Source organism: Adiantum capillus-veneris, chromosome 2, assembly GCF_014529385.1.
Source record: "Adiantum capillus-veneris isolate H3 chromosome 2, ASM1452938v2, whole genome shotgun sequence".
In the NCBI taxonomy this organism is placed as follows: domain Eukaryota; kingdom Viridiplantae; phylum Streptophyta; class Polypodiopsida; order Polypodiales; family Pteridaceae; genus Adiantum; species Adiantum capillus-veneris.
Genome location: NC_140932.1, coordinates 65,637,255 through 65,709,343, shown reverse-complemented (window position 1 = coordinate 65,709,343; position 72,089 = coordinate 65,637,255). Strand labels below are relative to the sequence as shown.

The window sequence follows — 72,089 nt, the reverse complement described above, 5'->3', positions numbered from 1 at the left end:
TTTGCTTTCTTGTATAATTTCTACGAAGCTTGCCATCTCAAGACCTCCTTCAAACACATGGCAGTTCTTGTCTGCCATACATTATGTAATATGACTAAATTTTGAAGTTCTTAAAGTCGAAAAGAATGTAGTAAGCCATATCTTTTGTTTAGCACGATTTGAAAGATTGTTGAATAGTCTATTAGATAGAGCTTATATGAACGAGTTTAAGATATTAAGAGAGAAAATATACTCTCTTCTTTTCAAATACTACACCAAAGACATATTTCATAAAGATTAATGAACAACAGATAGTCTGTCTATGAACAGTATAATAAAAACGTAATTAAAACTGAGATTTTTATTAGTATCAATGTGTTATATTTATGTGTTTTAGCTTAAAATGCATGGGTAGGCTTAAAATAAGTTGAAAAAGTAGTGGAGACCCAAAAATAGTGTTTTTAAGAGTCGCGATCTAAAAGTAGATTTTTCAACCCAAAAAAAAACGTTTTTTGTAATTCTGTCTACGCTACCTGTAGACCAGACCTGTTCCCGTCGTTTTGAATACCTGGAAGTCTATGTTCTGAGTTCGTTTCACCAAGTTATGACAGAAACAAATTGCCAGCAGCAACAGGATAACCTACAAGCAGCAACATGTTAGCTTACAAACAGATATACACAGGTAATATCTCTTTTGTTTGATCCAATCAAGAAGTGATTATAATCTTTTATGATGGTACAAAATGATGTTTTGAATTTGATTACCATGTTGATTTGGTTGCACGAGTATGTTCTTTTGGCTATTTTGTAGACGATGTAGGGTGTCATGATATTGGGATTGTGATCGTGTTGCGATTTCGATTATGATCATTGTTGCCATCAAGAGATCAAGATTGAGATTGAGAGTGAGAGTGTGATTGAGATTGAAATTGTGCACAAGATTGAGATTAAGAGTGAGAGTGAGAGTGTGATTGAGATAGCTCGGGGGTGGTCGGGAGGTTATGAAACGAGCTATGCTCTTCTTGTAATGATTACTTTGTATCCATACAGATTCTTTATTTCCATTTCTTTACTCTGCGCACTCTGTATATTCTATGTTTATTATCAATGTATTTCGCTCTCCCGTGTCGCGTGACACATTATGTAAGAAGAAGAACCTAACGATTTGAGTGCTGATGAGGATGGTAGGACCATCTGAATTCTTCCCTCCAAGGAATAGATCAGTCTTGTAAAAACCAATTTTCCATGTTCTTTGGACCCATTTGCATATTTTCCCTGCGAGGCCTTTTATAGTTGGGCATTCCATGAAGAGGTGGGCTAGATCTTCACTAGCCAACCTGCACCCCAAGCATCGATTTGACCCAATCTGAATCTTCACCCCCGTCGGTAGAGCACCCCAAATTACCTTCCATAAAAATACCTTCATGTGCTGCGGACCTTTGGCTTTTAGATGTTCTCCATTACTTGCTCCCACCTTTCCTCCGGCCATTGTTTTTTCCATATCTTGTTAAGGGGGCTAGACCAATTCTTCTTATGCATCATTGTATGGTAAACGTCTTTAGGATGGGGTTTCCATAAGAGACTGCTTCCGAGCCATTTCCAGGCATTCCAGTCAAACTCCGAATCACAGATAGGCATCACTATATTGTCAAGCTCTTTCCTCACTTTGTGGACCAGCAAGACCTCCAAGCTATTCAATTGATACTAGGTAACCAGAAGGTCAATGGTTTTCCAACTCTTGTTGCCACTGTCCTAGAAGTGCCCCAATCGATTCAGACCCTTATTATTTAGCTTCCTTACTGTCTCTATCCAATAGGGAATTTGTGGCGGATCTACAACTTTGGAAAGCCAGGGGGACCAATGCAAAATGGAGTTCTTAAAGTATCTAGTTTTTTCCCCCCACTTTAAGACTCATGCTGCTCTATTGCATTTTCTTACCAATTTTCCAGAGCTGCCCCCCAATCTTAGGGTAGTCCACATTGGGGCTAACATCTTGTCATGAACCTCCACCCCTCTCCACTTTCCACCTTTCCAGCCAAGTTTAGCTGCTTCTATCATATCTTTGATCATGACAGCCCAAACTTGATCCTGTTTAGCTAAGGAAACAATAAATTTGGCACAACAAGCTTCTGCATGGGCCACAGGGTTGAGAATTCCAAGACCTCCTTGATTCCCCGATCGAGCAACTGATTCCCAACGGGCCCATTGCCATGGCCTGGAGGATTTTGTGTTGTTTTCCATAAAAACCTTTTCACTGGTTTTAAGAACTCTTTCCAGTGACACTTAGCCATCTTGAGAAGCGGGCTAGTGAAGGCAATATAAGGAATCATAAAGGCATTTATCACTTTTATCCGACTTGGGAATGGGAGAAGAGCATACTCCCACCTACTCATTTTTGTTTTGATTTTTTCAAGCACCCACTCAAATCTTTGCTTGTGAGTTATGTCCACCCCCAAGGGGGCTCCCAGATGTCTGAAGATATTCCCTTTTGTGACGATCTCCCCCGACCAGACAGAAGGGTCAAATGAGTCATTTTTCGATAGGGAGATCAGCCTTGACTTCTCTATATTACACTGGGACCTCGAAGCTACTGAGAACATTTGTACAATATCCAGAGCTTTCCTGATGACCTGGGGGCACGCCTTTAAGAAGAGGAGAGAATCGTCTGCAAAAAGTTTTGCTAGGAGTTGGCCTTTTCCTGGCAAAGCCAAGCCTTGCAACTCCCCTCGTTTCGCACTAGCTTCGAGCGTCGTGATTAAAGGATGTGATCCTATGGCAAAGAGCAGGGGGGACCAAAGGGCATCCCTTCTTAATAGACTTTTTGACCTCAAAAGAGCCTACAATTCTATCGTTGAATAGGAGCTCTGACTAGCTTCCAGCTCCCAGTACACTTACCAAACGACATAGGCGCGGTTCCATGATGGCTTCTATAAATGTCCATGTTATTCCTTATAAGCCTTATCCATGTCCAATTGTAACAGTACACACTCTTGCTTTGTGACAATTGCGTGCTTGATGCCCACCATTGCTGCCAAGATGTTATCGTAAATGGACATTTCTTTGATGAGCCCATGTTGATGGGGAGAGATGATCTGGGTTAGTAAGGGGGCTAGTCTGAGGGCTACAACTTTAGCAATAATTTTGTAGGCCACCGACATCATGCGCCAGTGTTTCAATTGAGAACAACACATTTGTTTGGGGATGGGTTTGATAAGCCCTCTCTTTACACTTAACTCAACGACCCTTCGACAATGGCTTTATTGGCCAACCTTGTGATTGGGACCTTTAGATCGTCCCAAAATTCTCTATAGAATTCCACGTCATCCATCCCAACCAGGGGACTTTTCCTTGCCAAGGGCTTGCAATGCTAGTGAACATTCGTCTTTGGAAAATGCCCTTTCCAAGAAATTAGCTTCTGAGTGGGGAATCTTCTTCTTAACACTCTGAAGTAAGGACCCTCTGGCTTCTTCCACTTCTTGGGACTGGATCTCTGGCCGTCCAATGATTTGACTAAGATATCTTAGCATCAGACCAGCCATCTCGTCATGGTTATTAACTAATGTCCCTTTCTCATCATCGAGCGAGCAGACGTGGCCTCGGCTCTTCTTAATTTTTAAAGCCATAAAAAAATGAGCTTGATTAGAGGCTTCAGGTTGAAGGGCAGTCTCCCTGGAGAGAAGCCTTGCCTTTCTGATATCTTCTAACTGCTCATCAGCAAGGTTAGATTTGGCTTCGAGCCATCATTTGTGCTCATCCTCAGTAGCAAGCCCATTTGCTTTTTTGAGGTAAGCAATTGTACCTCGATTGTAAGATGCAGAAGGTATACCTCCCTAACTTTCTTGATTCGGGGGCCCGAGGTTTTGATTGCTTTCTGGATGCTCCGAGCAAAGACGTCCCACGCATTGTGTTTGTTGAGGTCGACATCTTTTTTGAGCTTACCTAGTGCTTTCTTGGTTAGATTCCTGAAAAGTGGGTCGTTGAATAGGTGTGCCCCTGTTACTAACAGTCTCCCCCCCCCCCCTCTTGGGGTCTGCTCCTCCCTTGTATTCTTGTTAAAATGTATGTGCAAAGGTATGTGATCCGAAAGGCTTTTTGTTGGGACTACCTCAATCTCCATCAACGATGGTATCCAGTCAGCTTAGTGTGAGCAATAGCATCTGTCCAGCCTAGAGGCTTGCTTTTTCTTATCTCTTATGGTGTTAGGGTTATTTGAAACTTAAGAATAAGAAGAATGCCAGTCAAGGTATATACACATAAATTAATGCTAGAAAAACACAAAATGGAGTTTTACTACACAAGATATAGCCATAATCTATTTTAAAAGAACCATACCAAAAACCTTATACATAAGATAGGGATATAATAATTTTTTCGCATGCCCCTCACAATGTTTACCTCAATTTCTATACCTTTTGTTATGTGGGACTAAGTGTTATAATGTACATTGTGTCATGCATGTGAGAACGATTGCTACGATTGTAGCCATGTACATACCTTATCGGGGCAGCAGGGCCCTAGATGTGTCCCTATGACATTATTTATCACATAAAATCATGTCCAATTTAGTTTATAAATGTACATATGTCAAGCTCATGGAGATGACACACTCATTTTGCATAGTAAGTTCACTGCGGACAATCTCGACCAAAAATAGGAGGTTTTGTATCTTGCTGTAAAAAGTGCTTGTTGCCAAGTGGAAAAACAAGGCTCAACATGTAATTGGAGTCCAATGGGGATTTTCCCACTTGTTTGGGTTTACGGGCAAGAAGGGGTATTTTTGGGCTAAATATGGCCATAAAATGGTTAATAATAACAAAAAGGCCCAAAAATAGCTCAAAATGCCACATCACTCATGGTGGGTATGATTACCATGATGTTAAGAGATTTTTTAAATAAAAATATCAGCTCTTTAGGCGTCTCTGAAAGGGATACACAGGCCTCTTCTATGATGTGCTAGTCCACATTGTTCCTACCTTGTTCTCAAGGGTGCGGAGGATCCAATTAGGTTTTTCTCTCCTCAAAAAGGTATGTGAGCTTGTCTATGGAAGTGTTGAAGCTTCCATGAAATGGCCTCGATGAAGAATTGAAGGGGCAAACGGGTACTATACTTGTGCAATTGGGAGCAAGGCTACACCAAATCATCACTTACACAAGAGTTTTGAGTTTATCTATGCGCGTATGTCGCACGTGTCAATGCAAGGAACTTGACGATACATTGTGTGCGAGCCACAAATGGCTCCAAGCACACAACAAGCCTAAACTAGTAAGCTCAAAGATGGCGATGGTGTGTCACTCACCGCTCTGCGCTTACTGTCGTGGAGGATTCCTCGCCAAAGAAGAGGGAGACGCCGCTATGCCGTGCTCAACCGCCTCGCGGCCGTCGTGCCACCGCAATGCTCGATCGCACTCTCTCTCTCTCTCTCTCTCTCTCTCTCTCTCTCTCTCTCTCTCTCTCTTTCTGACGCATACACACACACACACACACAAGAGGTGAAGAAGAAGAAGATGGAGATGGAGCAAGAGCACTCTTCAATTGCACAAATGAGAGAATGAGTGAATTTTAGGTTTAGTTGACTTTTATATGAGCTCGCCCCATTCACACTTGGGCGCCCATGCTTAGCCAACTAATCCCTTGAATGTTCTCGTTAAAGTGCGCCTCTCATCGGCGATCACTCTTATCCTTTTTCTATTGGACCGACAAGCCCGGTACCTGACTCTACCAAGTACATAATACAATGTCTATCGTAGGTGAGTCAATGCAAGGAACTTGCCGATACATTGTGTGCGAGCCTCAAATGGCTCCAAGCACACAACAAACCTAAACTAGTAAGCTCAAAGATGGCGATGGTGTGTCACTCACCGCTCTACGCTTGTTGTCGTGGAGGATTCCTTGCCGCGAAGAAGAGGGAGACGTCGTTACGCCGCACTCAACCGCCTCGCCGCCGTCGTGCCGCCGCAATGCTCGATCACACACTCTCTCTCTCTCTCTCACGCACACACACACACACACACACACACAAACAAAGAGGTGAAGAAGAAGAAGATGGAGATGGAGCAAGAACACTCTTTAATTGCACAAATGAGAGAATGAGTGAATTTTAGGTTTATTTGACTTTTATATGAGCTCGCCCCATTCACACTTGGACGCCATGCTTAGCCAACTAATCCCTTGAATGTTCCTGATAGAGTGCGCCTCTCATCGGCGATCACTCTTACCCTTTTCCTATTGGACCGACAAACCCGATACCTGACTCTACTAAGTAAATAATACAATGTCTATCGTAGGTGATAGGGTGTCCGTGAGTCGTGAGGGTTAACATTATCTTGGTTATTTTTTAGAGTGAAGCTTTCATGGCTACATCATGTACGTCTTGCTTGATTTTTCTACGAACCCTCACAATCAAAGGCTAGACGCTTTCCTAGCCGCACTGCATATTTCTTAACACCACACTCGCCTTTGGCTCCAAGTCCATCACAACATGTGTCCAAGGCCTACTGCACAAGAAGTCTTCACTCTTGAAGTATTCCCCTTTTTCAATCCAACAAACTCTTAACTAATGAAATACTCACTTTCCCACAATCAAGCAAAGTTTAAACTTTCCCATTTAGCTTTTAAGTGTGCCGTTTGGACCCAAACACTATTACTATTAAGGGATCTTCCAAGATCTCTCTCTTTCTTTTTCTTTGCCTCCACTCCTCCCACCAATCCCTCTCCTTATGCCACGTGGTAGTGGGCTCCAAAGTGCACTAGTAGATATAGTAGAGAAGACGGACTCTTTAACTTAAGTAGATACTCGAGAGGATGCTTGTAGTCATTTTGTACTTCCATTGGGTAGGACGTGTTAACTTGGGGACTTTTGCATGGGAGTTACTACTAAAGCATTTTGAAATGCTTGTTCTTTTAAAGAAGGATCAAGATTATGAATCACATGACATGACACACTATTGCAATTCAAGATTAGATTTTTAGGATGAATTCCTTTATTATTCTTATTAAAATAGCTATATAAAAAGTATTTATTGCACACCCTTCTTGTGGTTGTGTGCCTCCATTTGAATGGAAAAAAAGAAGAATCTATCTTAAGAAGTTCTATCATTAATACTAGAATTTGGGGATGAAAATCACACGATACTGCTTTAACTATTTTGCTTTTGAGCCATTTATGTAGAAAAACACCTTTTGATTATGAACCAGGCATAAAATCATCTATGAGGCCGTTGAAATACATGAAAACTAGAATAAATAATAAAAACCATGAGGCCTACCTCCAATAAAATGTAGCAAAAGAAAAAATAGCAAACTCCAAGTGCATTCTTTTCACGAAAGAATGATGCAAAATCAAAGGGCAATGTTTGGTAATTTTTGGCCTCTAAAAAGCCTTGGTATCCATATGGATAAAGGTCGTCCACATTGTGTTGTTTGACATGTGTCCCTTTTGAGCCTTAAAAGTCATAAAGAGAATTTAAGATAAAAAAGTTACGTCATTTCAAATGATCTTTCCCAATAACTCCATTCACTTTTTGGGAGGGGGATTGTAGCAAATAATTTGAAATTTGAACATAATAATCTTTTAAAAGCTTTTGCTTTTTTTAATATCATAAATTATTTTATACTTAAGAAATAAACTAAATTCCTTCGCAGATTGCATATAAACCACCTCGTTATATATAATAAAATAAAAGTCTTCAACTTCCCAATTGCAAAAAGCTTTTCATTTTTTACACCCTTCACTTTTGCATTTTAGATGTATTGAAAGGAGTTTGTATTTTTTCCAATGGTGTCGACATCATCACTTCGAAATTAAAACATTTGGTGAAGGGTTTTGACAACTTTAAATAAAAAATGTAAAATTATTTTTAGTCACGGCTAAAAGAGTGAGGCAAGTTAAGTCAATGGCTTTTGTACATGCCAAACATGGATTAATGTCAGATTTTCATCTCATATTGTAAAAACCAAACATCTTTAAAGTAACTTTTTAAATCTCTCTCCATATATATATATATATATATATATATATATAAATTCATATCTTCAAATACATTAACTAGTTATTAAAAAAATATCTTCAATATGTTTGAATGTTTTTTTTTATGAAAGAGTACTTTTTTCATTCGACCCACGAGAGGGCCCACAAGGGCAAGTGCTTATCCCATAAAAGAGTACTTTTATATAGTGACATGCGTGATTCCTTAAGGCTCCAATCTCCCTCCATGGGATAGAGTAAGATGTATTGTAAGGAGGCATGTTTTTGGACAATTAATAGCTCAAAGTCTTTAAAGATGAGAATTTCTAAGCTTTGTAAGTAACTTTTCAATTTTAAAAATGATAATTACTTATTTCTATATTTTGTACTTTAATTGTTATGACTAAAGTTTGTGCACTTTTTATTATAAATAAGAATTAATAGATTAAATTTTATAAATCTATTCTCTACATTAAGGGCTAAGTAAAAGGTTTCTTTTAAACTCTCTCTCTCTCTCCCTTTGCTAGAGATGTTATGAGCTTTTACATTTTTAAAATAGATTTTTAACTCTTATGACTCCTCAATAGGGCACCCACATTGTGAGATGAATTTATGTAGGACTTCTAAAGCAATGCATAGCTATGAACTTTGTTCCAATTTGCAAAATTGAAAGAGAAAATAACTCTCTATTCAAAAATAGAAAGCCCAAAAAAATTAACTGCCCCTAAAAATGCCTCTCTCCCTTTCTCTTTCTCTCACTCTATCCCAGTAGAAGGGAGTGCCCTTCTTTGTCTCCAGTGTCAAAGGCTCTCTCTCTCTCTCTCTCTCTCTCTCTCTCTCTCTCTCTCTCTGGGTTGAGGTCATCGATGACGCTCTCTCTCTACTTGCTAAGCAATTTGGTTGTATCTGTCTCAGTGACACCCTGTTGGGTGAGTAGTTGTTGAGTCTGATGCAAGCTTATGACCTCCTAATTTTGACTTATGAAATGCCACAACGTAGCATTTTTGTAAACATACTAATTTGTATTACTAATCTCATCGCTTGTAGTGTGATTACAAGGCAAACTTCTTACAATAGTCACTTGTTTACCTTTTGAAGGCCCTGTGAATACTTCACCTTGTTAAGACTATTGATCCTTTTCTTTTGGGCTATACTCACAATTGTGAGTGGAGATGTTATATTAACTCAAAAAAGATATACATTCAATTCGAGCACTACATGTGCCTTGAGGGGGGCAACGATTCCAAAAAGGGCCTTTTTCAAATATGTAGCCATATACATACATAAAATTGCTAAGTATTATCTCCCAAGTAGCTGATGCAACTAAGTGCATGTTTCCATTCTTGACATTAGCCGCTACCCCTCTCTTTGGGCCTGCAACAAGACTAAGCTCAGTGCTCTCATGCACAATATCATCAAATTGAGCCACAACATATTTTCCCTAAAAGACGTTGACGTTCTTGGCTTTCCATATCTATTCTAGATAATTGAATTTGGTGATTTGGGTGCACACCAAAATGGCTTGGCTTTGCGATCTACTCCCTCCCAAGATCAAATTGTTTGTAAAGGAAATAATCTTCTAGGTCTTCTGCACCCATTTGCAGACTCTTGTAGCTAGACTCCGCGTGGTAGTGCAATTTTTAAAATAGATTAAGGGGATCCTCTAAAGCTGTTCTGCAACCGGAGCAAGTGTTAGTGAAAAATCTCTCTAGCGCACATCTTGTTCAAGTTATAATATCTCCCCACAACACCTTCCATATAAACGTCTTCATGAAGTTCGGCCATTTGATCTCCTAGAGGAGATCAACACTCTTTCACCATCGCTCTTTCCATCCATATCTTAACAAGTGGAGCAAACCCGTTTGCTTTGTATATCAACTTGTTATAGGTATCTTGGGTCTTGGGGGAGTGCAAACACTCTATCTTTTGGCCAATGCTAGACATTCCAATCTACCTCTGACCTGATCATAGGTGTAGGTCCGTAGGAAGAACTACCAATACTCTACTCATCAAAAGCCTTTTGCACAGTCTCAAATTATGTTGAGCTACTGAATGATCCACTTCCTTCCAATAGAGTTGTTTGTCATTCATTTTAGAGATGTGAAATTTTGGAGATCTCTTTGTTGCTCACCTTTCGTGAGCCTTTCGTGCAACTTCCCTCTAAAAAGGGTTCAAGGATCCCCTTCCAAATTTGGGTGGCCCGGGGGACCAATGTAGAATAGAGCACCTGAAGTATCTATAAGTCTCACCCCATTCTAGAACTGATGCTACTTTGTTGCACTTTCGTGCTAGTTCCCCTGTGCAAACCCCAATCTTAAGGAAAGCCCTTTGTGCTAACTCCCTTGTGCAACCCCCAAGCTTAAGGAAAGTCTAGAGAGGCACCATAGGTTTTTCATGCATTGTAACCTCCTTTTATGTGCCACCTTGATAGACAGGCTCTACTTTGTTTAACATGTCCTAGACCATGACTGCCCATTCTTGCCTTTGATTAGCCAGGAGACAACTAGTTTGGCACACATGGCTTTTGCATGCAACACAAGGTCCATGATCCTAAGGCGGCCTTGGTACGTGGCCCGTGGGTCTAGGCACCCAGTCCCAAAAAATCATGTCTTTTGTGTTGTTCTTCCACAAGAACTGTTTGATATGTTTCAAAAATTCTTTCCAATGGCATTTGCCCATTTTTAGAATTAGAGGCACGAATGAGATGTATGGGATCACGAAGGTGTTAATCACAGTGACTCTACTATGTCCTCCGACCTTCTCATTTTACTATTAATCTTGTTCAAGACCCAGTTGAGTCTTTGTTTATCTGAGATGTTCACCCCAAGTGGAATGCCTAGGTGTCTGAACATAGTGCCCTTTCTAATAACTTCCCTTGACCATTTGACAAGGTCAAACAAGTCGCTTTCAGAGAGAAAAATCAAAATCAATCTTGATGTCTCAATATTGCATAGCGTGCTGGAAGCAATAGTGGATGATATCAAGAGCTAAAAGATTAAAAATCAAAGTGGCAAGGCCTTTTCCTAATAAAAATTGATATTTTTGAGATATAAAGAGTAACTAATATTCAAAAATGATAAATCACAAGAGTTTTTAACGTTTGGCATGAGTGGTTAACAACATTCTTTCTTTGTAAATACAGTCCATCTTTCGTAATCATAATCATGATAGCCATATTTATCTACCAATAGTAGATTTTGGGGTCAATACAAAATATCATGTGGCGTTCTTAAGTCAAGAAGCTAAGCAATGCTATCCCCTTGTCATGTTGGCATACCAGCAAATTGGGTCATTTATCAATCCACTAGGTTGCACAAAAGGTTTTTGATGAGCTAATAAGTTGCCATCTATCAAGATGCTCTTATATGTTTGAGGACAAAAATATAGGGCTTGGCACGTGGAGGAGAGAGAGAGCCACAAAGAGAGATATGCTAGGTACCAGGAGGAGGGAGTAGTTACAGGTCTGTTCAACAAATTTTTGGGGCTTCAATCCACCTTCATGTTAAGAAAAATCCATCTTCAAGAGGTAAATGGAAGGGCAGATGGTGGTGATGTGATGGGGGTGCGGTGATGAGTAGGAGATGCATGAGCTGCGAGGCAACAAGGAGAACACCATGGCATGAGAGCTAAGTGTGTTTTTTTCTAATGCAATGGTATGTCAGCGCGTTATGCATGCTAGTGCGTAGCCATGCCAATAGAAATGATTGAAGAGACAAAAATTCCGGATGTGGCAATGTCGAAGTGCAACAAGCACAATAGATCCAAACGTGGTCAATTGTGTTCACCCTCAATGAGCCCTGCGTGTTGAGTGGCATTCGTGGGTGCCCGAGGGAGAGATGGAAGGTGCAAGCAGGGCAAGGGTTGCTTGTGTGTTGGGTGGAGTCACTCGTGTGCTAGAGGGGGATATGGAAGGCGCACATGTAGGCAAGGCGATGCGCAGGGAAAGCGAGGCTGGGCGATTCGCAAAGATGATGATGACCATCACTTTTGCTTTGCAATTGGGAGGGAATCTAAGAACCTTGGATACAAATTAATGGTTTTGCAAGTTTGAACAAATATGTATGTTGTAATCATCTCCAAAAATGAAATAAGAAGGAATCTTCCACGATACGTACATGCAGTTACAAATTCATTAGCCAACCCGGTTTAGAGGGGAAGGTTTTAGCAGAACTGAAATTGGTGAGACACAATTGTAGTAGTCTGCATGAAGATGTAAAGGAAAGGTGTGAGATGCTTTGCTCTCCCTCCCCTTGCGAGAGCAGGCAGGGTCTGTAGGAAGTCACATGAAGCTCTTTGGAGTGGGGCAAGGGACTTTGGGCCTATCGTACAAGGGTTGCACGTAGGCAACAAAGGTGCCCAAAGAGCAACCAGGTTGGGCCAGATGATTGTAAGTTGATCAGAAATCCATGGCAACAGGGAGGAGGGTAGTTGGGGTAGGTATAGGAGGCAGAAGCTGAGCCACGGGCACAACAGGTGGGGCTACTTTGTGTTGTTTTTCAGCACAAGGTAGAGGAAGATCCACCTGATGATCTACTCTCTCTCTCTCTCTCTCTCTCTCAAATATACAACTCATATGACTCTCTCTAGCTATCTTCAACATCTGCCTCTAAATCTCATGATGCACCACAACTACCTTTATGAGTTGCTATTTAGAAGTGGCCAATGGCTGATACAGTAAAACCACTAGGTTGGCCATGGACAGAAAGACTAGAATCATTGGCCAGCTTGATGTTTTCAAGCGCGTGTGGACCTCATGACTATAGATACCAACCACATGGAGAGGGAACTACCATGGACCAATCCCTTTTGTTGGGAGAAGTGCTTGGATATGAGATTTAATGTTGCGGGTTTGTGATAAGGACTTAACCACACAAGCTCCGATCCTTGTTTTGAGGTCATTAGTGTACACTGATCTTGACTCTAAAAGACTACATTGTCATGTGACGCCCAAATTTCGGCTAGTGGCTTCAAAAGTCTCATTTTTTGATCTGAATTTCAAGGACAAACTAATGAGACAATTGGGATTTATGCCAAAATCTAAAGCGTTCTTTAGATTTATAAATAGAATACCCAAAATTCATCCTTGAATGTTGAGGTCCAAATAAATCATAATAGGATATTGCATTTTCAATCTAGATATTTACACTACAAGTCAAGATAGGTGACCACCACAGGTGGAATGGGTTTGTTTGAGCAACTTGCTGTGGTTCGAATCTTACTATACCCTTATGTTTTTGTTGGGTAATCCTATGCGGTCCTTTCGGGAATGTGGGTGGTGAGAGTGGCAGTGACATCAACATGGTGGCATTCTAGGTGGATCTGTTGGTGATAGGGACTACGAGCCCCACCCGTACAATAATATGATTGGTATGCTCGAGTTCAAGTTTGTTATGCTTGATTTGGTTTGTAGCTTGGCTTTGTCTATAAGTGTGTGATACTAAGATGTAATGGGTATGAGCTCCCTGTAAAAGCCCATTACCTATGAGTTATCTTTGTAATTCTTTTTGTACATGGCCTCCATGGCTCATGTTGAGCGTGGAGGGTTTTATGTGGTGTTTTTGGATAATACATATTCACTCTCTCTATTGAAGAGAGTATTGCCCAAAAAAAGAAAGACATGTGAGCAATGCCAACGACACAATATCTTTGATGATTGAGGAGATGTGTTCTCACGTCAATCTAAACATGAGATATGCTCAAGCGAGACTCCCGTGTCATTATGTGACATAGCTACTTGAAGCAACGATTTATCGTAGAAGTTATCCAACCCTTGATGTGTGCACAAGGTTATTACAAAGCCCTTATCATGCTAACAAAATAACATAAAAGACATATTGTGTATCAAACTCGAATTCTTAGGTTTCAAACTTACTCATCTTTTGGTAGCTTGCTTAAGTCAAATGCAAAATTCATTTGGTGTTTTTGTGTTTGAGATTGACGAAGGAGCTCTGCTACCTTCACCAAGGTAATGCAAGTTTGGTTAATCTAAAATTGTAAGCAGGTTTTTATGTCTGCAGCTTATGTGACAAACATGCAAGGCGGTGAGAAATTTGCATGGTATTCATGACGCTTTATTAGAGACCAAGAAACAAGATTATGAAAGTTTATCAATAAAATTGGAACAAGTGAGATATGCTAGGATTGCAAGTGTTTTTGTTTTATGTAACCGATAGCGCTTAAGCAAATAACCTGTTCAATAAGAGATAAAAATACGTTCATGTTGATGCTATCTAGTTGCAAGTAGGTCATAATGGAAAATTCATCAAGCGTCATATCACTCAACATTGCTCAGAGGCACGACTTTCTTTTGGGCATGTTACTGTGACTTGTCGATGTGAAGATGGACAAGATATGCACGACATGGTGCGTGTGGTGGTGTTGCATGGGGAGAGGCTCTAGTCTTTGTACTCGTGGCGTTCACATGACGGGAGGAGCATTCTTCAAGAAAGGAAAAGAAAGTAAGGATTGAGAGGTAGGCCTATCATCTATGCCAAAGGGGCAAGAGGAAATTATTGGTCTCCCAGGGGCCAAGAGCTTTCTTGTCACCTGGAAGGTGCAGGTACACTCCAACACACGGGCCCGGAAGTGAGGTGTGAATTGCAATCTGCCTCATAAGCGCAAAACGCCAGCCGTAGCATCTTTGTCTAGTCGCCCTTTTGATTAAGAAAAGCTTCTGTCAGCCATGGCTACGGTAAGCAGTGCTCATCGACAATTACACAACCTAAACATCGGTCATTCTCGGCAATGACGTGCTACCGTCTTGCTAATGGCTAACTCTTGATCCCCTTCTTGAGCTCTCCCCGCAGCCAGCCATGGGGAACTTAAGCTTTTTTCTTGTATGCAAAGCTTCTGCTCCTGGCTAATTAGGCAATGCTTTTGTGAGTTACGCCATTTTGCGTACTAGCATAGCTTGTCAGCGGTGGCCATCTTAACGTAGCCTTGGGGGAGTCGTGATCGCCTCTCATTTGCTTTGATCTCTGTGTTTTTGTCCCGGACAGATGAGTAGCGTTACTGATGCAGACATTTCTGAATACATCGCACGCTTTCACACTCATGAATGCGCTGAAAATCAAGCCTCATCTGTGCTCACCAAACGCATTCGAGCTCCCGTTGAAACGGTACGACTCATCCTTCTTTCCTTGCATTCGTTTTCTCGTTTTGGGTCGCAGTGTCTTTGTCTTCTGTTTAATCATTTATGGTTGTCATGCACAACAAAGGCTCATCTATATGTATATGTGTTGCTTGCCAAAATTGTGTGTGTGTGTGTGTGTGTGTGTGAGAGAGAGAGAGAGAGAGAGAGAGAGAGAGAGAGAGAGAGAGCTGTGCGAATTTCATCCATATTGAAGCTTCACTTCATGTCTGCCGAATGATATGGAGGCAGTATAGGCTATCATAGCTTTATCTGAAACTTGTCGTGGCATGGTTATGCTGTTTTTGTGGCTGCAAAAGGTCTTGATTCCTATGACGTTTTCCCCCAGTATTTTGCATGAAATGAAACGAGCACATCTAGAGTTTTCTGATCTGTTTGCATGTATTGCTGACAACTGGAAAAAATTTCAAGCTCTCAGGGATAATGAACATTGATTGAAGTGTTTTCAATGCCTTATCTGCATGGACTCTGACTTAGAATGGTCCTGAGACAAACCTTTGTCAGGGGTTGCTTGAAGTTCGTATTACGAAGCTTTGCACACATCAGAAACTTTTAGGCAGAGAAAACACAACATCTACCGAACAAACCTTGTGACCAAGCTTGTTGTTGAACAATGTTGCTTTAGGTCCGATCATTGAATCGTTAAATGAGTCTTCCCTAGTGCAAGTATCTCCAATTCATGGTAGTGCCTTTTCTGAAAGAATTTGTTTCGTGCTATTCCCTCTGTTCATATGAACGAAACTGTTTATGTTCTCATTGAAACTCTTCGTACATTGTAGGTCTGGTCATTTGTGCGCCGCTTCGATAATCCACAGTGCTACAAAGCATTCATCAAGAGCTGTAGCATGACGGGGGAGCTAAAGGTTGGTAGTATACGTGAAGTTTGTGTGGTCTCCGGTCTCCCGGCAACAACAAGCACAGAGGTTTTGGAGAAGTTTGATGAGGAAAATCACATTCTCAGCTACAGAGTTCTTGGAGGTGAACATCGTTTGCAGGTAGTTAAAGCTCCTTTGTGCATGCTATGCTGCATTTAGGGTACTCATCATCAATATCACTCTTGCTTTTGCAAAAGGTGGTCAATTTGGTGGACAAGATTTTTTTCCGCCAATTGAAACTTTTCTCAATGAAAGAACTGATGTTAATGTGAAAAGCATACTAAGAAAATATGTTACGCAATAATGATGCAGGATCTTATTGGTAATTTGGTGGTCCATATGTGTAGTCATGTTTGTGGAGAGTAAGTGTCGTAAGCCTGCCCCTTCAAGAAGTAGCATCAACCTGTAGCATATACAACAGTTCAGCAACACAATGCAAAGTTGGTGTCCTTTTGGTACGTCCTTTGAACAAAGCACAGCAGAGTTGACTGATCTTTGAATGGAGCGAGGATGTGTCCTTGTTTGTGAGTCAGCATAAGAATGCTGAGGATTGCTTTAATTTGCACTTAAAGAACAGAAGGCTGCAGCCTTCTTGAAGAATTGTTGAGGCAGCTCCTCTGCCTGTGTGCATGAATTTACGTGCAAGACTCTGTTTCTTGAGCTACTATTTCTCTATTCTTCTGCTTCTGTTTCTTGAGCTCTAAGCCTTTATCTGTAGGGGAGTTCAAAATAAATGAAGAAATAGCCACCCTGTAACGGGTGGTCACAAAAATTGTGTTGCTGTCACCATATCATTGTAGTGATGTGTTGAATAAACTTAGGACTGTCGGGGCTTTCTTTCCCTTGTTAGGACTTTTTTTCCCCGTTTTTTTTATATATGGCCATCGTTCTAGGGCAAGCCTTATCTTTGTATTACTAGACTCATTAATACCACTTTCTGTGTTGTGTACTATTGAGCTTCTCCTTCATCTTCTCCATCTTTGCGTGTTCTTGCAGCCCAATGGTCCTTGATGCTGAGATGTTGATGGGATCTTGCCACCGATGCCTGGATTTGCGAGGCTACGGGCTGAAAACTGAAAACATTGGGGCTGATCTGGCATGGAATTGCGATCTGTTGATGAGGCTATGGCTGAAATCTGCAATCGATGGTGCTAGAAGCTGAATGCTGAAAAACGCTGGGCTGATTTGCAGCTGTAAAGGTGTCAATGATGGTGATGGTGAAGAACGCTGGGCTGAATCGGTTGCTGATGGGCGATGGGCTGATGGTTGGAAACACAATGCTGTTGGGTACTTGTACTCTAGGGTACTGACTTGTGTTGAATAGGCGACCCCTAGGGTCACCTATATAGGTCCTTAATGCTGGGTCGAGCAGTTTTGAGGCTAGAAGGCTGCTGACCACAACCTCATAAAATAATTCAATTTGTCAATTATTAATAAGTTAAAACCTATCAATAAGAGGTGCTTCCTATGCTGATAGTTCCTAGGCTTGGTTCTAATGCTTCTGTATGAGAACCAAAGTTACATGGAATGGGAACGAGGGGTCCGGAACATTTTCGGAAGAGGGGGAGAGGGGAGGAGGGCCGGGACGGCGGAACAAGAATGGGGGCCAGAATGGTGAACCTAAAATATGCTTAAATTTGGTTGGATTCAACCTATATGTCAGTAGCAGCCACACACACCCATTAGTCCTAGTAGAATGCTATTTAGCATGCTTTTCAATGATGCTTAGGGCATGCATGTGATTGCACCGCATGGTAACTTGTTGCAAACGCAGTACACACACCAGATGGCATGAATCACGATTCACAAATGCATCTTGATTCTTCATAGAAAGAACAGTAACTTAAAATTGAATAGAGTCCAAACTCCACACAAAAGCTTGGAGCAAGAAGATGATAGATTATGACAATGGCTTACAAGGCAAGCCAAAGCGGTACAAGTGGCTACAAAAAGATCTGTAGAGGCTAGAGTCCAAAATAAAAACTGTAAGAGTCACTAGATTAAGACTCAATCACTCATGTGGTGGTGCAATACAAAAGGGGACAAAGGAAACAAAAACCAATGAGCAATGAGTCAGGACTCATGCCTCATGTTCACCCTTGGGTAAGAGCAAAAGAGGAGCCTCCCAATTCGTAGTGGTGAATTGGATGTCATGAATATCCTTCCAATCCTTTTGCATAGGCTTATCCTCATGCATAGATCCTCCCGCCTCTCCAAGCACCTCCGGATTTGCCCCCATCTCCCACTGTAGAAAAGGGTCTTGTTACTTTGGATGTTGACTTGCAAAGCATTCGTAAGTTTGCACTGACAAAAACGTCATTTTCTTTTTTCACTCCAAGTCGGTTCATCTATCTAGACGCAATATCCAAATCATTTTTTGCCACCATAAGACGAAGGAAATCTTGGTGAGATCAATTTGGGCATCGACAGTCCCAAATTTTTCTCGCATGTCTCTGTAAAATGCAAGTTGATCCTTGATTTTGCGTTGCATGTCACAATCAGGGTGAAGCTTTTTCAAGATGGTGTTCCAATGTGTATCACCTCCGAATCATGCTTTTGTCTTGCACCCTGGAACTCTGGATTCAACATAAAAGCTACATGAAGAGGTGACCTATAGGAGTTCCACCTGTTGCTGCAAAGGTCTTTGATTTCTTTGAGCCTACCTTGGTCCTTCTCAGGATCTTCAAGGGTCTCCACCATGCATTCCATTGCTTCATAGAATACAAGGCTCTACACCATCCATCACTCTGAGCAAGTGGATCACTGGTTTTATCATTTTGTTAAGAGTCTTGAGAGACTCCTAGAACTCTAGATACTCTACTTTCCCTATACAAATGATCCGTGAGGTTGTACTTCCATGGGAAGTCTAAGCAAACTCCGTCCTGATGAAGAGCTATTGCATTGCTTTTTGACACTCTACAAAGAAGCTTACCATAAGATAGTCATAGGCAAAGCGGATCTCACAATACTCTAGAAGAACTTTGCTCTCCGATCGCTTCAAGTGCTCAACTTGACAGACGTCATTGTCGATTCATTGCCAAGGTTGATTGGTTCAGGAGACTCTCTCTCTCTCTCTCTCTCTCTCTCTCTTTCTGGTCTCTACGCTTCTGCATCGTTGACTTTGACATGGTTTCAGAGCTGTCGTGCTTGAAGACCCTTGGTAGAAAGGTGCACCTTGAGTGGAGGAGGAGAACCTTGTCAACGGCGCTCCATCCCCACCCTTTGTCGCTCCCCAAAACGCAGCCCAGTAGGAGCCTCTCCTAGTCGTCGCTGTTGCCTCTAGCGTTTTGGAACGCCACTCCCATCGTTGCCTGCAGTGTTTCAAAACGCAAGCTGTCCAGCCTTTCGGTGGCGCCTCCCTGCCTTGTGAGCGTTTTGAAAACGGTGTCCCTCTCTCCAATAGCTCTTCCCTCTCTCGTCTTGAGTTGCCGTGCGTTGTCGACTTTGCTCTCATAGTGAGCGTTTTGGCATTGAGGAGCAATTTTTGACATACACAGGAGATCGCAGTGATGTATGGTGTATGTGGTTCAGAGATTGACTTTCTCAGAGTTTTTGCCATAGCTGTTGACTAACAGATATAGGTGGAGACATGTGTAGAAGGCGGGAACAACCTCTAGCAAGCGGCTGGCGGTTACCAGAAGCTTCTAGAAGCAGTACCCAAAGAGTTACCTCGGTAGCTGTCAGTGCACAGAGTCAGACACCAGTATGAGGGCCTATAAATAAGACCCACTTCATTTTTGGGACACCCTGTAAAACATCTTGTAATCCTGCCCCCCCCCCCCCCCCCTCTCTCTCTCTCTCTCTCTCTCTCTCTCTGTGTGTGTGTCTTGATCAGAATCACCGGGTACGACCTCTACAATGTTCACCGTCACTTTTTCTTCCTCCGTAGCTCCAATTGACGAGCCGTAAAGACAGGCCCATGGAGCACTTTGAGTACTGTAGTTCTAGTCCATAAACTTCCATTTTTTACCACTTCAAACACACTTTTACTGGCATCCAAAACATTATTGACATAGACATCATTACAAATAGCATCCAAACTCAAATATAGCTGGCATATTGTCCAAGAAAATGAAGAAAACTGTGCACTTTTTGTAGTACCAATGATGATTTAGTATCATCACCCCTTGTGATCGCATAGTCATCATGAAACTTTGCACAATCTGTACCTTTATTAGAGATATCCTTGATTGGGATTCTTGTATGTTGAGCTTCTACTTGTAAAGCTGCATCCATAACACCCTCCATTGGATTGGTAGAGCCTTGAAAATTTTTATCATCCATCAAAGAGCTAGAATTTTCTTGGTCTTGCAACTCATGAGAAGGCATACAAGGAAGAATTGCCTGGATATCCGACACTCCGGTCGTATCAAAAATTTTAGACACATTAAAATCATCTTCAACAAACCTATTGATCTGTTCGACTTCACATGCTTCCATGATGTTGAAGATTCCATTTACACCCTGTAAAGGCTCGTCTACTTCAAGAACTCCTTGATAACAACCCGTGCCAAGGTTAGCAGCTTGCGAAACGCTTGCTATACAGTCTATGTCTTCATTGGAACCATTAATGGAGGTAACTTCTATGCGAGCAATCTTTGAAAAATTTTCATCAATTTCTATTTCAACATTAAATTCATTGTTTACCTCTATTAGGTTGCCCAAAGTATGGTCTTCTGAGACAGAATTTACTACTTCCAAAGTTGCATTTACTTTGGCTTTGCTTCTTGTAGAAATATATTCCCAAAAGTCATCATAGCTAAAGATCTGTATCTAATCCCCATTACCTTTACTGAAGATAATTTGGCTTTATTCAATAATCTGCTTCATTTCCAAATCCATTATCCTTGAGCTTTCATGAATAAATCCATATGCAAAATAGTCCCACTGTCTGGGATACGTTTTCTGCCAACTGTTGAATCTGATCTTTGAACTCGGAGCTCACAACTTCTTCCAAAGCTACAATCATCCGATCTTCTGGAACTTCTCGGCTCTTCATCTTCGCTTTATAGTATGCAAGGAGACCCTCTGAATCGTGCGCTTTGAAAATACCACAGTGTTCCCATACGGCATCAAGTGCCATCTCAACCGCATCATCAATTTGCTTTCTCATCTTCATGGCTTTCACTTGGAGCAAACATCCTTGTACCAATTCAAGCATCTTCGAAAAAATCTCGAGCTACCGGATTTTATCAAATCCTTTGAAAGTTAATGTATCCATAAGCTTCATCATCTGCTCTGAATTCTCCATTTGTACCTCCCACCCCGGTTCGTTTCGTGTTGGGTTCACCAAAGATGTCGGGGGTATGTGTTCGCGAAATAAGCCGGGAAGGCGCGTGGCTTTTGGCTATGAGAGGTGTGTGTGAGAGAGAGAGTATAACATACACAAATAGCTCCGACAATCACCATGAAGGTAAATTAACCTTTTCCATACAAACCTTGGCAAGGTTACAAAACCTTTAGATGATTGTTGGGGTATAAAGCCCAATGTGGTCGCCCAGGTAAGTGGGCGGGCCGCCAGGTATGTACACATGTTCTTTTGTAAAAACCTAATAAGAACTCACTATGCTCTACACATTACAGTAGAGCGAGCTCCCCATATTGTCGTGCTCTTCTTCTCGCACTCTCTCTCGCGTCGTACTTCCGCTCGTACTCCTTCAACTGGTATCAGAGCTCAGATCGAGGCTCGGGGCAGCACTGCAGGAGGCTAGAGTCACCAGCTTAGATTGGAGTGAAATTCGACAGGCAAAGACACGGCCCCAAATCTCGTGGGAGCACCCGAAGGACTTGGTGTTGTCAGAATTTCATTCTGAGGTCATCTCGGCCACCGTTCGGCTTCGACAAAGGTCTGCGAAGGCCATTTTCGACTACGTGGTCTGAGCGGGTGCAGATCCGACTCTGCAAATTTGGGGTTTTCGGCCTACGACTGCAGGTGCTCACACTCCCAGAGTGTTGATTTGTGGCTGTCTACACATCGAAGGACGGCTCACAGTTCTTGGAGGCGTGTCATATACGACACGGGCGCATCTACACACAGACTGTAGGCGACATCCACTAGTTCATCAGGTAGCTTGTGTTTGCTGCTAGATATTCCAGATTTTATCCTGACATTGCAGGTACTTTCACATGGGATGTATTGTCAGAGATGATGTATGTTTGTTGAGGGTTTGCTGACTGTGAGTCACGCAGCAAACAACCGCCGCAGCGGTTACAACATATAGTGGGAAATTTGTGGATGTATGACTTTGTGGGAAGTCTATGTACTGTCAGATTTACTGCAGCCTTTGTTGAGGGTCGAGTGAAGTTTTATTGAGCTGGGGGATTCTCGAATGTTGAGATCCTTTCGGTGATACAGGGCTTGGAGCGATCCCTCAAGCACCCTTAGATAGGCAGCTAGGATGTATTGATTGTGAGTTAGACAATTGGGATTGCATCTTTGCTTTACTGCCGTTGAGGCATTGTCGCAGTCTATGCTTACAGGACAGTGACAGGACAGTCAGAGACAGGACATGTGCAGGACAGGTTTACCCACAGCTTACAGTGTCAGAGAGACAGTGTTTTTGAGCTGTTTTTTGGTCTGTTTTTGAGTACACCAGAGCCATTTTACAAAGGAGACTCTGACGAAATTTATGTAGAATCTGAAGCTTTCTTGGTTCATTTGACAGGTTGATATTGGTTCAGAGGTCAGTTTACAGGGGAAACTCTGCCGAATTTTTCCTAGGAAAGTAAACTATTGTGAAGCGTAGCTATGGTTGGATCACAGGACACTGCTCTTTACAATATCAAGAAGCTGGATGGAACCAATTTCCCATTGTGGAAGCAGCAGATTTGGCACGTGTTGGTACAAAAGAAGCAGATAAAACCTATAAAGCTCAAGGGGATAAAACCAGAAGATATGGACGAAGATGAATGGAGCGAAATGGATGAATTGGCACTTTCTACCATTATGCTGACTTTGGCAGAAAGCGTTTACTTCAATGTAGCAGACGAGATGTCGGCTTATCAAGCATGGTTAAAGCTGAGTGATCTTTATGAGAAGCAGAGTGCAGCTTCACAGGTATACTGGCTTAGGAAGCTTGTTGACTTGAAGATGAAAGAAGGGACACCTATGTCTAATCATCTGAATGAATTCAACACAATCTATAGTCAGTTGTCAGCTCAAGGTGTCAAGTTTGATGAACCTGTTAGAGCTATGTTCCTGTTGATCACATTGCCGGAAAGTTGGGACACTTTTCGCACAGCTTTGTAATTCTGCACCTCCAGATAGTTTGAACATAGCAGGTGTAGAAGGAAGTGTGCTTACTGAAGAAACCAATAGAAAGACAATGGACAAAGGCAAAGGAACAGCCTTAGTTGTCAGGGGAAGGACCAAAGAAAAGTACAAAGGTGGAAAGAGAAATAAGTCTCGTAGCAAGTCCCGCAGTGCTAAAGGTAAGAGTGACATAGAATGCTACCATTGTGGCAAGAAGGGTCACATGAAAAGAGACTGTAGAGAATGGAAAGCAGAAAAAGGCAAAGAGAAAGCTGAAGACCATGGTGAGAAGATCAAGTCCTCAGTGAAGATTCAAGAAATAAATGTGACAAACACTGTTGCAGTGGATGACAGTCTAGTATCAGGAGACATCTACTTCTTGAAGAATACAATGGACTCAGCTCTTCTTACAGCATCTGATGGAAATGCACTGAGTGATTGGATTATAGACTCAGGGGCATCACTTCATGTGTCTCCAAACAAGGAGTGGTTTACTTCTTATGTGACCACTAAAGATCATGTTCGGCTAGGCAATGGGCAGACATGTGAGATCTTAGGTGTTGGAGATGTTCAATTGAAGTTTCAGAATGGATCTTCTTTCACGCTGAAGAATGTGAGACATATTCCCGCAATTACAAAGAGCTTGATCAACACAGGTTTACTTGATGATGCTGGCTACGTCACCACTTTTGGACAGAACATGTGGAAGATATCCAAGGGTTCTATGACAGTAGCACATGGAGTAAAGTCTGGAGGACTTTACATGATTTATGTATCAAATGTCTCTAAAAATGTAATCAATGTAACCGAGCAGCCGAACGTTTCTTTGTGGCATAGCCGGTTAGGACATATGTCCAAGAAGGGAATGGAAATCTTGTCTCGTTCTGGTTATTTGCCTGGCTTTTCATTTAATGATTTTGAATTCTGTGAACATTGTCTGTATGGTAAGCAAACACAGCAGCCACATAAGCATAGAAGCAGTAGAAGAGATACACAGTTGGCACTTGTTCATAGTGATTTGTGTGGACCTATGCCTAACCTATCTCTAGGGGGAGCTTCTTACTTTATGACATTTATAGATGATTACTCGAGGAAAGTATGGGTTTACTTTCTCAAGCACAAGGATGAAGCGTTTAGTGTTTTCAAAATGTTTGTGACACTTGTCGAGAATCAGAGTGGCAAGAAGCTTAAATGCTTACGCACTGACAATGGTGGAGAGTATGTTTCAAAGGCCTTTAAGGACTTTTGTGAGTCAAAAGGTATAAAACGTGAACTTACTGCTCCTTACAATCCTCCTCAAAATGGCGTTGCTGAGAGGATGAATAGGACCATACAAGAGAAGGTCAGAAGTATGTTGTCTAATGCACAGCTGCCAAATGGGTTTTGGGCTGAAGCTGTATCAAGAGTTGTTCATCTTGTAAATATATCTCCTAGCAAGGTTTTGCAGAAGGATTCAGTGCCAGAGATGGTATGGTCAGGCAAAATGCCCTCGTACAAGCATCTCAGAGTCTTTGGCTGTGAGGCATATACTCACGTTCCAAAGGAATTTAGGAACAAACTTGAGCCAAAGAGTAGAAAGTGCATCTTTCTAGGCTATGGTAATTCTGGTGAGATGGGGTACAGACTTTGGGATCCCGAATCCAGAAAGGTTGTCCGCAGCAATGATGTTCACTTTAATGAATCCAAATATCATTCTAAACCAGAGAGGGTTGAGGAGATTAGAAGAGTTGTCTTCCAAGAAGATGGACCTGCACGTGCAAGACAAAATGTCAGGGCTCAAGAGGAGCAAGGACAGGATAGAGTGGAACCACAGCTTGTGGCTGAGCCTGAGCCTGAGCCACCTATTGTGCGTAGATCTGGACGTGTCACGCGACCTCCTGATAGGTTTGTTCCATCTATGAACTATGTCATGTTGACTGATTGCAATGAGCCTTCATGTTACAAGGAAGCAGTGCAAATGAAGGACTCCGGGAATTGGCAATTGGCCATGCAGTCAGAGATGACAGCTCTGCATAAAAACAAGACATGGAAGCTAGTTAAATTACCACAGGGCAAAAAGGCTCTACCTTGTAAATGGGTTTACAGGTATAAGATCACCGCTCATGATAGTCAGCCAAAGTACAAAGCAAGGCTTGTTGCCAAGGGCTTTAAGCAAGAACAAGGCATTGACTTTGATGAAGTCTTCTCTCCGGTGGTCAAGATGACTACATTGAGATGCTTTCTTGCATTGGTTGCCATATTAGATTTGGTGTTGCACCAAATGGATGTCAAGACAGCGTTCTTGCATGGTGATTTAGATGTGGAAATTTACATGCAGCAGCTAGAAGGGTTTGTTGAGAAAGGCAAGGAAGATTGGGTATGCCAGTTGTTAAAGAGTCTTTATGGCTTAAAACAATCACCGAGGGCATGGTACCATAAATTCCACAAGTTTATGCTTTCTCAAGGCTACAAACGTAGTGAGTTCGATCACTGTCTATATACAAAGAAGGCTAAGGATGGTAGTTGGCTGATCCTTATTTTGTATGTGGATGACATGTTGATTGCTGACAAGCACTTGGAAGAAATTTCAGCTTTGAAGTCAAAGATGGCAAAATCGTTTGACATGAAAGACATGGGTGAGGCAAGTCATATACTTGGTATGCGCATTGAGAGAGACAGATCAAAGAAGTTGATTTGGTTATCTCAAACAGAGTATATTGACAAGGTTTTGCAACGTTTCAATATGGAGAAGGGAAAGGCACTGAGTGTTCCATTGCCACCATATGTGAAACTTAGCAAACAAGATTGTCCTGTGTCTGAGGAAGAACAGGCTGAAATGGATAAGATTCCATATGCTTTTGCAGTGGGTAGTTTGATGTATGCAATGATTGCTACTCGCCCAGACATTGCATTTGCAGTGGGAGTAGTAAGTCGATACATGTCAAACCTAGGCAAGAAACATTGGGAGGCAGTGAAAGGAATATCGAGATACCTGAAAGCTACAAAGAGTATGCATATATGCTATGGGAGTCGGGAGCTAAGTGTAAAGGGTTTTACAGACTTAGATTATGCAGGTGACTTGGACAATCGAAGGTCTACGTCAGGGTATGTCTTTACATTGGCTGGTGGAGCAGTATCATGGCGTCCTAGATTACAAGATTGTGTTACTCAGTCTACTACAGAGGCTGAATATGTTGCAGCATCAGAGGCATGCAAAGAATCAATTTGGCTTAATCGACTAGTAACAGATTTGGGAATCAAAGAAGAGATGCCTGTGTTATATTGTGATAGTCAAAGTGCTATACAATTGGCTCGCAATCCAGTTTATCACTCAAAGACAAAGCATGTGGATGTGAAGTATCATTTCATCAGGGAAATGCTCGAGGATAAGCAACTTCAGCTTGTCAAAGTTCACACCACAGAAAATCCTGCTGATCTACTTACAAAAGGACTTCCATCAGAGAGCTTTGCGCATTTTCGCAAGCAGTTAGGTGTAGGGTAGTACATCACTTCTCTACATCTCTTGTATATTAGCTTGTATAGTAGCTTCTCTCACACTTAAAGTACCACATTGGTCCTTAAGTGGGAGGTTGTTGGGGTATAAAGCCCAATGTGGTCGCCCAGGTAAGTGGGCGGGCCGCCATGTATGTACACATGTTCTTTTGTAAAAACCTAATAAGAACTCACTATGCTCTACACATTACAGTAGAGCGAGTTCACCATATCGTCGTGCTCTTCTTCTCGCACTCTCTCTCGCGTCGCACTTCCGCTCGTACTCCTTCAATGATGACACAGCGACCAAGGCGACCAACCTTGCATAGAACTGGCCCTCCATGAAACTGTCATAACTTTCCTATCGTAGCTCCAGTTAACGAGCCGTAAAGACAGACCTATGGAGCACTCTAAGTACTACAGTTTTTGTCCATAAACTTCCATTTTTGACCACTTGAAACATACCCACTTTTAGCATCAACAACATAGTTTTTTGGCCCTTTAAAGCCAAATTTGGCATACATTTAGGATTAAACCTTGCTTGTTATTGAGCCCTGGTCACTGCTCGATAAACATATAGTCATCAAATAGGCTCAACCTACATCCTTTTTCTCTTTTTTCCATCATGGAAGCGGAGCGGCATGATGTCGTCGTAGGAAACTAGAGAGAGAGAGAGAGAGAGAGAGAGAGAGAGAGAGAGAGAGAGAGAGAGAGAGAGAGAGAGAGAGAGAGAGAGAGAGAGAGAGAGAGAGAGAGAGAGTCAACACGAAGCAATGAAATTTACTTCCAAATGCACTGGCCTTAAAGATTGACTCCCCTTTTGGTATTCTTTCTTGATTGCCAATCACAAAGGTAGAACTCCTGAGGGTCCAATTGTGTGGGACTCTGCGTCTAGACTCTAGATGCTCTGCCAGAGAGTGGCTTGAGAGAGAGAGAGAGAGAGAGAGAGAGAGAGAGAGAGAGAGAGAGGCATTGGCCTCAAAGATTGGCGCCCCTTGTGATATTTCTTTATTATTGCTCAAATTAAGGTATAACTCTCGAGGGTCCTCTGCTCTCAGACTTTGCGTCCAGATGCTTTCTAGAGTGAGGCCCCAGGGGTCCTTGTAATGTTTAAACATTACAAGGGATGCCCAGAAACAGAGCCCAAAAGCAATCGGTTCATAAACACCAAACCTCGAAAGCATCTGCTCCCAAAAGCTAGCGAAAAGTGCGGAAATCCGACAACTTGCCACGTGGCACAGCCAGCACAAAACGCCGAATATCCGTACAGCCCTGCCGCGTCAGCATCCATACAATCTGCCACATCAGCGTGTTAGCGCGTTTTATGAAAATGAGCTTCAGGGTTCCAGCTTTGGGTTTTTAGGGTTTTAGGCCCTAGGGCATGTGCTTTATAAGTTCTTCAAGTTGGTTAGTCCAATTTCTCTTGTCCACTCGGCCATTTCTCTTCTAGTTGGTCATGCCACGTCATCACTTTGTGACATTCCCCCCTCTTAAAAGAATTGTAATCGCCTTCAATTACGCCTGCAAAAACAGCCAAAGGATAGAAACTTTCTTTCAGTAGACGCCGACTCTATGTACTCATGCACTAGACTCCACCAATCCAGCACTTTTACAAAGACATCAATCAGTGATCAATCACATTTCTCTCGAAGGTCTCAGATACAAATCCTGATCATTGTGACCATTTAGCAATCACAGAGACTACACCGATCTTTTCACGGATGTTTGAGCTACTAAATTTTGTTACTATCATATTCATATCCTTCCTTTTCACATTTCAATCAAGCAAACCATGCCCACGACCATCTGTCATGTGACACATCTAACCCTATGTGTCCGTGGACAAGCTACAGCATGACCAGGGTTCAGTTCAGTCAATTCAGTCTAGAATAGGAAGTGATCTCGCACCTTTGTGAGTCTGTTCGCAAAACGTGCATGTCCAGACACTTAGAGTAGATGCATATCCTTTGGTTGTACACAGCATGATCATCAGATTTCAGTCAGAACCCATCAATAGCATTTTTACAGTGCATAGACCTATTTTCCCTATTTTTGACATTTTTCACTTATTATTTTTAAGTGACTTTTGTTGGAAAGTAGGTAGGGCAATTTTGCTAAGATAATATATAAGCAAACCAGAGCTAGCACTTTCTGGCAGAAGGGGCCGCAGGAGCACTCGCTCAATAGGCAACTTCTCAGCAGAACCCCCAAGAGGCCTAGTGTTTTTGCATCACAACAGAAGGCTTGCGTTTTTGGACGATATCAGCTAGCGTTTTTGCTCTTGCAGATTTATGGCGATAGCAAATCAAGTAGACTCCCCAGCGTTACCAGATTCTCCACAGCAAGACAAAGATCAGCCCTAGCGTTTTTGGATCAGCCTGAAGTTGGCGTTTTGCAGCTCCATCGCGACTAAACCTAAGTTAACATCAGCGTTTTTAGTTTTCTGTAGTCAATACCTGCAGTCTGACCCCCGAACCTCGCAGATCTCACCTTCCCGCAGCAGATCCTCGCCGCACGGTCAGATTCCGCGAAGTTTATAGTTTCAACCCGGAAAACAAAAATTTCAGCATCTGCGTTTTCAGCGCGTCGTCGTTGCATCATCGTCATCGACATAGAGTCAGAATTCAATAGATAAAGATTTGCAGATTTCAGCCCTTAGCATTTTCAGATTTCAGCCCGTCTCATCGTCGTCCTCATCGTCGTCTTCATCGTTGTCAACATTGTCGGCAAGTCCAAGCATTGTAGAGATTTGTGCAATCTTAAGTAGACCGCTCTCGCCATAGAGAGTGTGGGGCCCTTGGAGGAGGGTTTTACAACGTCTCTGGTGTCGTATTCTCTTCTCTCTCTATCTCCGAGTCTCAGCACTTCCATTCACAGTGTCCATTCACTTTGTTGTGTCCATTGCACTCTCTCACGAAAGGAACGAAAGGCTCTCCCTTCCCTAAGTAAAGGAACCTTCATTCTGCTGCACCTTACATTGGTATCAGAGCTTTGGCAGTGTTCTGTATCACTCAAGGAAAGAACCACATGATTTTTTTTACTTGTTGCGGTCGCACGAACCCAAGTTCACTTGGTCGTGTTGATTCCTATTCTTGTTTTTGAAGAGTGACAGGAAACCCAAGAAAGAAGGGCTTGTCCAGCCTCCCCTTGTGCCTCTTTTCACTCATTGAGAGCGGACCGTGCACTTAGCGGCCGGCAATCGATGTGAGGTGGGAAAAAGCAACCTTGGTGTGAGTGCAAGGCCGCCAAGGGGTGCGCCCGCGGATGAAGAGAAGATCCTTCTCTAACACAGATTGCAAGCTCAAGAAGAACCTCAAGAACCTCAAGACCCACAAGAACCTCAAGAACTCAAGAACCCCAAGAACCCAAAGTTCCTTGTGAACTTAAGAACCCAAGACCACAAGAACACACAAGAATTCACGACTTCAGTGGATGGTCATTACTCGAAGCGGAATGGATACTTTGCTTGGAGGTGACGAGCATGAGAGGGGCGAAGAAGAATTTTCCCCACCAGGAAGTTTTTCTGACCCTCCCCCTTCCCCATATACGCCAAGGATTGCACTAACTCCTTCAAGCACTAACTCCTATGAAGGAGTTGCCGCAGTTGTTTATGGACAGGAAGTTAGAAAACGAAGAAAGAAGGGCAGCCATAGATCGTGACTACGAAGAAAGAGTGGCAGCCATAGAGCGTAAGTACGACTTGGAAGCCAAAGAAAGACAAGCCAAATTTGATCGTGAGAATAAAGCAAGACAAGCAGAATTTGACCGCGAGAACAAAGCAAGAAAAGAAAAGAGCGACTGACACATGAAAGAATTCTTGCGACTCTTTTCTATTGTGCAGGCGCAGTTTGCACAGAATCAAGAAAAGGACTCTCTAAGTCTCTTCTTCTCCAAAGCACGACACACATGATTTGGTTGATAATGATGAACATGATGATTTGGATGATAAGCACAAGCATGATGATTTGCATGATGATAAAGATGTGATTTTTCACAAGCATGATGATTTGCATGAAGATGATGTGATTGTTCACAAGGATGATGTGTTAGTTGATACTGTTTCTGGTGAAGCTAACCTCATTGCAGAGTCGATCAATCACGAAGAACCGATCTTGGCTCTCGAGTCGAGGTCCAAAGAACCCCCACAAGAAGATTCGATAGATCGCGAAGAATCGATCTTGGCTCTCGAGCCTAGGTCCAAAGAACTCTCACAAGAAGTACTATGTGTTTGAATGATTAGTCAGCACACAGTGATCGAGTGTTTCATTCGTGATCGTTTCCTATATTTTAGTCAGTGTCTTTATGTGATCCCTTTTCCTAGGCATGACATATTGTACGTTGAGCACGTTTCACTCATGAATGAGCACGGATGTATGCGGATTGTTCATGAAAAGTTGAAAAGTATGCATTCAAGGAAGTCACATTCCTTGTCTCTTCCTTGGCACGACACAGTTGTAGAAAGAGCACATGAAAGTATGAGCACCAAGCATGGGCATTTCTGTTGTGAATTGCCAGTCGATTGATTTAGATCAGAAAGAAAAAATTCGATCTCATTGTTTGCATGTCTTGGATGAATGGGTTGGCACTCCGTCTAGTAGTTCATCTACATTGCGTGCATAGTCTTTAGAGAAGACGAGCTTTTCCAGCCACTTTACATGGAATGGGTATGTTCATGTTTTCCTGAATTTCAGGATTTTTCAGCCATGGAGATTCTTGACTGTCACGTGACACATCCCAACCCTATGTGTCCGTGGACAAGCTACACCATAGCAGGGTTTCCGTCAAGTACAGTCAAGTTAGATTAGAAGTGATCTGGCACTTTTGTGAGTCTATTCGTAGACAGTGCATGCCCAGTCACTCAATGTAGATGCATATCCTGTGGTTGCACCTTGCATAAGCATAAGCATTTCCATCAAATTCCATCAAAGTCAAATTGGGGATTTTTCAGATGACTTTATGCCATTTTTCCCTATTTTTTGACATTTTTCACTTATTTATTAAGTGACTTTTGTTGGGTACTCAGTAGGGCAAATTGGGTAAGTTAATTTATAAGCAAACCCAAGTTAGCACAAATTGGCAGATGAGCCAAGGAGCACAGCAGGCTACCAAGCGACAGGTGTTCCCTCCCTCTCTCAGCAAGACCCTCTCCAACCTTGGCGAGGCCACTCCCCATCCACTCCCCTTCATCAGCGTTTTGCTTCTCGCATGCTTGGTCCTTCCATCCCTAGCACCCATCGCCATCCCTCTCATGCTATTGGCGTTTTCCAATCACTGCTAAGGCCAGCGATCCCATCTTCTCACTAACGCTAGCAGGACATGTCTTCAGCGTCTTGACTAGCATTGGGAACCTGTGCAAGACAATCGGTTTTCAGCATTGAAGGACTTTCAGTAGCAGCAATTTCAGCCTTTAAAAACTCCCTAAACCCTGCAGCCAACCAGCGTTTTTATCTTCAGCATTCAGCCCTTAAATCGCAGCAGATCTGCAGTGTTTTTGCATCCACTATTCAGCGTTTTTACAGCCAGGCATCAGTGTTTTACAGCAGGTATTAGAGCAAGGAAAAACGTAGCCATATGCACAGCTAGATCAGCGTTTTTCATCCCCAAGTCACCCCCGACAAAGGTAGTGAAATTCAGCCACAAGTCAGCCCCTAAACAGTCCATTTTCAGCCCAAATACAGTCCCCGATTCCCGTCGAAGAAGATCACAGATTTAGCCATCGTCGTAGCCATCGGCACAGTCCCATTGCATACGCATTGTACGCCTTTGTGCAATCAAGTAGACCACTCTCGCCGACGAGAGTGGGGCCTTCGGTGGAGGGTTTTACAACCTCTCGGTTCGTATCTCTTATCTCTCCTTCTCTCAGTCTCATTCACTTGCATGCACAATATCCACTCACTTTGTTCGTGATCACAACACTCTCTAGAAGACGGAAAGATCTCTCTTTCCCTAAGAACTAAAAGGAACCTTGAGCAGTAAAGATCACTAATCTTGAGAAAATACAACATTCATTCCGCTGCACCTTACATTGGTATCAGAGCTTTGGAAGTGTTCCGCATTACTCAAGGAAAGAACCACAAGAATTTTTTTTGCTTGTTGCGATCGCACGAACCCAAGTTTACTTGGGCGTGGTGATTCCTAATCGTGTTTTGTTGAAGAGTGACAAGAATCCCAAGAAAGAAGGGCTTATCTAGCCTCTCCTTGTGTCTCTTTTCACTCATTGAGAGAGGACCGTGCACTTAGCGGCCGGCCAATCGACGTGAGGTGGGAAAAAGCAACCTTGGTGTGAGCGCAATGCCGTCAAGGGGTGCGCCCGCAGAAAAGGGTAGAACTCGGGTGAAGAGAAGATCCTTCTCCAATGCGATTTGCAAGAAAAAGGAAACTCAAGAACCTCAAGACCCTCAAGACCCTCAAGAACCAAGTTCCTCGTGAACTTAAGAACCAAAGATCCTAGTGCATGGTCGTCACCCGAAGCGGCATGGATACTTCGCATTCAGGTGATGAGCATGAGAGAGGCGACGAAGGATTTTCCCCACCAGGAGATTTTTCCAACCCTCCCTCTTCGCCATCTACGCCACGAGTTGTCCTCACTCCTATGGAGATGATGGTCAAGTCGATGTTGGACATGATGGCACAACAACAAGAAACGAATCGAGTTGCATTGGCACAACTCGCAAGCAAAGCAGAAGCACAAGAAGCCAAGGACCGCGAGCGCGATGAAAGAAACGCCACACTTGTCACAAAACAAGAAGAAAATCGCCTTGCTCAGGAACGTGAGCGCATTGTTCTTGCCGCAAAACAAGAAGAAAATCGGCTTGCTTTCGAACGCGAGCGCGATGAACGAGAAGCTCAAAGGGAGATTCGTCATTAAGAATTTCTTTCCCACATGCTAGCCTCGAAGACCGAACCACCCAAAGATCGTGTGAGTTCCTCTAGTCGTGCAAGCTACGATGCGGATTCCAACAACCCCGTCATCGAAAAGTTGACTTTCAGTAAGTATGATGGTAAGATGGATGCTACGATGATTCATTCTTGGTTGCATCAATTTAATGCTTATTTTTCAACAACTAAGAAAACAGGAAATAGCAAAGTTTTGACGGCAGCTATGTACCTTGTCGGTGATGCCATCAATTGGTACCATGCATGGCAAGAGGCACAGCTAGCCGCGCACCTAGAGGCAGCCGACGATTTCACGCCCCTCTCTTTTAGTTGGGTTGATTTCCAAGACAAGCTCAAGGCGCGGTTTATGTCACCTCAGTACCTCGCACGATTGAAAGAGGATTGGCGTAATCTCAAGCAACATGGTATGCTAGTCATGTCTTTTTCTAACCGTGTTTTGTAGCTAGGCACTCAACTACGCAAGTCGGATAATGAGCGCAAAGAGGCTTTTCTCTTTGGGTTAGACGAATACATCAAGTTTGATGTTGAAGTCTTTGACCCCGCGGATCTCAACAAGGCGGTAGCAATCGCTCTCGCCCAAGAGATGAAGCACAACAAGGAAAAGCCTCAGGAGAACAAGTCTTCTCAAGGGACATCTCAGAATTCTCAGAACACACAGAATGGTAAGAACGGTAAGAATGGTAATTCTTCTAGTCCTTTTTCCTCTAATTCCTCGGAAAAGAACTCTCACAATGAATCTAAGGGTAAAGCTAAAGCACCTGCAAAACCTAAGCTAACCCCTGATGAAAAAGCTTCTCAAGGAAGTATAGGAGGATACATCACGGCGGAAGAACAAGTGCTTTATGCTAAAGAAGGTAGATGTTTTCAATGTCACATTAAGGGTCACATTAAGAAAAACTGTCCTAAGAGAGTCCCACCTAAAGAACCAAAGGCACCCGTAACTACCACAAACTCTGTCATAACACAACCTGCATCTTCTCATGACTTTGACACACACATTGATGAATCTCTCATGAAGTGTTATAGTCATGTAAAAGGACAGCGTTTTATCATATTGTTTGATCCAGGCAGTATGCATGATGTGATTAGTCCCCCTCTTGTTGAGAGAGCCTGCCTAATGAGGTTAGTCAGAAATCTCCTATCGAGGTTTCTGGCTTCGCTCTTGGGATGGACTCTCTCATCATGAAGGAGTGCCTTGATGTGATGTTTACCGTTCAGGAAGCTTCTTTTCGTAGGAAATTTCTTGTGTCTCCTCTCTCAGGATGTGATATGATTTTAGGCATGAAATGGTTTCGTGAACTGAACCCTCTCGTTGATTGGGAGGCTCTCACTCTCACTTTGCATGCCAAAACAGATTCCCCCCTCATCATTCGTGCTGAGGAGGGCTTGCATTCTTTGCCTCTCATCTCGCATGTGCAGGTAAAGTGTGAATTACGACGAGGAGCACAAGCGGCTTCATCTATGCTGCCCTAGTTTTCGAGAGCATTCAGGCTCCAGGTAAGTATGCGGAGTTGTTTACGAAATTTAAACATCTCTTTTTACAGGATGATCGTTCACCTCGTCTTCCACCGAAGCGGCCGGAGGACCATCGCATCGAGCTTATGGAGGGAGCGCAGCCGGTCAGTAAGGCTCCCTATCGTTTGAACAAGTCACGGGAGGAAGAGTTAGAGCGACAACTCACGGAGTTGGTGGCTAGAGGATTCATACGTCCTAGTGTAAGTCCTTTTGCTGCCCCTATTTTGTTCATTCGCAAGAAGGATGGTTCGTCTCGTTTGTGTGCTGATTACAGGGCATAAAACAAGATGACCGTCAAGAACAAGTTTCCGATGCCTCGCATTGAGTATCTCCTGGATAGGCTCAATGGGGCAAAGGTTTTCAGCAAGGTCTATCTCAAAAGTGGATGCCATCAGGTACGGGTATTCAAAGGCGACATTTTCAAGATCGCCTTTCGCACCGAGCGGGGGCAATGGGAGTATATTGTTATGCCTTTTGGATTGACAGGAGCCATGGGTACGTTCAATCGTCTCATGGTAGGTCGTTTCGGTGATATGGTAGGTGTATGTGTGTTCATCTTCTTAGATGATATTCTCATTTTTTCTGCATCGTGGGAGCAACATGAATTAGATGTTGAAAGGGTACTAACTCGTTTGGATGAGTGTCAGTTGTACATTGCAGCTAAGAAGTCTGAATTTTTTCTTACTGAAGTCACTTATCTGGGTTATATCATTTTTGCAGAAGGCGTCAAGCTAGACCCCGCGAAGGTGGAACAGGTTCGTAATTGGGATTTGCCCAAAATTGCATATGATGTGTGTTCTTTTCTTGGTTTATGTCAAGCATATAGTTTGCACATAGAGAATTTTGCACGCATTGTTGCACCTATGACTGATGTTTTGAAAGGGGTAAAGATTCGCCATCAGCGCGTAGACTTGCCCGAGGTAGCCATTGAGGCTTTCGCAGCTCTCAAGGTCGCGGTGAGACAGAAGCACCGTGTCTTATCCTTGCCTCTTGGGATGATCCCTTCGATGTATGGACGGATGCGAGCAATGTCGCCATAGGCGCTGTGCTCCAGCAGAATGGTCGCCCAGTAGCTTTCCTTAGCCGGAAGCTCAATCGTGCGGAAAAGAATTATTTAGTTTATGATAAAGAACTTTTGTTTGTCATTCACTTTCTTCAGCATTGGAAGCATTTTTTGTATGGTAGAGAGTTTACAGTGCGCACAGATCATCAAGCCCTCAAGTGGTTACAGTCTATATGCCTAGTGCACATTGGAGTGATCGCCAAGCGTGGTGGTCACAATTTTTTGAGCGATTTGGAGGTTTGATTGAGTATGTGCCTGGAAAAGCTAACCATGTTGCAGATGTGTTGAGTGGCAAAGGACAGATTTTGGCTCTTGAGTCAAGAACCACATTTTCTATACAGGGTGAGTCTTTTGACAGCATGAAGAATCAATATGTAGATTCGGAGTTTGGTAAGTATTGGTTGCAGGCTCTTGCTTCCCAAGGGCCCAATAACTATCTCATTCGTGATTGATTGTTATTTTTTCGTCAGTGTCTATGTGTGTTGCTCTCTCTCTCAGGCCAGCCATATTGCATGATGTACATGACTCTCACGGGTAGGCACAAAGGTATGAACATCACATTGGAAAAGATTGAACGATTTTTCTATTGGTCTAAAATGCGAAAAGATGTGTTTAGTTATGTCACACATTGCACTATATGTCAAAAAGTAAAAGCTCCTCCAGGTAAGCAGCAAGGCCTCTTGCTTCCGCTGCCTGTTCCCGAGGAACCTTTTCAGGATATCTCTATGGATTTTGTGACTAACTTACCACCAAGTCAGCATTCAAGGAACACTCAATGTTTAACTATTGTTGATCGTTTCAGCAAATTCTGCATGTTGATTCCTTGTAGGGCCACAGTTACTGCACAGGATGTTGCATGATTGTTCATACAGCATTCGTACCCCCTATGTGGTTTGCCAAAGTCCATTGTTTCAGATAGGGATGTTAAGTTTACGTCCAACTTTTGGCGTGCACTCTTTGAAAATTTTGGCACAAAGTTGAATTTTTCATCCGCTTTTCATCCACAGTCAGATGGTCAAACGGAAATTTATAATCAATTAGCTTTTGATGTGTTGAAGTCTTATGTTCATGATCAACAGTCTCAATGGGAGCTCTATCTCCCATTGGTACAGGCTATTCTCAATGATTCCTTCTTTTCGGCTATTGTTCGAACTCCGTATGAGGCAGCTTTTGGCCGTCGATTCCAGTCATTGTTGACTCGATCGGTCAGTCAAATGCCTGATGCCAATGCTGAGAGTCAGTCATTGGATGAGATTTTTGAGAGTGTGAAGCTTCGGCTAAGCAAGGCTCAGGAATCTTATTCTCGACAGGCTAACAAGCATCGTCAGGAGGTCTCGATCAAGGAAGGAGATTGGATGTATCTATGGATTATGAAACAGCGTCTTAAGCAAGTTGGAAAGAAATGTCCTAAGTTATCTTTTCGTATGTATGGTCCATTTCCAGTCATCAAAAAGATCAATGAGGTTTCAATGAAATTGAAGTTGCCTAACTCATGGTCAATGCACAACGTTTTTCATGTTTCTTGGTTTAAAGTGTTTCAGGGAACACCTCCAACGGACGTTTCGGAAGAAGAAGAACCGGGGATCATCGATGAAGAAGGAGGTTATGGAGCCGGAGCAAGTTTTGTTGCATCGGTTTCGCCATGGTTCGAAGAAACAGTACGACAGTATTTTTTGAAGTTCAAAGATCGAGAAACACATGAAGCGGTGTGGGTAGACGAAGAGTTCTTCAAGGATTATCCAGAGTTGTTGGCAGACTACAAGGAAGCCATGCAGCTCGGTACCAGTACCTCACTTTAAAAAGGAGGGGATGTCACGTGACACATCCCAACCCTATGTGTCCGTGGACAAGCTACACCATAGCAGGGTTTCCGTCAAGTCGAGTCAAGTTAGATTAGAAGTGATCTGACACTTTTGTGAGTCTATTCGTAGACCGTGCATGCCCAGTCACTCAGTGTAGATGCATATCCTTTGGTTGCACCTTGCATAAGCATAAGCATTTCCATCAGATTCCATCAGAGTCAGTTTGGGGATTTTTCAGATGACTTTATCCCATTTTTCCCTATTTTTTGACATTTTTCACTTATTTATTAAGTGACTTTTGTTGGGTACTTAGTAGGGCAAATTGGGTAAGTTAATTTATAAGCAAACCCAAGTTAGCACAAATTGGCAGATGAGCCAAGGAGCACAGCAGGCTACCAAGCGACAGGTGTTACCTCCCTCTCTCAGCAAGACCCTCTCCAACCTTGGCGAGGCCACTCCCCATCCACTCCCCTTCATCAGCGTTTTGCTTCTCGCATGCTTGGTCCTTCCATCCCTAGCACCCATCGCCATCCCTCTCATGCTATTGGCGTTTTCCAATCACTGCCAAGGCCAGTGATCCCATCTTCTCACTAACGCTAGCAGGACAGGTCTTCAACGTTTTGACTAGCATTGGGAACCTGTGCAAGACAATCGGTTTTCAGCATTGAAGGACTTTCAGTAGCAGCAATTTCAGCCTTTAAAAACGCCCTAAACCCTGCAGCCAACCAGCGTTTTTATCTTCAGCATTCGGCCCTTAAATCGCAGCAGATCTGCAGTGTTTTTGCATCCACTATTCAGCGTTTTTTCAGCCAGGCATCAGTGTTTTACAGCAGGTATTAGAGCAAGGAAAAACGCAGCCATATGCACAGCTAGATCAGCGTTTTTCATCCCCAAGTCACCCCCGACAAAGGTAGTGAAATTCAGCCACAAGTCAGCCTCTAAACAGTCCATTTTCAGCCCAAATACAATCCCTGATTCCCGTTGAAGAAGATCACAGATTTAGCCATCGTCGTCGTCATCATCGTCGTAGCCATCGGCACAGTCCCATTGTATCAGTCCATTGCATACGCATTGTACGCCTTTGTGCGATCAAGTAGACCACTCTTGCCGACGAGAGTGGGGCCTTCGGAGGAGGGTTTTACAACTTGTCGGTGTTGTATCTCTTATCTCTCCTTCTCTCAGTCTCATTCACTTGCACGCACAAGATCCACTCACTTTGTCGTGATCACAACACTCTCTATAAGACGGAAAGCTCTCTTTCCCTAAGAACTAAAAGGAACCTTGAGCAGTAAAGATCACTAATCTTGAGAAAATACAACATTCATTCCGCTGCACCTTACATTGACGAAGGTAGACGTATGACTCTCGACGAAGATGAAGCATTGAACTACCACAAAAGACTATGTCTGTTTCGCCGTTGCCCAAAAAAGCAAGCGTTGCAGACCTTTATGAAGTTCAAGTATCGCACGACCCACACCTTAACGTGGGCCGGCGAAGAGTCCTTTCCAGGATTCCGGATGTTATTGGCGATCTCCCTCGACGCCATACAGTTCGGTACTGGTACCTCACTTTGAAAAGGAGGGGATGTCACGTGACACATCTAACCCTATGTGTCTGTGGACAAGCTACAGCATGACCTGGCTTCAGTTCAGTCAAGTCAGTCTAGAATAGGAAGTGATCTGGCACTTTTTGAGTCTATTCGCAGAACGTGCATGTCTAGACACTTAGAGTAGATACATATCCTCTGGTTGCACACAGTATGATCATCAGATTTCAATCGGAACCCATTAGTAGCATTTTTTTTAATAGTGCATAGACCTATTTTCCCTATTTTTGACATTTTTCACTTATTATTTTTAAGTGACTCTTGTTGAAAAGTAGGTAGGGCAATTTTGCTAAGATAATATATAAGCAAACCAGAGCTAGCACTTTCTGGCCGAAGAGGCAGCAGGAGCACTCGCTCAATAGACAACTTCTCAGCAGAACCCCCAAAGAGGCCTAGCGTTTTTGCATCACAACAGAACCAGATCAGCCAGCGTTTTTGCTCTTGCAGATTCATGGCGATAGCAGATCAAGCAGATTCCCCAGCGTTAACAGATTCTCCACAGCAAGACAAAGATCAGCCCTAGCGTTTTTGGATCAGTCTGAAGTCTCGGTGTTTTACAGTTCCGCAACGAAACCTCAGTTAACATCAGCGTTTTCAGGTTTCAACAGTCAGTACCCGCAATACGACCCTCGAACCTCGCAGATCTCACCTTCCCGCAACAGATCCTCGCCGCACGGTCAGATCCAGCAAAGTTTACAGTTTCAGCCCAGAAAACAGAGATTTCAGCATCTGCGTTTTCAGCGCGTCGTCGTTGCATCGTCGTCATCGCCGTCGTCACCGACATAGAGTCAAAATTCAGCAGATAAAGATTTGCAGATTTCAGCCCTTAGCATTTTCAGATTGAGTAAAAGTAAAACTTTGTGCGAAACCTATAAAAAAAACAAAAGGGAAGGGAAGGGGGGGAACATAGATTGCAAATTTTTTTATGGCAACGTGTTTCGACCCCAAGCGGGTCTCAACAGGGCAAAGAAATGCAATCTCTAGTTTTGCTTATATAGAGGTGGGTCCTTGGATTTGCAACGATCAACCATGGTCAGGTAGCGTCGAAATATATCTTCATGAGGTTAGGTAAAGTACTTTCAAGGGTTTATTACAAAGCCTTTGAATAGGCCTTTCAAACTTCAAACTATGTACAAACTTTTGTGAGAAAAATTTTGGTTCAAACTTTTGTGAGAAAAAGGGGGTAGGTAATGAACTGGATGTTTCCCAAGATTAATATACATCTCAACAAGGACGTCCAAATAAACACAGGTCGCAAAAGACTTGGTGCCTTATGCCTGTCGAACTTGACTTTTTGGCATATTAAACAACTGCGAACAAACTCGTCCACGTCCTTTTTGAGCCTCTGCCACTAGAAGAACCGTTCCACACCTTTCAAGGTGGTTTCTATTCCGCGATGGTTGGTAAAAGGTGGACAGTGGCACACTGTCAAAATCTTATTCCGCAAGCGGCAATGCTTGTGTAACACACAACAAGTTTTTCCTCATCAAATAGCCTTCCTGTGGTGCTCTGCATAGGCGGATGGAGGGATAATCCCCTCCTTCCTATGCTTTTATTTTATGATCTGATCCCTCCCACGGGAAATGACGTCATTCTCCCCAAGCGAAGCCATATGAGCTACAAGAGCGCTCAAGTGCCTCAAGTGCCTTGCTCCCGCGGGGGGGTCAACCTCGCCAAAAAGGGGTTGGGAGGTGCAAAGGGAGACACCACCAACCTCAGCGGACGCCACCTGTGAGCCCACGCCCTACCAAGGGGGTATGACATTTCCTAGGGGAAAACGGTCGGGTTACAAGGGTAGTTTAGCGTGGTGAGCGATAAGTAATCTAGAGGAGGAAACTCCGAAGGGAAGACCGAAGCAAGTCCAATAGTACGTGGACCTCTGAACAGAGGTACTTGGTCGCTGTCACGCCCATAACTAGTTAGTGAGATGGGTCTCTCAAGGGCACTGCCCTAAGAGTGTAGATAATCTTGGCCTCCTTGGGAATCGAAGCCTCAGGTAGCCTAGAGGAAACTATTGACAAAAGCGTCTGCCCTAGGAGCCTGGATGCATAGTCTTGCTCGTTCTTCTTGTGCACTAATTTGGTGTATGAGGAGAACGGTCGGGAGTGCCCAACCCGACTTCTAAAAAATAAAATAAAAAAAATGAACCGCCGAACATGCACAATTTGAAAGTGAGTGCGGCAAAATGTTTGCCCACCGCATCTGGTTGTCCGAAAGCTGTTTCTAAGACTAGAAATAGCATAAACTCTGATGATGGGTGAACATTGCAAAATCGGCTCCAAGCAAAAAGTGTCACCACTGAGTAAGAGCATGCATGGATAACTGCCAAAAGCTCCTTCTCATAAATCTGTGCAACCCGTTTCGGTCTCAAATGGCTTTTGCAAGTCTGGCAAGATCAACACTGGGCCAATTGTCAAGTTCTCCTTGAGAGTCTTGAAGATTGCAATCTCAAATGGTCCCCATGTGAAAGGAACCCCTTATTGTGCCAAAGCATACAGAGGAGAAGTAATCTCCGCAAACTATCGAATGAACCGACAGTAGTGTTACAGTTCAAATTCTTGTGCGTGGTAGCTCTAGTATCTCCCAAGAGCAGATTAGGGAGTGAGGGTTCTTTTGTGCCTGGCCGTACTTGAGGTAGATGTACCTGTTCACGCCGGTGCACTTCAATGTGCTGCTCACCCGGTAGACTGGCATGAGGCTGGACCCTCATTCCTAGGGTTTCTCGGGGTCAGAGTCTCAAGTCTTGTACAATTATGCTACTAAATATGTGTCCCAGGTCACTTTTAAGTGAGTTTACATATTTATATGCATATTTTAGCCGTTTATTGGGATCGTGGGGTTTCTGTCTGAGGTAGGGCAAACTGTTAGTTTCCCTTTAAAACCCCCTCCGTACTTTTGGCATGTTATTCAATGCAAAAATCCAGCGTTTGGGTCTCTCTCTCTCTCTCTCTCTCTCTCTCTCGCTTGCGTCTTGCATTGCTAGCGTTTTGTGAGTGTGCGGCCACATCCTCTCGAGCGTTTTCTGTCACCATCATCAATCTCTCTCTCTCTACAACTAGCTCTCCCCCTCTCTTACAGTGTACACACCCTCTCGGTGTTGCATCGTGTGCGGCGAGTTCCCGTGCCCGTTCGGTGGGCAATACGAGCTAGGAGCTTGACAACGAGGAGATCTATCGCGATAGATACGAGATCTATTCGCTGCTCGTCACGAAGAGGTGGTTTGCTCGCGGTTGCAAACAAGTTCATCATCCGATTCACCCTTTTTCGCTGTACCTTTGACAAGTAGTAAAGTAAGAGCACAAACCCAAAAAGCTTCAAACCTCATGAAGATTCTTCAAATTTGACCAATCTCGACTAGTCTCAACGTTGGCCGGGTCGGTTTTGACACCCTCCGTAGAGACAATGTGTCCCAAAAAGTGGATCTCTGATAAGAAAAGCTCGTTCTTGTTCCCATTAACCACTAGTTGATGTTGCTGCAGTGCGTGGAAAGCCTGTAAGAGATGTTGTCTGTGTTTCGTCTCACTCTTGGAGAATACGATGATGCCGTCAAAAAAGGTGCCCATGAATGACCTATATTTCGAAAAATCTTGTCCATCATGATCGTTGCAGGAGCATTTGTGAGATTGAAAGACATCACCAAATACTAGTACAATCCAAAGGACGTCTTGAACGCAGTCTTGTATACATCTCCAAGCGTGATCCCGATCTGATGATAGTCACTTTTCAGGTCAATTCCATTGAAACATTTTAGAATCCTATAGCTTGTCCAGTATATCATCGATCCTGCGTATTGGAAACGTGTTCATGATGACGATTTTGTTGAGAACCATGTAGTCAATGCACATTCTCGAAGATCCATCTTTCTTTAAAACCAACAACACTAGCGAACAATAAGGTGATGTACTGGGCTGAATGAGACCCTTCGCTAGAAGCTCTTTTACTAGGTACAAAATTTCCTCTTTCTTCTCCAAAATCTTCTGATGACCTTGCATGAGGTTCCCTTAGTTCGTCAGAACCCTCGGATGTGCTACCATTTGATTCGCGTACTGCTTTGAAATCCTGTGATGATCCGTCATCCGGCTCCCTCGATTCATTCTCTTCATTGGAAGACTCTTGCCTTGTTGAGGTGGATGTTGTCCTGTCCGTAGGATAAGTCAAGGAGGCGATACATCTCAAATCCTTGCTTGGTATGTCCCACAAGTCTTCGAATAGAGTCAGACTTGTGTTCTAGACAATATCTCAAATCTTTTTTGGCAAACCAGAGCAAAACTGCTCAATCTGGTCCTCAAAGTAATCTTCCGAAATGAAGACACTGGCAAATAAGTATCCCAAAACCTCTGATAGTAGTCATCCAATGTATCTTTCTTAGTCATTCTCATATAATTCCAAGCCGCGATGACATCTCTTTTATATTCATCAGATATCCAAGTGGACGTGAAATTTTCTGGATTTTATCCATGTCGCAGACGCTTCTTTGCGTAATAACAAAGTAGACCACCATATCTGTGCAATTCCTTTCAAGTAAGATGCCACCCTTCGCACCTTGGAGTGTTCCGTGAACCAACCTCCAGAGAAAGCGACGTCAAACTGCTGTATAAACTCAAGGGCTCAATGGATGTCTTGGTAGCCTGAAAATGTCTCAAACCTGACGGCTTGACCCCCCTTCCTTGAACTCCTTGGTCTTCTTGCTCATCTACCCATTATCAGAATCGAACGAGCTCTCCTCCTCTTAACTGCTAGATGGCCTCCCATGCCTTCTAGACTTTTTCACAAATCTTTTTTTCTTGCTTTTCTTGGTTTTTCTCCGCTTCTTTCGTCTTTTCTCATCCTCATTGGACGACGAAGTATTGGAACTCTCTGAAGACAAAGGAAAATTTGAGTCATTTGCGAAACGATCACGTTTCGTGGATGTGCTTGCCAGCTCGAAACTTGATTTTTGGCCCAAATAACGGGGGAAATCCATCGATTTTCTCTTCTTTCAAGAGTGCTTCAAGCCTTTTATTGTTAGGTTCATCTTCTTGTCAAGAGCTCTGTCCAGCTCTTTTTGTGAGTATAGCTTTCTCTTTTTTGCACTTGTTTGTGCTTTCAGCTTTCTTCCCGACTTGAGAGGAGAATCAATGGCCTCATGCCACCTCGAGTGAATCTCATCAATCGGGTAATCCTTCTGGTGTTTCGCAAAGTTCGGGTCTTTGGAGGACTCGATCAATCTTTTCACACGTGTCCACCTGCAGTGACGTTTGTACTCTGCTCTTGCAAACTTCCCCGTTGAAAATTTACCTAATTCTTCATTTTTTTCTTCAGTTCTTGCGCCAGATTTTAACGTTACTTCACCTTCCTACTGAGAGGTGGTTATCTCTGTCAGATTCCCTACGAGAACCCATGTGTGCTCTTGGGTTCTTTATGTCTTATGTCCCATAAGACAGAGCGATGAAGATGGGAGCGCACCTGATGCTCGATGGACGAAGAGCGGGAGTGGCTAATAAGTCCGAGGCAGAGACACGAAGATCCCTTAACATAATCTTGACTTCTCTGTCAGATCCTCCTTGAAAATCTATGTTATGAGCGCGTATAAAGCTAGAAGAGAGCAAGAGGAGGCGCTCACAATGTATAAGAACTTGGACTTGATGATAAGCCCAACATTGATTAGAAGACTTAATACTTTATTAAGGGAGCTAGATACAAGACTTGGATTACATGACTTGAGTACAAGACAAGGCTTGATTGCAAGGACAAGACTTAAACATAAGAACTAGGAGAGGGATTTTCTCATAGGAGCCTCACAACTAGTGTTGGCAAGACTGAGGGGCTTGTGGCCCAATTCCCCTATTTATACTAGTGCTTGAGGAGGTTACTTGAGGAGGTTAGAACTTTCTATATTTTACTTGAGGAGGTTAGAACTTTCTAGGTTCTTCTTGAGGAGGTTAGAATCTTCTCGATCCTTCTAGTTCTTCTAGAACCTTCTAGATCTTTCTTCAACTTTCTAGAGCTTTCCAGAAACTTCTAAATTCTTTCGGAATCTTCTCCAAGCTTCTAGAAACTTCTAGAACCTTCTAGAATCTTCTATATCCTTCTAGATTCTTCTAGAGCCTTGTAGGCGATGACACAGGCGATAATGCAAGCAACAACTGACTCTCAAGCATCCATGACATTACCCCCTCCTCTAGCAACGAGTTCCACGAGGAGCGATGGTGTTCCTTGATTGGGGCTTCCTGGATGCTGTTGATGGAACTCTTTGACTTTGAGAGATGCATGCTGAAGATGGTGTGCTGGTTCCCAGGTTCGTTCACTGACATCATAGCCTTTCCAATGCACGAAGTACTGTAACCTTCCACGCGAAACTCGAGAATCTAGGACTTCCTCGACCTCATATTCGTCATGTCTTGAATCTCAACCTGAGGAGGTGGTTGTAGGGCTCTTCCTGGGATCTGAGATGTGTGACAAGGTTCTAGGACTAAGACATGAAAGATCGGATGGATTTTCATGGATGAGGATAACTAGAGTCAATAGGTGACTGGATTGACTTGACGGATAATTTTAAATGGGCCAAGCCTTCGATAATCGAGCTTTTGATAGGGACGAGATGAACGCAGATCACGTTGGAGGAGCCACACTTTATCCCCTTCTTTGTATTTTGGATGTTGCATGCGATGTAGATCTGGACTTTCCTTATACTTGGATTGAGCTTCTTTGATATGAATTGAAAGTTCTTTGTGAATTGCAGATAACTGTTGTGCAAGATGAATAGCAGTTGGATTATTGACTTGATGGTGCTTGTGGATATCCTGTTTGGGATGTTGACCATAATTAGGAAAGAATGGAGTGTGACGAATGGAGGCATGAAAACTATTTTTGTAGGAGAATTCTGCTAGCGATAGGAGCTCGACCCAATTATCCTTGTGATAATTGATAGTACAACGGAGATACTGTTCTAAAACTTGATTTACTCTCTGTTTGTCCATCACTTTGTGGGTGATTGGTTGAGGAGAGGTTGATTTGTACTCCGAGTAGCTTGAATAAGCTTTTCCAAAAGCTTGAGATGAATTGTGGGCCTCGATCAAAAACTATGTCATCCGGTAGTCCGTGATAACTAAAGATATGTTGTAGAAAGAGTTTGGCCGTACCTTCGTCGGTGATGGTTTAGTGGTTGGAATGAAGTGTGCCATTTTTGTAAACCGATCCACGACTACTAAAATGGAGTCAAATCCTTGTGACAAGGGTAGCTCTACAATGAAATCCATGGAGATGGATGACCATGGTTTGCTTGGAATGGGCTAGGGATGGAGTAACCCATGAGGACGATGACGAGGGGCCTTTGATCTATTGTACGTGTCACAAGTGCCTACATACTCCTTGACAAGCTTCCACATTTGAGGCCACCAAAAGTCACGGGAGAGAAGCTCAATTGTCTTATTAACCCCAAAATGCCTTGCTGTTGATGGAAGATCATGCCGTTGCTGAAGTACCTCCAAGCGTGTTGGTCCTGGCGGAATATAGAGAAGACCCTTATAGTAAATTAGTCCATCAATTTCTTGAAAGTCCTCATTAACCCCTTGTCCTCCTAGTTGTTGTCTAATATTCTGAGCAAGTGGGTCCTTTGCAATTTGCATCTTCATCTTAGAAAGAAAAGTAGAATCTTTAGGAGCTTGGCTTATGGTGGCGTTTAGTTTAAGCTGCTCAGGTTTCAAAATCATTGACTCTTGTTGATCAAATGTTGTGTCGCCTTCTCTAGGTGCAAGGTAGGATCTTCTTGACAAGGCATCTGGCTTACCTTGTTGACGGCAAGGCCTATAAGAGATAAGAAAATCAAACCTTGATAGGATACCACTCCACTTGGCTCGACGACGATTCAAAACGCAGGATGCTTGAAGTATTCCAAATTCTTGTGATCGTGTAGGACATCACAATTAACATTCGTTCGGATCTCAGACCATGATTTATCGGCAATTGCAATTAGCAATTGCATCTATATCCACTAAGGACTTCATAGATGCCTGATTGACTCATCCCTATTGCAACCATGTCTATTGAGATCATTCAGACCAAAATTTTGCAATCATTTCATCTATCAGTTCCTGCACTTAAACAAATCAAGAACAAATCAAGATCATATTATCAAGAATTCTAGTTCATAAAGTCATACAACAGAATACTGTCAGCTCTCATTATCCGTGAAGGTTAAAGAGACATCAATGACTCTAGTATCAAAAATCGAGGCATCTGTTGACAAAGGAGCGGAGTAACTCCCCTCTTGTGCATACCCATTGCACCAGATTTTCGGCCAAGCTGAATTCGGGGTTCCATTTCAAGGTAGGATCCGTACGTACGTACGGATCTGTACGGTCCTGTACGTTCGTACGGTACGTATCGTACCATACGGATTCGTATTGTATGGGTTTTTTTTTTGGTGTGGTGGTGGGCGGTGCTGTGGGTAATGTGTGGAAATAACCCCTATTGCGTCGGCAGTTTTTGGTTTGCCCTTCTTTAGCCTTATCCCAATGCCTAATTTTGTAGACATTTCGACACAACTTGCATTTGTAGAGCACACACAAATGTCATTGCGGTGGTGAATATAGGAGGGCAAGCATAATCAAGAACTCGTATGAAAGCTTTGTCTTGGTTTGTAGAATAGTGAACTAACATCGTTGGAGTGATACTTATGAATTTTTGATCAAGTACAGACCGTATTGTAGGTTTTTGGCTTTTAAAATAAAAAACCTACAAATTTTACGTACCTAACAACTCTATCCATTCGGTATTGCTTACAGGTCGTACCGAATACGTACCGTACCTTACGTACCTTACCACCTTGTTCCATTTGGAATAGACTATGCTAAACCAAAAGGTTCAAGGTAAAGTTTCACAATCTGAGGGGTATCTGCTAGGTCATTCACTTTGTATCCAACGCAGGATAATTCTTGAATTTAACCAAGGCTCATTTTACCCTTAATCTTTCTGTCCTTATGTGCCAATATCTATTCTGGAACAAGGATCTCCTCGTTTTCTTCCACTATGGGTTGCTCATCAGGCTCCCCATCTTCGGGCACATCGCCTTTAAAAGGCTTCAAGCGACTCACATGAAAAGCATTGTGAATCCTCCAAGTGTAGGGCAGCTTCATTCAGAAGGAGACATCATTTATCTTTTCGGAGATCTGGAAAGGTCCGTAGTATCACATATTGAGCTTTGGAAAAAGCCTCTCCTTTCCCTTCTTCTTTCTCAAGCGTGCCTTCTCAAAACGTAAGAGCACCCAATCGCTCTCCTTCAATTTCAAATCGCGTCGATGGCGATCTGTTGCCTTTTTCTGTCTTTCTTGAGATTTCTGCAAAGCCTCATGAACCTTGGTAAAAGCCGTGTCCAAGTCGCGCATGTACTCATCGGCTTCAAAAATCTTATCTTTCGTGCTTAGGAAGAGTGGAACCTTCGTAACACCTTTTCAAATGGCTCCTTCCCCGTCGAAGAGTGTATCTTGTTGTTGTAGGCAAATCCCACCAAAGGTAAGTACTTTTCTCATTGAGTCTTTTGATCCGAGATGTAAGAATTCAATAAATCTAGTACCACTGAATTGGCAATCTCAGGTTGCTCGTCAGTCTGCGGGTGGAAAGATGACGAGAACTGCAACCGCGTGCCAATGTTCTAACCAAATAGCCTTCCAAAACAAACTCGTGAATCTGGGGTCCCTGTCAGAGACAATCGTCTCCGGCATGCCATGTAATCTGAAGATCTGGGCCACAAACAGTCTCGCTAAGTGATCCGGCTTGACTGTTTTCTTCACTGGAATGAAATGAGCTTGTTTGCTAAATCTGTCAATAACAGTCCAGATACCATCGTGGCCACTCTGTGTTCTCGGGAGATAAAAAATGAAATCCATTGCAAAACTTTCCCAGAGGCGGGTGGGTGTGGGCAAAGGTTGTAACAATCCCTGTGCTTTATGACTGTCAAACTTGACCTTCTTGCATACCAAGCAACTGCACAGAAACTCGTTGACATCCTTCTTGAGTCTCAGCCAAAAGAAGTATTTCTCTACCTCTTTCAAGGTGGTAGCAATGCCGCGGTGACACGTAAAAGGTGGACAGTGGCATTTGGTCATAACCTTTTCCCTCAACGGCTGTGTAATGCACAACATGGTTTTCCTCATCAAGTAGCCATTCGAATGAAATATCCCGCTAATGTCTCCCCATCCCGTATCCGTGTGAAAATGTATGTAAAATCTGTATCTGTGGCATACTGGTCGACCATATCCTCGAAGCTCCTATGATGTATCGCGGAAATAGCCAGAACCAATGGTTTTCGAGACAAAGCATCTGCCACCAAATTCTTTTGTCCCTGCACATGGACAATTTGGAAGTGAAACTGTGACGAGATGTTCGTCCATCGCATCTGCTTTTCCCATAGTTGCTTCTGTGACAAGAAGTAGCGTAAACTCTGATGGTCTGTACAGACGATAAAATCCGCTCCGAGTAGGTAATGTCGCCCTGAGTAAGAGCATGGATAACTGGCCAAAGCTCTTTCTCATAAATCAATGCTGTCAATTTCGGCCTTGAGAAAAATCGGCTTTCGTAAGCAATGACATGGCGTTCTTGCATTAAGACCGCACCTAGACTACGACCACAAGCATCACAATATACTTCAACTGACTTCATCAAGTCCGACAAAGTCAAAACTAGTCCTGTAGTCAATTTCTCTTTGATGTTCGAAAGGCAGTCACCTCTAAGGGCACGCAAAAGGGACTCCTTTCTGTGTCAAGATATGCAAAGGGGAAGCAACCTCTACACACTTTCTAATGAACCGCCTGTAGTACGAACACAAGCCCAATTAGCTTCTAACTTCATGGACATTCTTCAAATTGGGCCAATCACGGATAGTCTCTATCTTGGTCGGGTCCATCTGCACTCCTGCCCGCTGACACAATGTGTCCCAAAAAGTGTATCTCTGGTAGGAAAAATTCACTTTTCTTCACATTAATCACTAACTTGTGATCTCGTAATGCGTGAAAGACTTGAAGCAGATGTTCTCTATGTTCAGTCTCATCCTTGGAGAAAACAATGATGTTGTCAAAGAAAGTGCCAACAAATAGTCTATACTCTCGAAAAAACGTGTCCATCATCCGGTTAAATGTTGTAGGGGCATTGGTTAGGCCGAAAGGCATCACCAAAAACTCAAATAACCAAAAAGTCGTCCGAAAAGCTGTATTGTAGACATCTCCCGGCGCGATTCGGATCTAATGATATCCACTCTTCAAGTCGATCTTGCTAAAGCACGAGGATCCTTGTAGTCGGTGGACTATATCTTCGATCCTAGGAATCGGAAATCTGTTCTTGATGTGATTTTGTTGAGAGCTCTATAATCGATGCACATTCTCCAAGATCCGTCTTTCTTCAAAACCAACAACACAGGAGAGCAGTTTGGTGAAGTACTAGGCTTGACAAGACCCTTTTCCAAGAGGTCTTTCACTTGGTTCATAATTTCTTCGTTCTGGGCTCGACTCACACGGTAACGTGGCCGATTCGGTGGTGTGCTTCCAGGTATGAGATGAATGGTATGATCTTCAGGACGAGCGCGTGGTAACTCGCCTGGCAGGCCCTCTGAGAAGCAATCGGCATGAGTGTGGAGAAAATCTTGGCGTTATTTATCAAGTTTAGACATATTTGTCCTATTCTCATCATTCATCTCTCTCAAAAAGATCGAGTAAACAAACAGACTGGATTTCATTAATTTTGAAATGGCCGAAGCCGATACAATAGGGACAGACTCGCCCTTAAGTTTTACATCAAGTACAATGGTTCGGCCCTTCGTTGTATTCAAAGGCGCTTTTCTCGCCCGATAGTCGACCACGGCGTTGTTCTTGTGGTACCAGGGAATTCCCAAGAGGACATCACAACCTTCCAAAGGCATTATGTAGAAGTCCTCATGCCCCAAATACCCCTGAAAATGCAACCGAAATTTGCCAATGACAGGTGTAATGGCTACGTCCCTATCGGGTGCCGCTAGAATTGCCTCTGCTAGTGGTCCCATCCGATCGGGGGTGATCTCGAGCCGCGCCGCCAATTCAGGTGAAATGAAGCTGGCCTTGGCTCCTCCATCAAAGAAGATCAGGGCTTCTTGGTCTTTCATTTTGCCCCATGCTCGACAAAGTTCTGTACTCTCGTCCATCGTGCTTAGGTTAGTACCCACGCAATCTGGCACCAGTCGTGTTTTCATCTTGCCTTTTCGTCCACGTTCCTTAGCTGCTCTCGAACCTTCAGGCTTGTCTTCATCCTTGTCATTTTGTTCTTTCGGTGCCTTCTTAGGGCACTTCGCGGAGGTGTGCCTAGTTTCCCCGCATCCAAAGCACTTTCCCTCTTTGATGTAAAGAGCTCTTCCTTGAGGAGTGAGTTTGGGTCGTGCATCCTTTTCTTTCTTTTCTGGGTTGCTCTTCCTCTTTCTACTTTCATTTTTCAAAGTCTGTTCGGTCCTTTGCGTCATGATTTCATCTGTGGGGTAGGTCAAACTGCCCGAGTGAATGGCAAAACCCCGTTTCGCATGACTCATCAATTCCTGAATGGAATCTGACTTTTGCTCTAAGCAGTGATCTCGGGTCTTTGTAGGAAGACCCAAGGTAAACCACTCAATTTGTTCTTTGAACGCGATCTTCTTAAATGAAGAGGTTGGTAGAAAAGAGCTCCAGAATCTCTTGCAATATGCAATGTATCCTTCTTGGTCATTTGAAGATGGTTCCAAACAGTTCGTATGTCTCGTTCGTACGCTTGAGTTAGCCAAGAAGAAATAAAAAGCCTTTTAAATGTCAGCCATTTACTGGCACTGTCTTGTTCAATAGAAGCGTGGACCACCAAGTGCGAGCATTTCCCTTGAAGTAAGAAGCAGCCCTCCCAATCTTGGAGTGCTTTGAGTAACGCCCTCTAGAGAAAGCTATGTCAAACTGTTGTATGAAAGACAAAGCCTTTGAAACATCTCTACAACCAGAAAACGTGTCAAATTTAATTGACTATCCACCTTCACTCTCGGACTCTCTTGCTTTTATATTCCAGAGTGTCGTATTGGTTGGCTTTATAAATTTTTTTCTTCTTTGCATAAAAGTTGCTATCGTCAGAGCCCGAACTGTCCGAAGACGAGTCCTTAGTAGAACTATCAACAACTGGGCGAGATTTAAGACTTCTTTGCCTTTTTCTTACCCTTTCCGAGCTTTGCTTTTTGCTTCGCTTTTTGCCCTTTCTGTCTTCTTCGCTCGAATCAGAGGAGCTAGAAGAACTCGAAGAAGAAGAAGAAGAAGAAGAAGAAGAAGAAGAACTTGGTACTCCTTCAAATCGAACACGCTTCTCCTGCTTTCTTGCCGACGCAAATGTAGACTGTCGACCCAAATAACCCCGGAAGTCAGTTCCTTTCTTCTGCTTTTTGTCGTGCTTATGTGCTTTGTTCTGCGCGTCAAAAAGCTGAGCAATTTGTGCATCAACCACCTCTTATAATTCTTGCTCTGTATACATCCTTGGAGTAGGGGGTTTCTTCAGTGCCAGTATGAGGGGTGGTTCTGTGGTCTGCCGCCACTGTGAATGCACCTTGTCTAAGGGAGGTCTGGCTCATAGATTTTGCAAATTTCGGGTCCCTCAAAAAATTTAGCATCATCTTTGTTGCATCGCGGATCAATCGTCGATGCTCCATCTCTTCGATCTCCGCCTAAGTAGGCCGAGGCGAGCCATACTCCTCGCGTGAATCTTCGTTGTGATCTCTTCCCGCATCTCCGGATGCAGAGGAAGACGACTGATCTTTGTCTGAAGCCATAAGTGCCGCGTAAAAAGAATCGGATTTCTCGTAGAAGAGAAATCGGCCGTGCTTTGATACCACTGTAACAGACTTGGACACTCCAAGTTGAGATTCTACCGCGACACCACAAAATTCACTTCAAAACAGTTCACAATTCACAATTGATTCGACATTGGCCCGACGGAGTTCCGTGCCTAGAGATTTTGGCCCCAAGATTGGCGCCCCTTTCGGTATTTCTTTTTGTATTGATCTGCAACTCAAAGTACAAGTGAGTGATCGGGACTCACTCTCAGACTCTGCGTCCAGATGCTCGGAGAAGTGAGAGCCCAAGCCACTATTAAATAGATTTATAGGGGATGCTAAAAGCAGAGCCCAAAAGCTTCAAAATCAAAAGCCTTTTTGAAAATAAAGCAAAAGAGGTCTCTCTCTCTCTCTCTCTCTCTCTCTCTCTCTCTCTCTCTCTCTCTCTCTCTCTCTCTCTCTCTCTGATTCTCTTGCATAGAATAAAGCAAGGTAAGGTTGCGTATCCAAAAGCAAGCCCAAAGGCTGCCGTAAACAGCGCCCTGCACGTGGTTGCCTGCTCGTCTTCCCCGTCGCAAAACGTGCCGCTTTTGCGGGCCCGTTCGTTCTGCAGCCACGTCATTGATTCTGCCCGAACTTGCGATGCGGGACTGCTTCCAGAAGGGGCGTGTGTGTGTATTGGGCAGCCAGCAGCCACGTCACCAGTTTGTGACAGGTCTACTCTGTTGTTATGCATAGAAGCACCTACGTTTCGAGTAAAATTCAAGAGAATTTTCACGTCAACTTGGATATCAGACGAATATGAAGAAGATCTCATCATGGCAGGGCATCATTTGAGGATGACTAAGAAAGACACGTTGGATGACTACTGCCAAATGTTTTGGGATACTTATTCGCAAGTGTCCTCATTTTGGAAGATTACTTTGAGGGACCAGATTGAGTGGTTTTGTTGTCGTTTGCCAAAAGAGATTCGACAGTTTTGTTTGAATCAGAAGTCTAACTCTATTCAAAGACTTATGGGACATGCTAAGCAAGGATTTGAAATGCATGCCAGCTCATTGACTTATCCCACAAATAGGACGATATCCACTCAACAGGGGCAACAATATTCCAATGCAGAGAATGAATCAGGGGAACCGAATGACAACATCAAAACATCCGATCAACGCGGTCTGGATGTGATTGCTAAATGGTTACAATGATCACGATTTGTATCTGAGACCCTCGACAAAAATGTGATGTGCTCAGTGGTTGATGTCTTTGTAGAAGTGCTGAATTGGTGGAGTCTGGTGCATGGGAGTCGGTGTCTATTGAAGAAAGTTTCTCTCCTTTGGTTGTTTTTGTAGACGTGATCGAGGGCGATTATAGCTCGTTCAAGAGAGGGAATGTCACGAAGTGATGCCGTGGCATGCTTAACTGGAAGAGAAATAGTTGAGTGGACATGAGAAACGAAACCCGAATAACAAAGGGAAGTTTTGAACCCAGGAAGCACTGGTCGAGAGGCCTAGATCCCTAAAAACCAAAAGTTGGAGCTCTGAGTCTGATTTCCATAAATGGCGTTGACATGGTGATGTGGGCAGCACGTACGAACGTTAACATGGCAGGGTTGTACGGATTTTCTGCGCTTTGTGTTAGCTATGCAATATGGCAGGCTGTACGGATTTTCACGATTTACGGTGGCAAATTTTGGAGTTTTTGGTGCTAGCTTTTGGGGGCTTATGCTTTTGGACAATCCTTGTACTGCTTATAAGAGCCCTTGGGGCCTCAGTCTGCAGAGCATCTGGAGGCAAACTCTGAGAGCAGAGGACCCTTGGGAGTTGGACTGTTGCGACTCATAATAATAAAGGAATACCGGAAGGGGCGCTAGTCTTTGGGCCAATATGTCTGGGCGTGGAACTCCGTCAAGCCGTGTCAACTCTCTCTCTCTCTCTCTCTCTCTCTCTCTCTCTCTCTCTCTCTCTCTCTCTCTCTCTCTCTCTCTCTCAGGCGGAGCAACGTCTCAGACGGGGCATCGCTTCGCTACAGAGGATGCAAGAGCAGCATCCAGACAGTCCTTGGTTGGAGGAGCAGTTACAACAGACTCGACAGGAGCTTGCTAGCCCACAGAGGAGAGGCGACATGAGTTTGCTTTCCATCGACAGGCATCTCAGTGGACCCAGGTGGGCGATAGAGTGACTGGTGCTTTCTTTGAGGCAGTGGGACCTTGACACTTGTATGCCAAGGTTAGTCAGTTGAGGAGGCCCGACGGGTCAGTTTCTTCTGAGCCCGAGAATATGCGTGCAGTTGCTACTGACTTTTGCCATGAGTTACTGTCTGCAGAGTCCCAGTAAGTGTAACTAAGTCAGACTTTGTAAATAATTAATTTATTTACGAGAATAGAATCATCTAATTAGTTGTGTGTACACCAGAATAGACCTAGCAGTTCTAAGGCCTCAGGTAAGCCTAAATGCGGGCCACAACACCTCAGAGGGACCTTAGCAGAAATTACCCTGAAGCCCTAGTGATTGGGAAATCGGGTCTTCAGAAAGGGGTAAGCAGTAGCCTCAGATTTTAGGCTGAGGAAAAATACGCGCGTCAGTACAAGCACATGAATGAGATGGGGTCCTTAGAACAGTGACCCTAAGGCTAATAAAGCTAATAAAGCCTTAGGGTAAGTTTCGTTAAATTAAATTTAACGGTCCGTGTCCAGGCAGGCGGCCGGACAAGTGTGAACAGGTAAAGGCGGTGCAGTGCCAGTGCGGCATTGCGCCGGCAGACCTTTGGTGTTATCATAAAAGAATCATTGGTAGCATTTATTAGTTAGTTGCACATTTTTAATTAATGAGCTAGAAGTTTTTAAAGTCAAAAGTTGAATGGTTTTTAAGTTTTTAAAGTAAGTGAGCCAAGTGGCACACTTACCAATGCAAACTAACTCTCTCTCACTCTCACTCTCACCCTCTCTCTCTTCCTAGCGCCTCTCCCTGATGGCTATTTAGGAGCCCCCCCTCCCCCATTTTCAGGGCTGGCAGTGCACCTACCCCCCCTTAATGTGAGCGTGCTCTACGCGATGGAGCCCTCCATTGAAGCTTGAAAGCAGCCCCTTGCGACATATGTGGTAGCCTTGTGCTCCCATTGTCAAGAACAAGGGATCTCACAGTCATAGACACCTTCTGGTGAAGTTTCATCGCGAAAAGCTGCCGTGGACGCTCTCTTAGCAGAATGTGGCGGCTGTAATTCTCTGTTTTCAGCCCCTAATCACCTTGATTAGGGCTGTTTTCAGCAGATCAACCATAGAAATTCTCTTCTCTCTCCTTATCCTAAGACTACATCAAGTTTGGTGCGATTCCATCGCGAAGAAGACCTCTGTTTCAGCGTAGGGGTGTGCACAGGTAAGAATTTCAGGTTATGTGCAGAAAATTACAGCAAGCATGTGCGTGTGCATTTTGCTTGTTTCTCTTTTGTGTTCGATGCATGAATGAATGAGCATGAAGGCAACACATAACGGAAGATGGACTCTCCTTTGTGAGAGCTTCCGATGAGCTGTTTTGGAAGACAGACTCTCTTTTCGAGAGCTTCCAACCAGTCTCGCAGAAGAGGGGAAATCTGTAACAGACTTGGACACTCCAAGTCAAGAATCAACCGCGACAGCACCAAATAACCACTTCAAAACAATTCACAGATCACAATAGATTTGCACTGGCCCGGCGGAGTTCCGTGCCTAGAGATATTGGCGCCAAAGACTGGCGCCCCTTTCGGTATTTGTTTTTGTATTAATCAATCATCAAAGTACAAGAGAGCGGTTAGGGTTTCACTCTCACACTCTGCGTCCAGATGCTCTCAGAAGTGAGGCCCTCACCACTAATTTAAAGGTTACAAGGGATGCCCAAAAGCAGAGCCCCAAAAGCTTTTAAAATCAAAAGCATCAGTTCTCTCTCTCTCTTAGAGAGTCTTTTCTCTTTTTTTTATAAAAAAAAAGCAAAAGCAAAATTCGCGTCGCTCATTATTTTCCAAATTTTTTTTCTTTTTTTTTTAATAATCCGCCTCCGCGATTTCCGGAATTTAGGGTTTTTGGCAAAAATTAGGGTTTGCAGGAATTTTAGGGTTTCTGGCAGAAATTAGGGTTTCTGCTATCCGCCACGTCATCACTTAGTGACAAAATCCCCTAAGCAGAAAGAAAGTGGAAACACTTTCTCAGTCAGTAGTCAGAACATAACAGAAGAAAGAATAGAGGACGGACGTATGCAACGTTCCTGTGCTTGTAAAGATTCTCCCTTAGTAATAAAGATATTCTCTTTATGGGGGGGACCAGCCCATCTTCTGGTCCCCAATGAAGTGTCAAGCTTTTCCTCTCTCTCTCCAATTCTCTTGAGCATTTGAAGTATAATTAAAAGTAAGTTTACGCTTCCGTATTTTTGTGACAGTGGTATCAGAGCAAGGTCCTCTCTCTCTTCTTGAAGGGATTGACGACTCTTGGCAGACTGCAGAAATGGGAGGACGCGAGATAGAGTTCTCTTCTTCAACAGCAGGTGGAAGAGTTGCAGAAAGCTCTCTCCCATCCAGAAGTCCAAAAGATTCTCAATACTCTTGAAAAAGGGAAGGAGAAAATGCCGATGGGGTCGGGAGAAATCCCGCAGAACCCAAAGGCGCCACAACCAAGGAAAGATCCTTTGATTGGAACCTCCTGCATGCACGAGAGGCAGAAGAAACCTCCAGAACGTCATGTGCGGTTTAATCCAAAATTTCAAGAGCACGATCCCCGTGATTCCCCTCAATTCTCTTTCATGAAGGATCTGGATGACATAGTTGCTCCGGAAGACATGTTTCTCGACGATCCGTCGCAGCAAGAAGTGCATTCAAGGGAAAGGACTCTTGTTCACAAGGAGTCTAAGCATAGAAAGAAGGAGCACCATAAGAAGAAACACCATAGGCAGAAAACATTCAAGTCGGGAGATAAAGATGTGAAATTCGACACCTACAATGGACGGCGTGATAATGACAAAGCTTTGGCTTTCATCCGCCAATTTGAAGTTGCATTTGCAGAAGGGAATTTCAAGGAAAGATCCAAGCTTCGCCATGTCAGTTTGTACCTGAAAAGCACCGCCAGCAATTGGTGGTTAACCCTTATCCTGGAAGATCGCAAATCCCAAGATTGGACTGCCTTCAAGAAGGAGTTCTACGCACAGTTCCTTCCTCCAGACTATGAGGAAGAGGTAAAGAAAGAATGGGATCGACTTTCACAGTCAGAGAACGAAACTGTTCCATGCTATGTGGATAGGTTTTGGGACGTTCTCTTGAAAGTCACTCCTTTCAAGAAGATTGACGATTCGGAGAAGATGCGCAAGTTTGAAGGAGGTTTGCATGAAGCCTTGCAAAAGGCTATGAAGCTTTACCCTCGAGGTAACTTGCAGATACTTATGGAATCAGCCCGCATAGCTGATGGAATACATGACAAGGGTACTCCCAGGAAGATGGAGCAAAGCACTTACCATGCCAAGCAGAAGGCTCTCCATGAGCAGCCTACCTCTTCTACTTCTTCTCAAAAGAAGAAAAGAACCGCCTCCGAAGCAGAAGCAAAGACAAATCAGCCCAAGAAAGGGAGATATCTCTCTCCTGTTGAGTTGCGAACCTACATTAGTGAAGGAAGATGCTTCAAGTGCGGACAAGTTGGTCATATGAAGGGTGATTGTCCAACCAAACCTCCACAACCACCCTCTTCCAATGCAGTCCCAGATGTACAGGGAAATACAACCAAGGATGGAAAAGAAAGAGCTCTTCTCAAAGCATGGGATAGTATCAACAACCAGCGGGCTCTTATTTTGTTTGACCCTGGTAGTACAGACAACTTCATCTCTACCAAGCTAGCTGACGACCTGAACTTGCAGCCCAATCGTTTTGGAGTCTCTATTCAAGCGCAATCTGCTTTCAAAGGGCAGAACTCAAACTCTACTCCAATCATAGGGAAGTTGAATCTAAAGGTCGACGACTACAAGGATCAAGAGTCTTTCTTACTAGCTTCACTTGAAGGATTCGATGTTATCTTGGGAATACCTTGGCACTACAAGATGCATCCCATTCGTGACTATGTTCAGAAAACCTTATCTTTTGCTCATAAAGGAAAGGAGTATCTTGTACTTGCAGATGCAGGTGATTGGCGTATTCCTATCGCCAATCACATTGCCATCAAGAAAGAAATGAAAAAGTGTGTTTCAGCGTACTTGATTTTTGCAAGAGAGAGAGATGTGTCTGTTTCACAACTTTCTTCCTCTTTAGAGCAAAAAAGACTTAAGTTAATAGAAAGATATAAAGATTGTTTTGCAGATGAACTTCCAAATGAACTCCCACCTTCGCGACGTGAGGATCATACAATTGATTTGATCCCAGGAAGTTCTCCTCCAAATCAGCCCCCTTATCGAGTTAGTCTAATGCAGCAAGAGGAAATTCTCAAGCAGGTTAACGAACTTTTGGAGAAGGGCTTAATAAGGCCTAGTACTTCTCCATATTGTTCACCTGTCTTGCTAGTACAGAAAAAGGATGGCACATTCCGCATGTGCATAGACTATAGATCTCTAAACAAGATCACAATCAAGAATCGATTTCCAATCCCTCGGATTGACGACATTCTTGATAAGTTACAAGGAGCCAGTGTCTTTAGTTGTATAGACTTGAAGAGCGGTTATCATCAAATCCGCATAGCTCCTCAGGATGTGCATAAGACTTCATTTAGAACAACCTTCGGGTTGTATGAATTTCTAGTGATGCCTTTTGGGCTCACTAATGCACCAGCTACATTCAACAGAATGATGGATAGAATCTTCCACTCATACAAAAGCTTTACAGGCGTTTTCTTTGATGACGTCTTAATCTTCTCAGAGACGGAAGACGAACACTATAAGCATCTCGCCTTAGTGTTTGAAGAATTACGCAAACACAAATTATTTGTGAATGCTAAGAAGAGTGAGTTCTTTCTAAAAGAAATCCACTATTTGGGCCATATAGTATCTCACAACCAGGTGAGAATGGACCCTGATAAGATTCAAGCGGTTGTAGAATGGCCTACGCCAACTACAATACATGATGTACGAAGTTTCCTTGGCCTCTGTTCTTATTATCGGCGTTTCATTTGAGCTTTTGCCGCGATAGCAGGTCCCCTCCATGACCTGACAAAGAAGCGGATTCCATTCCATTTGGGGTCTGGACAAAAACAAGCTTTCGAAAAGCTTAAGTATCTACTCAGTCACGGATTTTCTACCAGGCGAAAATCCTGGAGTACCTGGGCAAGATTCAGTACGGTCTGTGAGTTACAAGGGTTTGTCCCTCTCTCTCAGCCTTGGTCCTTAAATGCATCATTGAATTTTCTACCAGGCGAAAATCTTGGAGTACCTGGGCAAGATTCAGTACGGTCTGTGAGTTACAAGGGTTTGTCCCTCTCTCTCAGCCTTGGTCCTTAAATGCATCATTGAATTCGTTTGGTGATTTCCCGACGTTACCCTCGGGTGGCGTGACTAACAAGGGAACATGGACTGACTAACATGGCATGAAAAGACTTTTTACTCCCCCGAGGGGGAAACTTGCTTCCATTCCCCGTTGACATGCCACGATACGGCATGGAGGCGCTTTTCCCTTTGTCGGCAAGTCCGCAAGGTAATTTGTCTTTGACTCGTTTGCGTGCACGCGAAGCAAAGGCAGTTCCTTGCTGGCTTGCCTGCTCTAGCCCAAAAAAGTAAAAAGTAAAAAAATCTACTCAGTCACGGACCTGTTCTCACCGTCCCTGATCTTCGCAAATCTTTCGAGGTATACTGCGATGCATCTGGAGATTGTGTAGGAGCAGTTTTGAACCAAGAGGGTCACGCGATAGCCTATGAAAGTCGGCGCCTTAAAGATGCAGAGTTGCATGCCTCCATATACGAAAAAGAGCTAATGGCAGTAATTCATGCTCTTTCCATTTGGAAACACTATCTATTAGGAGCTGATTTTATTATCAAGACAAATCATCAAAGTCTTCTCTACTTTCTCACACAGAGAAAGTTATCAGAAAAGCAGATGAGATGGGCCAACTTTCTTTCAATGTTTCATTTTCAGATTTTACACACTTCTGGAACAAAGAATGCAGTTGCGGATGCTCTCTCCAGGCGTCCAAAGATCAATGCACTAACAACAATTTATCATGAGGAACTAGAATCTCTCAGCGAGATGTATCCTCAAGTTCCAGACTTCGCCACAATTTGGGCAGATCTTCAAGCTGGTCACCCAAAGCCACCTTATTCTATCAGGGATAATACACTCTATCGTCAACAAGCAATATGCCTAGCTCAGCCCTTACGACAAAAGGTGATGGATGAAGCACATAATTCTCCTTATGCCGGGCATCGGGGAATTGCTTCCACCACTAGTGCCCTCGAAAGGTATTTCTTTTGGCCAACACTCCGTGCGGACATCGAAAAACATGTACGTGAGTGTTTAGTCTGTCAAAAGGTAAAATATGACAGACATAAAGTTTATGGTAAGCTTCAGCCGCTCCCTGTGCCTAACACGCCATGGGAAAGTATTGCCATGGATTTTATTACGGATCTTCTTCGATCCAAGAATGGAAATGATGCAATCTGGACTATAGTAGACAGATTCAGTAAGCAAGCCCATTTTCTTCCAGTAAAGAAGACGATCAAAGCTGATCACATGGCTAGAATATTTCTAGCTCAGATTTTTAAACACCATGGATTGCCAAAGACTATTGTGAGCGATAGAGATCCCCGCATGACTAGTCTATTTTGGCATGCATTGTTCGAAAACTTGGGAACTAAGCTTGATTTTTCATCAGCTTATCATCCTAAAACAGATGGTCAAAGTGAAATCGCTAATGCCACTGTTTTAGATCTCCTCAAGTGCTATGTTTCGGAACGACAATCCGAATGGGAACAGTACTTACCAATAGTTGAGTTTGCGTATAATAATACCATACATTTCTCAACTGGTAAAGCCCCTTTTGAAATTATTTATGGGAAGCCACTCTTACTTCCTATTATGGTGACCAAAGAAAACATCTTCGCCGTAGATGAATTTGTGCGCAATATTGATATTGCCCATCAACAAGTAAAGCAAGCGATTCTTCGTACTCAAGAGCAACAGAACAGAAAAGCAGACAAGCACAGAAGGAATCTCAATCTTGAAAAAGGACAATATGTCCTGCTTCGGTTTGAGAAAGCTAGATTGAAAAAGCGGGTCGGCAAAGGAAAAGTTGTCAAACTTTCCCGTAGATTTTACGGCCCTTTCAAAATTATAGATAAAGTCAATGATGTGACTTTCAGACTGGATTTGCCTTCTAACTGGCTCATCCACAATGCTTTTCATGTCAGTCTCCTCCGACCATATGTTGGACCTCATCCAGTGGCGCCCGTACAAGAAGATCCTTCAGAAGTCGAAGAGACTAAGGAAATCCTTCAACCTGAACAGATAATACACCACTCGGAGAGACAACTCAAGTCGGGGAGTCTACATCGAAAGTATTTAGTCAAGTTCAAGAATTACACTCCTTTAGATGCAAAGTGGATGACTGAGTCCGATCTTAAGGACTACCCTGACATCTTGCACAGTTATGTTGACGCTCTACAGTTGAGGTCAACTGTTTAGAACCAAGAGGGATGTAACTAAGTTAGACTTTGTAAAAAATTAATTTATTTACGAGAATAGAATCATCTAATTAGTTGTGTGTACACCAGAATAGACCTAGCAGTTCTAAGGTCTCAGGTGAGCCTAAATGCGGGCCACAACACCTCAGAGGGACCTTAGCAGAAATTACCCTGAAGCCCTAGTGATTGGGAAATCGGGTCTTCAGAAAGGGGTAAGCAGTAGCCTCAGATTTTAGGCTGAGGAAAAATACGCGCGTCAGTACAAGCACATGAATGAGATAGGGTCCTTAGAACAGTGACCCTAAGGCTAATAAAGCTAATAAAGCCTTAGGGTAAGTTTCGTTAAATTAAATTTAACGGTTCGTGCCCGGGCAGGCGGCCGGACAAGTGTGAACAGGTAAAGGCGGTGCAGTGCCAGTGCGGCATTGCGCCGGCAGACCTTTGGTGTTATCATAAAAGAATCATTGGTAGCATTTGTTAGTTAGTTGCACATTTTTAATTAATGAGCTAGAAGTTTTTAAAGTCAAAAGTTGAATGGTTTTTAAGTTTTTAAAGTAAGTGTGCCAAGTGGCACACTTACCAATGCAAACTAACTCTCTCTCACTCTCACTCTCACCCTCTCTCTCTTCCTAGCGCCCCCTCTCCCTGATGGCTATTTAGGAGTCCCCCCTCCCCCATTTTCAGGGCTGGCAGTGCACCTACCCCCCCCTAATGTGAGCGTGCTCTACGCGGTGGAGCCCTCCATTGAAGCTTGAGAGCATCCCCTTGCGACATATGTGGTAGCCTTGTGCTCCCATTGTCAAGAACAAGGGATCTCACAGTCATAGACACCTTCTGGTGAAGTTTCATCGCGAGAAGCTGCCGTAGACGCTGTCTTAGCAGAGTGTGGCGGCTGTAATTCTCTGTTTTCAGCCCCTAATCACCTCGATTAGGGCTGTTTTCAGCAGATCAACCATAGAAATTCTCTTCTCTCTCCTTATCCTAAGCCTACGTCAAGTTTGGTGCGATTCCATCGCGAAGAAGACCTCTGTTTCAGTGTAGGGGTGTGCACAGGTAAGAATTTCAGGTTATGTGCAGAAAATTACAGCAAGCATGTGCGTCTGCATTTTGCTTGTTTCTCTTTTGTGTTCGATGCATGAATGAACGAGCATGAAGGCAACACATAACGGAAGATGGACTCTCCTCTGTAAGAGCTTCCGATGAGCTGTTTTGGAAGATAGACTCTCTTTTCAAGAGCTTCCAACCAGTCTCGCAGAAGAGGGGAAATCCCCTAAGCAGAAAGAAAGTGGAAACACTTTCTCAGTCAGTAGTCAGAACATAACAGAAAAAAGAATAGAGGACGGACGTATGTCCCGTTCTTGTGCTTGTAAAGATTCTCCCTTAGTAATAAAGATATTCTCTTTATGGGGGGGGACCAGCCCATCTTCTGGTCCCCAATGAAGTGTCAAGCTTTTCCTCTCTCTCTCTCTCCAATTCTCTTGAGCATTTGAAGTACAATTAAAAGTCAGTTTACGCTTCCGTATTTTTGTGACAGTAAGAGTGTCAGGATGCATGCAGGGAGCAGGTTTGGGCACAGATGCGTCGTCTTGTGACTGAGGAGATGCGTCAGAGGCTCGAGCTGCCACTTCAGCTTGAGGAGCTGCACACGGCTCTTAGGGCCCTCCCCTGTGGTAGCTGTCCAGGTGAGGATGGGTTGACTCCCAGTTTTTTCTTCAAGTACTGGGACCTGCTTGCCCCAAATCTCTGTAGTGCTTTTCAGTACATTTTGCACACAGGAGTGATGCCTGACAACATGAGTGAGGGCTTGATCCACCTCATTCCCAAGGAGGGTGGCTCCTTGGATGAGATTCGACAGTGGCGCCCCATCACCATCCTCAACTCCGCTTACAAAATTCTTGCCAAGGCTCTGAGTTTGAGGATTCAGCCACTTCTAGAGAGCCTTATACATGGGACCCCGACAAGTTTTGTCAAGGAACGCAGTATCCTTGACAACATCTTTACTTTTTGGGAGGCTTCTGTCCTGGCATGGCTCCGTGGTGAGGACCTCGTGGTTCTTCTTCTCGATTTTGAGAAGGCATACGACAGAGTTGATTGGGACTTTCTAGAGGGCACTCTACGCCAGATGCTTGGATCAGAGGGGTGTCAGCTTTGTACAAACAGGCTCACAGTCAGGTACTTTTGACAGAAGGTAGAGGTGATCGCTTCATGCTTACACGCTCGGTCAGACAAGGCTGTCCTCTTGCCCCCTTCCTCTTTCTGTTCTATGCGGAGGCGATGAGCAGGTTTTTGGTGTCGCAGCAGGTTGGTCTACGGGGCTTAGCACTCCCTATTCGGGGAGATGAGCTACTGGACGTTGAGTTTGCCGATGACTAAGCCTTGTACTTAGATGGCAAAGAGGCCAACCTTCACAGGTGTGAGCAGGCTCTAGAGACCTTCTGTGTGCATTGGGCGCACTGATCAACTGGAGAAAGACGGTGGCTTTCTCGGTTGGTAGTGCTCCTGTGCCAGATTGGATGTGAGGAGAGGGTTTTAGGTGGATTCCCCCAAGGACTGCAGTTTGGTACTTGGGCTGTCAGGTTGGTTTGGACTTGTCTCCCAAGCAGCAGATTGCTCCCCTTCTCCTGTCTATCATGAGAAAGTTGTTACATTGGAGCTCAGCACGACTTTCTTTGGCTGGCAGAGTAGTAGTTGCCAACCAGGTGTTGTTGGCGACTATGTGGTACATCACTTCTTGCTGGATCTTCTTGAGTTCTTGTATCAGCCAGGTAGAGAGACTGATCAGGAACTTCCTTTGGTCAGGACGTGACACTCAGATAGCTCGAGCCAAGGTGGCTTGGTAGGTCATCACTCTTCCTTGTTCACAGGGAGGGCTTGGGATCATTGATCCAGCACAGCAGAGCAGAGCCCTTCTTGGGAAGATCATCGTCAGAGGACTTCTTCCAGGTGAGGAGCCCTGGAAGGAGTTCTTGCTACAACGGCTTCGTGCTAGGGTGCCTCAGGCAGGAGGCCCTTGGCAACCTTCGACCCGATGGATCTTTACAGAGATGCGCAGAGTTGGTTTGAGCAGGAGATTGGAGGACCGCTTCACTGTGAGTTTGCTTCGATCTTGGGAGCTCTTGCGGCGTGGCCTGGAGCAGAGACAACCTATGTGCACGGAGGAGCGCTTAAGGCAGCCCCTTGTCTGGAACCCCATGGTTAGCACTTAGAGAGGCCACTTTGTTGGTAGTCGGCCTCATGTTTCCTGGGGTCCCATGGCAGCAGGTCCAGTGCGCTCTTTAGGTGACTGGCTAGAGTTCACAGGTTTGTCAGAGGAGGTGCAGGGTCTCTAGCTACAGGGCATGAGAGGGGTGCAGAGCATGTGCCAGGACATCTCAGAGTCAGTTCCAGCTGAGTGGCTCACGCCTCTCTCGAGCCAGTAGCACCCCAATGGATGGGAGCCTTCACACGACTGGAGGTTCTCATTTCAGTCAGGGCCTGCTCAGAGACTGTCCCAGCCCTCTTCTTCGAGCTTCAGGGTGGGGGACGCCTTCAGCGAGTTGCAGTAGAGGCCTCGCAGGTAGCAGAGTGCTGTTTTCAGAGGATCCGAGTAGTGGGAATCTATGGGAGGACTTGTGTCATAGACCCTGACCCAACAGCTCTTGAGATTGGACACTGGAGGCTGTGGGCTTGGGAGTGTTGTCCACTGGCACGAGTACAGTGGGATCCTGGTGAGTGGCTATGGAGGGACCCCTTCTCTTCTGCAGACCACCCAGGAGTCCTGTTCTTTCAGTACACTGTTCGACCTGGACGTCATATACTAGCAGCACAGAGAGAGGCCCGCCCCGCTGCAGCACCTCATTGGCAAGAGGAGGGTCTCACAGTTGAGTTCTTGGCAGCCTTCTGGGAGAGGTTGTGGGACTCCAGATAGCCAAGGCGAGTCACCTTGTTTCAGTGGCGGGTCGCACACAGAGCTACAGCAGTTGGGAGTTGGCTAGTGCATAGTGGTCTCTCGGCCGCATGTGTAGCTTGTGACCACCTGGTGGAGAGTCAGCGTCACTGTCTTTCGGACTGTCCCGCGGCCTAGCAGGTGTGGCTACGAGTTCTTCGGCTGATGCCTGCTCTCTCCACGGCTCGACAGTACACTTGGGGAGCAGCGGCTTGGTCCACCCTCACGGGCCCGGCACTTCAATTTGAGCTATCTTCCACCGACAGGATGATAGTGATGCAGGAGGAGCGACCTACACTCCAGCCTGCTACAGAGCTTACTCCATAGGAGTGGTGCAGTGAGAGAGGAGTGTTGGGAGCTCATCAGTGGCCTGACACTCTGGTTCATCTGGCGGGCCCATTGCTTCCGCATCTTTGAGGCTCGCCTTGTGCCACCAGTAGAGACTGTTCGCGATTTTTGGCCAGAGCTGATCCATACTCTCAGAGGATATAGCTTGAGGGATTACAGGGCAGCTTCGACCGCATGCGGGAGCACCGAGAGGCTTTCCTTCGACTCTGGCGTTCTGGGCCTTTTTACACCATGGTCGAGGGTGTACTCCGATGGCATTACCGACCACCTGTGTGGCTATTCCCTCCCCCCATTTCTTGATTTAGCCCCATTGTACATATACTGGTTTTTTCATTGGGAGAGTCTCCCATCATGGTTGTTGTAGCCCTCTCTTGAAGAGGTGGTTGTAGCCCTATGGGCAGTTTCAGTAACTAATAGAAGGATCTTTTTCTCGAAAAAAAAAAAAATTCTCTCTCTCTCTCTCTCTCTCTCTCTCTCTCTCTCTCTCTCTCTCTCTCTGTGTTCTTCTCGGGTGTTTGTGTGTGCGCGCGTTGGCCGACACACTTTAGTGCAAATTAGCCAATTTGAAGGTGTTATGAGAGAGGTTAGAGGTGCTGTGGAATCCCTGGGCTATAGAGAGGCAAACATTTTGTGTGCTGAGTGTGTTCCCTATTCCCCCTCTCTAGCGTGCTAATAACAACAAGAGTATGGTATAACCTTTCTATCACCTAAGTGTGGTAGATAGGTTATGCCATTTCCCTCTTGATTAACAAGTCTTGAGTTGAATTCTCCTTGTCGAACAGATCTTTAAGGTCTCTTGGGATAGTTTCTTACAACGGTAAAATCCTCTTCTTCTTCTCTCTCTCTATAGTCGAGTTCAGTGATTTTGTAGTTTCTGTTCGTGTGTTGCTATTGATTTCTCGCTTGGAGTGTCCAACCCAGTAACAGTGCTAGCTCATGTTCACCGCATCACTCCCAAGGGGGGTTTGTTACCATATCATGGTAGTGATGTGTGAAGACGCGTAGACTGTTGGGGCACTTTTTTCTACTCATTAGGAGCGCCGCCCCCCCCCCCCCCCTCGGTGTTTTCTACATGACAATCATTCTAGGGCAAGCCTTACCTTTGTATCAGTACATTCAGTAATATTACTTCCTGTGTTGTGAGCTCTTTAGCTTCTCCTTCATCTTCTCCATCTTCGTGTCCATTCCTGCAGCCCCCGTATTCTCAATAGTTGCCAAATCTGAAATAGTAAAATACCTTGTAATAGGGGGTGAATACTTGCATGGTTATTTATGTATGCTTGAACAAGAAGAGGTGGAATATACCTCTATGTTAATGCCAGAAACCATATAGCAGATTAGTAATTTTGTTATCAATCTACGACAAGTATAGATTCTCGGAGGATGCTATCTTGGTAATGTTTGAACAAGAAGAGGTGGAATGTTGATCTTTGTAATCTCTACAATGAAGCCTAGAACAATATAGCTTATTGGGAAACTGTTCTGCAATCTATGACAAACTGTTCTGCATAATGGTGCATGGTCTTGTTAAGTGCTGAGTGAACATTTTAGCATACAGGTGATACCTGCCTAAAGATAGCAGTCCCGAATATTTGAGGATTGTGCCTGTAATGCTTGCAGAAAAAGCTAGAAGCATGTTGGCATGTGATTATGGCTGCCTTTTCATGCGATGTGATTATAGCGCATATGGGTAAAACAACGAGAATTCTAAGGCACATTGGCTAAACACATGCATATCGGACATGTTTCACATTCATCACGGCAAATTATGGCTAGAAACTGTGAACATTTTGTCTCTCTCCATCTGAGTTGTAATACACAGTCCCTTCAAGCTTCAAAATGAATAAATCGTATAATATGAAGCATAATGTACACCTTTGTGATAATATCAGTGGGAAGTTCATGAATTCTCTCGTTTTTGCAGAATTACAGCTCCATAACTACACTTCATGAAGATGTCATAGATGGTAAGCCAACAACTCTAGTGATTGAATCATACACTGTGGATGTGCCAGAGGGGAACACTTCACAAGATACCAACTTTTATGTCGAAACTCTCATAAAATGCAATTTCAAGTCTCTCTCCGATTTATGTGAGCGCCTTGCTTCCTAAGGCTGGTGAGATTAAGGCTGTTCAAGGACATATAGCTTCACAACAACTTTAGAGACATTATTACTTCACCTTTGCCAACACCTCTACTCTCATGCCTCTACTTACAGGCATCCTTAGCAACCTGTGGTTAAAGGCTTTTTTGGCTGTGGTTAATGAAAGTCATTAGTTTCTGGGGGAGAGAAGTCTGTGACTCTTTGTCCATATTGCCGAAGATGCTAAGATGCAGGGGTTGTCTCAATAAAGTAGCATGTTGACATGACATCTTTGTGACTTCATTAATGCTGTCGGTGCCAATTATAGTGACACATTAATGGCTTTCGGTCATGCTCATAAAGGCAGCTTATCCTCTTGGTAAGGTCATTTCATATAGAGGTCTGCATCTGGTTTAGTTACTGCTGCTAGTCTAATGATTCAAATCAAACCTTCAATGGCAAAAGGTAGGCCGTTTGTGGAGATGTGGTCATTGAATGTATATAGGCCAAAAGCCAAGATTGTGTAACAACATACTAAGTTATGGTTTTTCTTGGACTATCCTGCTTGCCATTGAACACAATTCTCAATGTTGTCACAAACACTGTGACCTCCAGGCAAGATGTGAGCTCCTATGGCATGTGTGTTGGAGGCTCTCACCTGATGCTTTGTACTTGTTTGGTTTCTTGAGTGCCATAGATAGATAGGTGAACATATCAATGTCTTTGAGTGGCTTGCGGGCTTTGTCTTCTGATATTCAGTTGGAGCTGTGAACACATTGTGCTTTATGCTTTGTGATTGTGTGATTTCTCTCTTATTCCACGGCGTTGCCATAGGTCCTCTTGTTCCACAGCATCTTGTCTCAAGTGTTAAGTTCTTTTGTGATAGCAAACTCTCTTTCAAGAGGAAATGGATAACTTTTCTATCTCTGACACGTAGAGCTAAATCCAAGCAGGAAGACTTAGATGTTTGAGGTGTCTTGGCATTATTCCTACGACGTTAAAACCTCTCTCTCTCTCTCTCTCTCACACACACACACACACACACACACACACACACACACACACACACACACACAAAACCTCTCTCACTCTCTCACACACACACACACACACACACACAGAACCTGCCATACACGACGTGGATTTCTAATACCTCAAATGTTCTGGCCTTTTTTTTGGGTTCTGGGCCTCGTCTGGTTGGCATCGTGACCTTGCTGCCACCAAGCTTGTGGTGAGCTATGGCCTAGTATGGCGAAGTGCCTAGTGGTTAAGAGTTTATGGGAATAGGGTGAGCACAGGTCAGTCTTTCTCCTCACAATTCTCTGCACATACCGGCTCGAAGAATTTGGTGCCATAAGCGAGCCTTCTTTGAGCAGCACAACACTATGAGCAAGCTCACTTGCGAGAGCTACATGGCCTAACAAATATAGTGGCCAAAAAGGAATCTTGTGACTTTTGAAGTAGAGCGAGATGGATGAAAATTACACTAAAGATGAAAAGAAAAAAGATAAAAAGATCCTAGTGGCTATGAGCCTATAGGAATAGGGGCTAGAGTCTCTCTATTCCAAAGATGCACAGACAGTGAGGAGTTCTATATATGGGGGGCCATGGATTGCCTATATTAAGTTGGTTGGATGGAGATGTTATTAATAATTAAAGTGATAAATCATCGGTGATCATGTGCTGTGAGAAGCAAACTAAGGATCTGGGCTAGAAGTACAGTGCATTGGCAGGAATTTGACAGACTTTGTCTAGACAAGGGTACGACCAGGGAGGCACGGCCTTGGCAACGTACAATCCATTGGCAAGGATTTGGTGGACCTTGTCTAGAATAGGGTACGGCCAGGGAGGCCTGGCCTCGGCAACGTGTGCTGACTATGCATGCGATGTCAAGTGGTCTCCTAAACAAGGGCCAGTTGGCCTACAAAGGAGAATGGTTAAGTGGAGATGAGCATGTAGAATTACCCGCATCCTTTCACTGGTATCAGAGTGTATAGGGGGAGTGGGAGAGTCGTGGAGCTTTGGTAATGCATGCTCTCTCTCTCTCTCTCTCTCTCTCTCTCTCTCTCTCTCTCTCTCACACACACACACACACACACACACACACACACAACCATTGCATGACATGCACAAGCTTTCCATGGTAATTTCAACAAGGCTGCATGCATTGTCTGTTGAGAAAAAACCACTTCTGGAGCGGCTCCCTTGTAGGCCTGTAGTGTGCTGTATGAGCCTCCCTTCATTGTTATGCAACACTGTCGATTGCTGACAAGCCATGGTCTTGACCTCGTTTGCATACATGGGTGCTACCCCTTCGGGGTTATTGAATGGGGGTCCAACCCCTCAAGGGGACCGTTCCCACTTAGAGGAGGGTACACAACATTCGGTGTTTCCCTCCAAGCTTGGAGACGGGCATGCCTTCAACATATCTGTGCAGAGTGAGCAAAGCTCCCTAGCGATCTCTGCTAGCAGTAGCACTCTCAACTCGTCTTTTCTCTCCCATGAAGGTCGAGCTAGCTATTGCTGGCAGTCAAAACTTCTGAATATGGGCGAATTAGTTGAAGCAAAAGGTGCTTGGTAAGTTGGTAACCCTCACGAGGTGGTCAAGACATGGGTGTACCGGCAAGAGATTACTTCGGAAGAAGGCTTCCATTGACTCTTATTCTTTGGCAAGGCAAAAAGAAAGCCATTTTATACAAAATTGCCCATACCATCCGGACTGGTTAACCATACATCCACACATAAGTTTATTGATGTCAAACACATGAAATCAACTAAACA

General features: G+C 43.9%; 1 protein-coding gene across 3 annotated transcripts; it reads left to right on the top strand.

Annotated features, from left to right (window-relative positions):
* Nucleotides 1-14,464: 14,464 nt before the first annotated feature.
* LOC147462900 (abscisic acid receptor PYL3-like) lies at nt 14,465-70,020 on the top strand. 3 transcript variants are annotated; one of them, XM_086485943.1, is made up of 4 exons: nt 14,465-15,061; nt 15,873-16,088; nt 16,316-16,423; nt 69,148-70,020. In XM_086485943.1, the coding sequence occupies exons 1-4, from the start codon at nt 14,942-14,944 to the stop codon at nt 69,334-69,336; spliced, it is 633 nt and encodes a 210-aa protein (XP_086342069.1). In that variant the 5' UTR covers nt 14,465-14,941; the 3' UTR covers nt 69,337-70,020. The 3 variants fall into 3 exon arrangements, with proteins under 3 accessions (XP_086342069.1, XP_086342075.1, XP_086342073.1); XM_086485947.1 differs by lacking the exon at nt 14,465-15,061 and adding an exon at nt 15,230-15,392; XM_086485949.1 differs by lacking the exon at nt 16,316-16,423 and having other exon boundaries at nt 14,487-15,061.
* The last annotated feature ends 2,069 nt before the right edge of the window (nt 70,021-72,089 follow it).

Excerpts from the sequence above, each read along its gene's own strand:
- LOC147462900 (XM_086485943.1), top strand. The coding sequence starts at position 14,942 with ATGAGTAGCGTTACTGATGCAGACATTTCTGAATACATCGCACGCTTT. Across the intron at positions 15,062-15,872 it reads TTCGAGCTCCCGTTGAAACG|GTCTGGTCATTTGTGCGCCG; the intron begins GTACGACTCATC and ends CGTACATTGTAG. Across the intron at positions 16,424-69,147 it reads GCAAAGTTGGTGTCCTTTTG|AATTACAGCTCCATAACTAC; the intron begins GTACGTCCTTTG and ends TCGTTTTTGCAG.